The sequence below is a fragment of the Spea bombifrons genome, chromosome 1 (genome assembly GCF_027358695.1).
Source record: "Spea bombifrons isolate aSpeBom1 chromosome 1, aSpeBom1.2.pri, whole genome shotgun sequence".
Taxonomy (NCBI): Eukaryota; Metazoa; Chordata; class Amphibia; order Anura; family Pelobatidae; genus Spea; species Spea bombifrons.
In genome coordinates, this window is record NC_071087.1 from 138,150,542 (window position 1) to 138,212,990 (window position 62,449).

Consider the following 62,449-nt stretch of genomic DNA (forward strand, 5'->3'; position numbering starts at 1 on the left):
GGTAAAGGATGTCTCTTTATGGAGTGCAGTCAAAGCCGGATTTAGATTCTATGCGGCCCAAGGCAGGCTACCAAACTAATGCTAACCTGCTTACGGCAGTAAACAGAATTCATCGTTTGCAAGGAGTCGAGGCCACACCATGAGTTATTATCAGGCCTAGGGGGCATCTACCAGTGCCCATACTTGGGAACTTTCCAGAGCAGGCTACCTAGAGCTCTACGTTTTCTTCAGGAGTTGCTTCATGAAGGGACAGGGCGAGCATTTAGTGTGTAGGGATTGGGGGTAGTAGGCAGGGAAAGGGGCGGCCAAACACAGAAGAAGCTGACCTGGACATCTGGGGAGGCAGAGATTCACCCAGAGAGTTCCCTTGTATGCCAGTTTCCCCTGCCCTTTGAAAACATTCTGACATTGTCACCACACTATTCTGAGCATTCCTTGCGCTCAACATCTGTAGGGGGTCCTGCATGGTTGTCCAGTGGTGTGGGAGTAGAGATCTGCCTCTCCTAGGACATACAAGTCAGTACTTGCCATAGGTAAATGCTGGGGAGGGTTTTCGGTGTCACTGAATGCCTCGATATCAAGGCATTTCAGCAACACCATTTGAGCATCTTCTCCTAAGCTCTTTTAAAGCATATTGTATATGGTGCGCATGGACGCTCCGATAAGGAATCACCCGGGGTGCCTGGAGCACTTTTAGGTGTTGTTGAATGCCTTGACATCAACACTGTTTGACAGCAACACTGGCTGTTTTTTCATGATGTGGCAAGTCTCATGGAGAAAATGTTTTTCTTCTTCGGCATAAAACAAGGTTGTTTATACTAATGTACATGAGCACTGACAAAAACCTGGTTTTATCTTATTTTGCGCCATAAAGCATCTTCAGGTTGGATGCTGTCATTACTTAAACACCACTCACAAATCGCTACCATGCAGCCATCTGTAAACACGTAATACAAACATTATAGCTGTTTTAACAAACAAAACAGCGCAGTATTTTGACTTACTTTTCATTTGATGCTGGTAATAAAAAAATGATCAGAGTTCTCCTTTAACAACTCTAAATGCAGTATTGCCCTGCATTGGCAAGCAGTTAGGCATACACTGGCATCCAGGGGTCATCCTGGGGGTAGTTGTGCCTGGGTGCAGTATTTCTCCAGCAACACCCACTCACTATCTTCCTCTCTCCTCTCTTGGACCATTAATCGTTGGCTCACCCTTACACTCTAGTAATATAAACTGAAGCACACACACCCATGATAACACCATACACTGACACCCACATACACATGTTGACACCAAATGCAAACACACACACCCTCATGATAAGACCATACACTTTACAGTAAGATGCACACATGTATACTAACAGCACCCTCTCATACGCTCACACTTACATATACCATGCAAACACATGCATACATATACATATATGCAGGGCTAACATAAAGAGCTCTTCAGTGACCTGTTCGTTAACAGAAATGTACAAAGAACAAGAGGTCACCCTCTGAGACTGGAAGAGCGGAGATTTCATAGACAACAAAAGAAGGGATTCTTTACAGTAAGGACCATAAAGGTATGAATGAAATTCAGAGGGCGTTTTCCATTTGGAAATTAAATTCACTGTCACTCACGCTCATTCAGTCTCTCACATTCACTCTTACGCTCTCACTCTCCCTCACACCCTCTGTCACTGTCTCCCCTGCCAACTGCTTTTGTGTCCTTTTTTTACGCAGATCCGCTTCTTGTCTTGCCTCTTCTTGTCCTTCACGTCATCTGCCTTCTTTCTTGGTTCCCTTCTCCCCGCTATCCACTGCGGTATCCAGCGGTTGCAGCGCTTCTGCAAAAGGGCAGATCCTCCGCACACATCCTCTCCCCCGATTGGAGGAATAGATAAGAGGCTGTCCCCATGGGGCGTTCTGTGGATCTGTCTACATTATTCTGACCTCTTGGAATACTTCTGGAAAATGGCAGAGCCACGGCATTGTTTTGTTGGTGTCCGCCTCGTTTTTGGACATTTGTACAAAATAGGCAAATTATATTAACATTTAAATTTTTACGAATCCAAATGCACAACTCTAGCGTGCAATTTGATAGCACTACATGAATTATATATATATATATATAGCAGCAGATGTTGTTATTACTAACTTTAAAGTAACTATTTGGATTCCGAGAAACAGTATCGGTCCCAAATAATGTCCCCCCTTCCTGAGAGAGTGTCTGTATTTGATAACATATTGGAATTACACCACGCTTCGAGTATTTTCGTCCACGTATCCACAGGCTGCATGGGGAAAAGTTTCCTGCTTTAGCTGGATTATATTGCCATCTAGTGGAATATATTGGGAATTGCGATCACTCTAAACATTAGAAACATTGCAAAATTATTAAAAGGATACTACTTGCAGAGTAAGCTCTCATTCAATATAATGCCTTTGTGAAACTAAAATAAATGTAAAAGATCTGTTTTTTTATTTTTTGATGGAAAACATAGGACAGATAATTAAAAGGTTTATGCTCTAGATCAGTGCTTTCTAAAGTGGGCAATACTTCCCCACTGGAATGATCCAAGGGGGCAGAAGTAGCCTTGGGTGCAATTAGGGGCATTGAATAAAAATAAAGGGGCGGTGGAAGCATGAAGAAAGAAGAGAAGGACATTTTGAAAAACCGTTCATACGTTTCATAGTTATAGTGAAGTCATAGTGATTACTTTATTTTCCAAATAAATGCACAAAATGCAAGTTATAACCCAGTGCTTCCCAAACTGGGTGATATCGCCCCCCCGGGGGGCACTGGAATGAGCCGGGTAGATTTCCAGGGGGGAGCTGAGTAATTTTTTTCTGAAAAGGGGTCAAATACGTTTGGGAACCTCTGCTCAGATTGCTTGCAACCCGTGCTCTCTTTACCTAGTGTATCGCTTTGTCTTCTTAGTCTGTCAATTTTAGTTTTGTCTTATCCCTTGAATATATGTATTGTGAGAAGCTCTGCTTAAATTGTTGGCGCTCTATAAATAAAAGATAATAATACTTGTCCTTGCTGATTTACTGTTTCCCACACATCAATAGGTTGTGCTAAAACGCATTCAAACCTATGCATGCGCAGTAACATTATGTAATATTATGTATCAATGAGTATGGGTAGGTTCTAAACAGTTAACATTCCTTTTATGTGCTAACTATTGTGATGAAAGTGAAAATATATGAGTGGGCAAGAAATATTCCCTATAGAAATGACTGTGAATGTGATATGGTTATATATATATCTTAATGTAACTCCTAGTTCAGGGTCATACGATTGAATGTAGGAATCATTTTCATTACATTTATTTATATAGTGCCAGCAGATTCTGTAGCGCTGTTACAAACAGTGGAATAATTTAAAATTCGCACACAACAAATGGGTACAAAATGAGAGGAGGGCCCTGCTCTTATGAGCTTACAATCTAGTCAGTTGTGCATACGTGTAGGGACATAGTTACCTCGGGTGCTCCCCTGGGCCTGACCCTGGGCATCCCCAGCCCACGACCATCATCTTCTCTACAGAGCGTCAGGATATGATCTTATATCCCAACGATCCGTGACTTAAAGGCACAAAACGCCTTTTGAAGCGGTGTAACTGGTTGTGGGACATCGGAGGGGCTGATCGCCCAAGATGGCAATGTTCTCCCTGTTTTTTGTGCATCAATTGTTGCCCTAGGCCTGGACCAAGTCAGCCTAGGCCAACATCTGTCACTGCATATTCTAGGGTATAAGCTTTTGTTTCTTTAAGTCAAATTTGTTATGTTACGCACCACCGGTTATGTCCCATTGCACAGCGCTGTGGAATATGATGGTGTGGTAGAAATAAAATATAAAAATATTTTTTAGCTGTTAAACATATTAAAACACCCTTGCGTTTAAGGGGAAGTTGAAGCTCCAGAGTTGCAGGGCACCATCGCCTCCAGTGTCTGGTTTTCACATCACTTTTGGTTGTTTGCAGCCATTCAGTGGCAGGAAAGCAAAATGAATTTGATTGCTTTCTGTGGATACATCTCCAAAGCCTGGTACATATCACCAGCAAGCCAAGTAGACGGGGGGGGGGGACGTGCATAGGGGAATTCTACTGAATCCTTCCATGCATTTGCAAGGGGCGGGGGGTATGATTTAAAATGGAAAGTCAGCTGTAATATGCATTAAAGTGAATATAATGGCTGGAGTGCCTCTTTAATTGATTTTGAATTGAGATGCCTGTGCTCAAGGTAGCCAAAAAACATGGCCTGGAGTTGAAAATGAAAATGTGGCTTGCGTTCCTTCAGACGGAATAAAAGGCATCTGTGATATAAGCTGCGGCGTGCGGGATTCTTTATCCTGGAACATATACTGTAGCTGAACGGGCTTATTGTTTGCGCTCTATGAGTCACCTAGCAATGTGCCAAATCCTACTCACACACGGCCACACACAATCTTTCATGAACGGGTGTTCAGCACTGGCTACAACGTGACTCTTGGGTAACAAAGGGTCACGACAGCTTTACCTTCCCCGTCTGCTTACTCACCATGGAGCAAACATTTCACCGTAAAACCAAGTGGGAATATCAGTTTAGCAAATGTATGTACATAGCTGCAGCTTGCTTGGAGATATTAGCCAAAATGTTTTCTGGAGTTATGTAACATTGAGGGGTATTCTTAATAACCTTTTTTTTGCAGCTTACCAGAAGTGCTTTCTTGCTTATTTTGGGGAATTCTCCCCTTTTGTGTCTCACAAAGGAACGCAAACAATTTGCATTCTCTAAGTGGAACAGCCTCTCATCAGAGGTAGTTGAAGCTGATGTGTTGGATAGACATTAAATGTAGCTTGATTCTAATCTGAGTCTCTACGTCAGGAAAAACAGGCAGATTAGATGGGTTTAATGGTTCTCATCTGCCGTCAGATACTATAATATATTTTTTCTGGGGCGGGCTGTCAAAAATTAAAAGGGAACTCCTACCATACATTTCTATGCTTTTATTATTGTCCTATGGTTATAATTATTTTTATACACAACAAAAAAGTAATTTTACAATTTATGTATTATTTATTAATTACCGGTATATATTTTATTATTTTATGTGAGTACTCAATTACCCATGATCCTCCGAGAGTTCTCAATCTGAGACTCTTGGAGATTGGAGCACGACACTGACTTGACCACATGTGACAAAGCACGCAGTGTAATCATGTAATATTAATGCCACAAATGGCATCAAACAACATTATATTGTATCAAAGCTAGCGATCGCTAGGTACCCTACTGAAAATACAAATCTAACAACTACAGAAAATAATCAGGCGCACCAGGTGGGCCGAACGGTTCTTATCTGCTTAGGCGAGTTTCAGGCGAGTATGGAAAGGATAGTGTTAAAAGAATAAGACTACTGGGAAATAAGAGCTGGCTGGCCGGCAGCATGTCTAACCCCCTTGGCTACTCCTCCCTCTCCATAAGTAGCAGTTACACAAGCAGTTCCTTATCATACTCAACCTAGGCTACTTTTCACTTGCCGCAGATACAATTGTTACGGAAAATGGCCCAGACTTTTGTAGAAAGCAAACTTAAAGCCTCTAAGGTAACAATGTTTGAAAAGCCTGCGTGTCCCTATTGTGTCAGGGCGAAGGGGATATTACAGAAATACAAGTTTAAGGAGGGCCATCTGGAAATTGTTAACATAAGCAACTTGGACATCGTGGCAAGCGTTCAAGATTATTTTCTGCAGAAAACAGGAGAAAGAACGGTGAGCCCATGATTTTATTATCTGCTTAGTGAGGGTTTATCTTATCCTTTAATGCTTTCGGTTCTGGAGGAAATGATTATCGTGTTCATTGATCCAGATTACTATATCTCAGAAATGTAGTCATTTCAAACGAATTGCCTTGTAAGTGGTTGCTTTACATAATATGCTTTACTATCATTAACATTTATTTATAAAGCACCAGTGATGTATACGGTACCCTACATATTGCATGGGGTATTATGCAGTCACATTGGTATCACCACGACTGGTGATTATTCCACAATAGAGGGAGCGAAACTGTGCGCATTCCTATCATTTTAGAATTAAAACAACACTGTTATGGTTTTTAGATGCTTGTCTTAAGTTGGTATTTGTAATATTCTGGAGGTTGGTTGTGACTCCCTGTAATTGCCAAGTACACCAGCTGCAGTCTCATACACAGACCTATAGCTTTCTAGCTTCTGGGTTTTGAGTCATGGATACAAATCTCTTTACGTTGAGCATCACAGAAACTTATGGATCTTCCCCTAAGTTGGAGTTCAGTTGGAGGGTTAGTTTTGTCTATGTTTCAAGTTGGACAAATGCACAATGGGGTCTATTCACTAATGGGAGAATTATTCAACACTTTCAACTTCACCATCCATTACGAAGGACCAACACGACCAGCTAAAAGACCTGAGCTGACCCTGTATAATGTATAGTTCAATGGATGTGGAGACTTGAAGAAATTTCACTGATTTAACTAAACATTATCCAGGGACAACTAATAGCTTCCTCCAGCAGAAGCTCACATAATGTACAGTAAAGTCAAGGAGCTGAAATACAACTAAACAACTCAAAAACACTTTGGGCTCAAATCCCCCCTTGATATAGTAAGAGCAGTTTGCTGTTAATAGTTCCGCCAAGTGTTTTTTTGACAGTTTTTTAAATAAGTGTACACTTAATCATTGGAGCTCACTGGGAATGTTCGGTTTCAACCAACATATAAAATTATTACTTTTTACTAATGGTGTATGCATGTTTTCACTGAATCTGAGGGTTTTCTACTGATGTCTGTCATAGCGATGACCATGGCAACTCTTTTTCAGTAAAAGAATGAAGCTTACATCCACCCCCAGTAAAAAAAACTCCAAGAAGTATTGCACGGTAATGTTTGCAAGCTGTATTCTGTTGCTAACACAGCCATTCCTTAACAAACGGTAATGGGTGACAAGTGACAAGTGACAAGTGATCAACTCTACTTCCTTTTGAATTGTCGCTCCACCTCAATGCTAAGTCATCATTGTGGCCGCTAAGAGCAATTCTTTTGTCTGCCTGCGGACTGCAAGGGGGGGGGCATAGGGGCTCTAGAAAGTGTGAAGTTTGTGCTGATTTAGACCCTCAAATTCCAACTGCACTGTGATTTCACTATTTTTCTTTTGTCTTAACGTTCATGTTGGAAACAGGGAATTTGACGGCATCTAGTCTGATGTGAAGACTTAAATCTTAATCAGTCCTTGGTCTGGAAACATATAAGATTATCTGATGTATATTTAAGTTCCTTTACTTCACTTTTGATGGGAGGCTGGTCTATTTGTCTGCCATGCTCTCCGTAATGTAAAACTTTCTACATTACATCTAAGCTTCTGACCATCTAGTTTTAGATGATGACCGCGTTTCCAACAATAGGTTGCACACAAATTCTATCCTGCTACAAAGACGTGGTTTAAAAATATCCAAAGATATTCTGATAGTCTTCCTGGCTGTTAATATAATTCACATACAAATGTAATATTTATACTGAATATATTCTGCTCAGCATATAGATAAAATATCTGCCTAAGCCGTAAATCTGTTAAAAAATACATGCAATATATATGCAATGGGGATTGATCTTCATTTAAAATGGATAATATTAATTTAATAATAAATAATCATTAATAATTCCAATTATGTATTTATCTGCAACTGATTTATTTTTAATATTTTTAAATTGATGTTAATAGTGGTGGAGCTGCATGGTTTGTGATTTAGCTCCCCCACTAAACTCCAAATAAGCAAAATGGGATTCAAGAGTGCGAATGATAAAATAATAATAATAAAACAAAAATAGAATAAAAAAAACACATTGAAAGCAATAAGAAGTTAATCCTACTAAGCGATTCAATGGGATATGTATGAAGTTTTTACACATATTATAAAAAATCTTTTTCCAGGTGTCTAGGCAGAAATGTAATTCACCAGTTAAGAACATACTCCTAGCTCCTAGCTTCATGTCAGATTTCTATCGCTTTCAAGATCCTTACAATTAGCAAGCAGTTGAAATAACATTGATTCAGCTTAATTACATGATACGTTTCTAATAGCGAACCAAGAAAAATTTTAATTCTCTGTTAACCATAATATTTGGGGGTCTGTGTTCTATGACTAAAATTGCTTTCTCATTAGTATGAATTTAGCATGTGATCTGCTTTTTACTGCAAAAATCTAGCTTTTTAGGATTTCTGAAGTGTATTGGAATTAGTTAAAATTCTGCTTTTAGGACTTTTTTCCTTTAAATTAACTTTGGAATATTTAGTTTAAAATGAAAAATATGGGATATAATACTAAATTAAACAAAGTTGTGTGTCTTTAGCAGTATCAGATGAAAATAATGAGAATATTACTTTTCTGTGTCTGTGTATGCCATTATGTAACGTTTTATTGTATCATAAAAAATGTGTAATTCATATATTTTATGAATGATCTGAGGACACGTCTATAAATTTCAAACAATATAGTAAGCATGACTTCTTATGCTGTTTAGGTGCCACGGATATATATTGGAGAAAAATGCATTGGTGGATGCTCTGATTTGGTTCCTCTGGACAGCAGTGGAGAACTGGAAAAGATGTTGCAGTCAATCGGTGCCTTGCAGTGATGATATGGTAAATGATGAGAGTTTGTTATGCCAATTTTATTAATTGAAATGAATGTCTGGGGAAAAAAAGGAGGAGGTCAAGACGAAACAAATGAAAACAAAGCTGAAAGTTCAGAATCTTTGTTTGAATCTAGTTTTCCGCGATCACTGTCACACTCTCTTTTACTCTCTGTCACATTCTCTCTCAATGTCTCCCCACCTTCTCCGTCTCCATTTCCACAACTCCGCTTCTTCGTGTTCTCTGCTTCTTCATTTTTCTTTCTTCTCCAGTGATCCTCTTCTCCTGGTGATCTGCTGTGTTACCCTGGCCCTTATGGAGCCCTTCTGCATGAGGACAGAGCCTCGGCGCACACTATGGGGAAAACCTATCCCCAATTGCGTTTCTGTGCTTCTCTTTCTCTGCAGAATCGTTTACATTATTCTGGTCTCCTGGAGCACTTCTGCGTCAGGGCAGATCCTCGTTACACACCAAGGGGACACGGGCGTAGGAACAGTTGAAGTAACGTTGCTCTGCTCCTCCGCCGCTGCGTTCTGCACTTCACCGAGCTGCCTCACCACGAGGATCCTGCTCCTGTTGCTGCTTGATTTGCTTAGAGAAACACAGACTCAGGGGCAGGATTGAGGAGAAAACAAAAGAGGGGCTGAATGTCTTGAAGGACAGAATGCAAATTATTTTCCTGTTCTTCAAGAACTGTTTTTTAGGGGTTCCTACGCACATGCAAGGGGGAGTGCTCCAGCAGGCCCGAGTAACACAGGGGATCAAGAATCGAGAATAAGAATATGAGCTGTTTAGACACCTAGAAGGCAGGGGGATACTAAGAGAGGGAGTATGAGAGTGAGTGGCAATTATTTTTTTTTCCAAATTAAAAAATCCCTCCAAATTTGTTGTCCCTAAAGGAATGGACTTAATCGTTTTGGATCCATGAGCACAAGTCTAATGGAAGATATCATGTCAATAACTTAAATATTCTTTAAGACAGGTCATTCGAGTTTCTCCTCCGAGTATGGCTGAATCAGCTCTGTACAAATCTCACTGATACAGCTATTTCTTCCTAATGTACTGTATATTAAATGCAGTGAAATGAAACATTAGAACTCCCTAAACATATGAATAAACCCCTAAAGCTGAAAGCTTGCTCTCTGCTCGCTGTGTCCCCCAGAGAATCGTAGTAGCTGTGGTAGTCATGATGGAACCCATCCAACTCTTATTAAATTAAACATTTGTTTTCTGTTTCTGTTGCAGAGAAATTCAGAATACAAAACCTGATACTTCTTTACTCCCAGTTCTCTATTAGCAGATGTGCTATAAGTGACTCCAGAAATGTGTGAATATGCCTTGTATCCTGTATAGTCATTCATAATAAATTGTGTTGCCATCTGTTTGTATATTGCTTGTCATGCTGTGTGTCTGTGTACTGTTTAATGCCTAGATAACCAATATATAGTATCTAGATCAAGGGTCCAAACAAAGGCCAAGTGAGGGTTATGGGACATGTAGAGGGTTGGACACTGTGGCCTTGTGGACACTGTGGCCCTACAGATGCGTAGAACAGTATTTCCCCCATTGGGCTCTCTGCTTCTCCACTAGTTTAGCACTAGTGCTGGCGGGATTCAGCAACAGCCAAAGTGCTACCTGCTGTATACCCTTTTACCTTTATGAGGTAAAGTGTTCTTAAAAAATGTTGCAAGTCAATTTCCGTGGAATGGGTCATTCTATGGGGCCTCCGAAAACCTGCTTATAATGGGTTTTTACTCAGTGATATAGTTCTTTGGTGTTTGCAGTATTGCAAGGTAAACCATATAATAATGTACCTTTTTTAGCAAGTCAGTCTTCCTATATAAATAGTCCACCTCTTTCTTATTGTTAAACATCAACCTAAGGAAGCATTTTTTCTTTTTAATAACAATCAATATTAGACAGAACCAACAACTCATCCCATTATGTTTGAACAGAAATTGGGAAATACATTTGAGTATGACATATAAGCTTTGAGTGAGTACACAGGCTATAAGACAAGATGCTCCACCAATGTCTTGCAAAACTCCATTGCCACCTCTTCAGAGAGAGAGAGAGACTATTTCTCTATCTGGAGGCAATGTGAAATGTATGCAACTTGGCAAAGTAAGACTTTTAAAGAACAGAATGAAAACAGAATATTATTAAATATTTGGACACTAAATCCAAACTAAAGGCAAAGTTTCAGAGACTGGGGAAATTGTTGCCTATGCGACATTAACTTAAACAATTTGCTTGGTCTGCCTCCAAACCTGTGGCTGCCTTTCGCAGTGTTAAATGCTTTTACTAAATACTGCACGTGTTATTTCCATCCCATAAACAGTGCGGTATAACTTTTTTAACTCACTTTTTGTTCCTACTGTCTCTTACATGCGAGCCATGCATTGTAGAACAATTATACATGCAGGGTTAGAAACTACATAAGCACCACGTTTTATTGGTATTGACAAACAAGTGGTTGGAAATAACAAACTAATAATTGCGAAATAGAAACCATACTCATAAGGTGCCAATTTAATTCATCAAAGACAGAAGGCGTATTATGAAAAGATCCATGTGGACTATAACTAGACTTTACATCTTTTTCCCGTTTTAGTCTTGTTTTTACAAGATTGTGGGCTTTATATTATTATATTATATTAGTAAAACTCACAGCAGCTGTCTAATTTAGTGCGCATACCAAGGTTATTATAAGGAGTTGGATTAACGGTAGCTCTACCCACTCCTGATCAAGTTCCACCCAATTATTCTTGACTTCCGATATACGCCCATCTAGCAAAGCTTACTTTCTGTAACTTTTTTGTGGTTATTAACAGCCTTCATGCCTAGAAGTGCCTGCAATACAAAAAATGGCCTCATAAACATGCATCATTTCATTCATGTGTCAAGTAATTATATGGCTTTCACTGCCAATTGTAGAGATCATACATGTGCTATTATGACTTGATAATATGTTGAGCAGCAGCAAGAAAAGAAGACATCATCCCCTGCTGCTGAAAATGTCGATGTACTGTTCTAAGTATGTGAAGAAGTCAAACTGGAACATTTTCACTCGTGTACCTTAAGAAGGCAGATCTTGACAAGACAAAATATAATTAATAACATAGTAATGTTATGTTAATTTTTACGCACAGATGGACCATTTTGTGAACAAATTTAACGTAACTGAACCATATATATCACCGAGTTTTACAATTCCAGTGCATGTTTAGCCCAGTCTGAAGAACACTAGCTCACCCAGTCTGTCTCTAGAAACTGCTACTGCATAACACGACCCAGGCTTCAACACATCTCCAATACCAACCAGCTAACAAGGATTATTACTAAAGCTTGTATTCTAAGTGGTAGCAGCCACTGCAGCTATATGGGGCTCTCACGCTGGGTTTCTCCTTCACTTCTCTCCTTTCAATACTGTTACACTGTTTTCAATGTAGAAACTTGGACGGTCCATGGAAGGCAGAAACATGAACCCCTGATGGTTGCGTGGGGATTTGATTGTTACATCACCGCACATCTGTGCTTTTGGGAGTGCATATGTCTTCTGTATTCTGCAAGCTGCTTCAAGTAAACACTGGAAGGCCACCTGTGAATGTCAATAAAAGCACGTTCTTCATCTGGCAGGGGAAAGTAAAACAATATAAGTATTATTCACTCATTGCTAGGCACGAAGAAAGGTGTATAAATAGATGTGTTTGAGGCACATCACAATTGTGACTCAGTTGCATGAGACATTTATTCCAGACATCGCAATCCACGAAATGAACATCTTTCATTAAACCTGACTGCAACATATTCCCGTTGTACAGTGCTGAGTAATATGATGGCGCTATACAAAACTATAAATACTAATTATGCCTGTAGTGTCCATAAACTATTGTCCTATGTGCATATATATATATATACTGTAAGCAATCCTTTCAAAACCATTGAAACATTTAACGCACCTGACAGATCTTGGAAATCTCTTTTCCGACTGAAGATCAAATAGTTTGAGGCAATGAAATAGAGTAACCAATTGGAAAGCCCGTCTGAGTTATGGAACTGAAAAAGTGAAAATAAGAACAGAAATAATAAAATACTACTTTCTGTGAATTCAGCATTTGCATGTTCATAATTCAACTTCTGAAATTATTGATATTTGACTCTTGATATCGTGTTTGATAAAAATAGTTAAAATGAAATAAAACAATTATCATAGCTTGATTTCAAGTTTTGTATTTATATGAGAAGAGGAACTAGTAAATCACCTGGAATGTATCCTGACCCACATACGTGTCAACTGAAGCTATGTCATTTGTGACATTAGGGTATATTCACTTAAAGGAATGTTGTCAGGAGAGTTGTGGTTTTAACTCTTTTATCTTTTACTTCCCAATTCATTATGAAGTAAAACGACAAAACTGCAAACTATCTCTTTAGTGAATAGACACGATTATTTCAGTGGGACTTTATATCCAGCTTTTTGATGTTGAATGACATTGTGCTGGAGTATTTCCATGTATACAAAAAGGGGTAGTCTTGCCAGAAGCCTTGCCAGAATCGACAGAGCTATCATTATAATTGGGAATATACGTTACCTTAGCATTTCTCAGCAGATGAACAACACTTAAACTTGTTTCTGCTAGTTCTCTGCTAGACATATTCTGGAGTTGATTGGTGATGTAGCATTCACACATTTGTTGGAGTCTTGGAACTTGGTACATTTCAGAACAAATGAGCAGAGATATTCCTTGCTGAATGCTTTCTGGGGAATAAAGACAAAACATGTGGCAAGCAGTTAGTATACGTATCTATATTTAACGATTGGAATATATTATAACCATTTTAAATAATACAGAGACTGAAGGGATCTGTTTCACCCGGGACATTATGAAGTTAAGTATCAAATGCATTTATGCTTGAGAGAAACTCCACAAGAACGTAGACTATAAGACCAAAAGTACGTAGACACCTGACCATTACACCTATATGAGCTCATCTGGGAAGGCTTTCCACGCAATTTTGGAGTGTGTCTGTGGGAATGTGTGCTCTAGAAGAGCATTTGTGAGGCCAGGCACTGATGTTGGACTAGCAATTGGCATTCCCATTCACCCCAAGGGTATTCAGTGGGGTTAGGGTCAGGGCTCTGAAACCATATATTTATGGACCCTTGTACAAAGGGGGACAATCATGCTGGAACAGGAAAGGGCCTTCCCCAAACTTAGAAACATAGAAACATAGAAAGTGACGGCAGATAAGAGCCAGAAGGCCCATCCAGTCTGCCCAACCTCTGAGTACTCTCCTTTAGTACTTGCCCTTATCCTATATCTAGCTTGGCATTATGCCTATCCCATGCTTGCTTAAATGACTTTACTGTATTAACATCTACCACTTCCACTGGGAGGCTATTCCATGCGTCCACTACCCTTTCCGTAAAGTAATATTTTCTGATGTTACCATTAAACCTTTGCCCCTCTAGTTTATGCTTGTGTCCTCTTGTTGCGGTTTTATTTCTTCTTTTAAATAAACTTTCTTCCTTTACTTTGTTGATTCCCTTTAAGTATTTAAATGTTTCTATCATATCCCCCCTGTCCCGTCTTTTTTCCAGGCTATATAGGTTAAGATCCTTTAACCTGTCCTGGTAAGGTTTATTTTGTAATCCATAAACCATTTTAGTAGCCCTTCTCTGCACTTTCTCCAACATATCTATATCCTTCTGGAGATATGGTCTCCAGTACTGTACACAATACTCCAAGTGAGGTCTCACCAGTGATCTGTACAGCGGCATGAGCACTTCCCTCTTCCTACTGCTAATACCTCTCGCTATACAACCAAGCATTCTGCTAGCATTACCTGCTGCTCTACTGCATTGTCTACCTACCTTTAAATCCTCAGAAATAATTACCCCTAAATCCCTTTCCTCACACGTTGAGGTTAGGACAGTACCAAATAGTCTATACTCTGCCCTTGGGTTTTTATGCCCCAGGTGCATTACTTTGCATTTATCCACGTTAAATGCCAATTGCCACAGCTCTGACCATTTTTCCAGCTTACCTAGATCGTTTGCCAAAACGTTGGAAGCATTCAGTTGTATAAAATGTCCTTGTATGCTGTAGCCTTTGCTGGAACTAAAACAGCTCCAGATCATTAACCCTCCTTCACCAAATGTTACAGTAGGTAGCTAAGCATGTGCTAAGCATTCTGGTAGTTCTCCTGGCACTTGCCAAACCCAGATCCACCTCAGTGTCATGCTTAAAGTAACTGAGCCCTTCAGGACAACCCATTCTACTGCCAATGTTTGTCTATGGAGACGGCTGCCAATGTGCTTGATTTTATACACCTGTACGTCAGTACTGAGCAACCAGCAAATTAACTGTTCAATACAAAATTAAATGAAGAAATCTTGAAGTAACCTACAAACACCTGGATTTATAATTACACCTTTATACAGTATATGACTACCTTACCAGTAAACATTTTCTGTTTCTTTTTACATGAGTATGGACGGCACAGGCCCATCATTAATTTGCTCATTTGAGTTCCTAAAAATATTATTTTACAGTGCACAAGATGATTTAAATTAAGAAAAAAGAGCTTGCCAGTTTTATTTTAGCACACCAGGCTACAAAAATGGAGTGTACAATTTTTTTGTGTTGGTCTAAAACAATATTCCATCTTACCCCCCAATGGTAACACGTGGGTTTTCCAGTTTTGTTGAATTTTGGCAGGCTCTAATATTACAGAGAGTATTGTGTTTAGGTAGCTTTAAATAGACCTATAACTGAAAAATGGTTATGAAATACTGTTTATATTTATAAAGAGTCCATCAAAGAGGTCTATTTACTAAGAATTGGAGTGGTCACCTGAGTTACCGGGTAATTTGACAGACTCTTGTAAGCTATTTTTAACTTAATTTTAAGGTACAGTGCCTTACTTGAGTTTAGTCAATGACTTGCCTTTTTAGTGAATGGATCCCATTGCTTTTATCATATGAATAATATAGCTAATTGTTTGAGCCTTTATCAAAGTCTAATTTGGTACATGATATTGTTTTATAAGACACTTTCACGCAACTTTCACGCTAACTCATTTTTCCTTTTGGATTTCATCCCAAGCATCTATGTCTTCACCATACAGGGAAAGCTCACTGACGCCTGTGATCCTGATAATGTAGAGGGATTTGTTTCATGGTCAGCAAATAATATAGAATCATGCATAGTTGCTGTGGGGTACATCCTTACATACCCTGGGGGTGGGGCCAGTTTACCTGGATGGCAGGCATCTGTATAAAGATATTCAAGGAAAATAAGGAAAGTGTCCTTTGAAATGCCGTAAACAGGTATTCGCAGGCTCTTTGCTTCCACGTAACTCCCACTGAACATAGCAGCCATTACTTCACATCGTGCCAGAAGCACAGCACGATGGGCTGGAATAGTGACATCTGAAATAAAGGGGGAAAAAGTTAACTGAGTAGAACACTAAAATGTCTTATGTACTGTATAAATACTTTCCTACTCCCAGGATATCCAGGATCGTTCACACACTTTCATCTTCCAACAAAAGAAAAAACCTGCAGATTTTATGAACCACCTTGGCACCATAAATGTGTGCTGTGGATGTAAGAGCACATATTGATTGATAAATGTTACAAGACCATAAACCTATAATGATCAGGGCAGGATTAAGGTGGAGAACACGTATCAGTTGCTGCAGCGCCTCAGCGCTCCCTCACCGACACTGCATGCCCACAGCACAGTGACAGAGCCACAGACCAAAGTATTCACTGTGCTGCGCGTCCAGAAACGTGAGGGACTGGATATGAAGGACAACCAAGAGGCAAGCGGTGGATGTGCTAAGTACCTTGCAGGAGGAGAACCAAGAGTTGGCCCTTTTTGTCTAACTGATCCAGGTCCCTAAATGCCTTAATCTGGGTTATTCATGAAAGAGTAAATTCATGTTAGGTATGTTGAATATGTAACTGGAACTACACTCTGGTGTCAATAAACCATGATAAAGTAATCATATGAATGAATTGCAGATGAGTCACCAAGGTCAGCTCCAGTTAGTATGGTTATATATTACATGCACTGATTACATGCACAGAAAAAATATAACATGTCTAACATGTTTAACAATGGTCACCCAACATTACAGGTCAAAGGCAATGATGGCAAGCCACACATTTAATATGTAAAATATAGTCAGGTCCTGCGCACTGTTGTCAATCACTCTAGGGCAGGAAATGTAATGAAGCATAAGTAAATAAAGCTTGTCAGTTATGTAAAAATAATCTGTATAGTATGGCTTGCTCCTACATAAATATCAATAAAAAAACCACTTGTTTAAAAAACTTTTTTTCTCATTTATCTACTTTGTACTTTGTCTGCCGGTGTTGCTTATATAATGTGAATATATAGATTTTGCACTTCTAGAAACAATTAGTATGCAAAAGAACCACTCTTTTTATTGCAATCTATTTCTCTAGTCCATACAGAGATACAGAGCACTTCTTCCAGGGATAATTCACTAAAGCAGGAATGTATAGGTTATCAGTTTGCACTAGCTGCAATATACATTAGGAAGAGGAACCTCAGGGAGCTCTGTATAAATCATAGTTCAATCAGTCACATCACTCACCGATTGATCTACGCATTACATAAAGCTGGAAGTAGAATCTTCCCAGGTCATGGAGAGTGAAGTCATTAAGCTAAGGACATGTCTACTTTTAACCCACTAGCAAACACCCCCTTTAGTGATTAAACCCTCAGAGGGGCTGTTGCAGTGACCAAGAAAGACTCAAAGCCTTTGCATCCAACCTACCTCTCATACCTGTAAGTTCCCCAGGTAGCGGCAGACATGATCCATCAAATGCACTCTTTGGGTGCAAGGAGGGTATACAGTGAAAAGAGTTTTAAAACTTACTTTTAGGTTACCATCCAGCGTTATCAACCAAAGCCATTGAGTCCTTTTCAGCCCATTGAAAAGGGCTATCCCAAAAAATATACAAGTCTATATATATATAGTATATATAGTATAGTTTTATAGTATATATAAAAAAATCTTTACAAGTCCTGACTAACATAAAACCTGTCACAGGAAAAATACCTATGCCAGGGCATTTCTAAAATCGCCACTGTTTGCATGGGGGCATTTTTATATTATTCTTCCATTCACCAATGGCCCCCAAAGCACTGGAGTAAATTAACAAGCTCCTGCACCTCAAGCATGGGCTGGACACATGGACCGTCTGTCTAGTTGAGGGGACCTGTATTTGCCCATAAATGCAGGAAAACTGCATTACATCATCACATGGGACATGAGCGTAGTAAGCACGGTAATCACAGTATCAATTACTTTATTAAACACAAGGAACATATATAGACTAAAATCAGAATCACAGATTACCTTAAGCCTATACAGCGCTCAGGAACAAAATAACATATGCATCAATAAATTAAAAAAGATTCATGAAATAATTGTTAACATAAATAACAATAACATTAAATGTTTATGTTGTTAAGGGAAAAAAATCCACCAACAACCTGTTAGTGTGAAAGTTTGTGTGCATGTGAGTGGTCTGGTTGTGTTAGTGGCTGGGTGTGTCAGCGTGTGTGTTAGTGCCTGGTTGTTATAGTATGTGTGTTAGTCTGAGTGCCCCTTTCGTGATCAGACTCTGGATACGCCCCTGTGCGCTCATCTTTCTTAAAAATACATCAACATCTACCTCAAAAGTTGCAAAAAAGAAAACGTCTAATTGCTGCATAACTGCTATACCGATGATCAAGGTTTTCTTGATAAAGCACCATGGGAGTTGTCATGCTATAACAGCTTAATAGCTTCCAATATGTTTAAATCAATACATGGTTGGTGTTAATGGAAATATACAAAACAACCACATACATTTTCAAATGAATGTACAAAAATACCTTGTACGTGGAAGATGACATCAGCTAAGAAATTAGTGTTAAAAAAGCGTCCAAGAGAATTACTAAGGTTCAGTTTCCCTAAAAGATTCAGATCTGATGCAAAGTCATCCTATGGAGATAAAAAATAATAATAAAATGTATAGGTATCCATTTTGGTACAGGTAAAGGAATCTACAAAATGACCAATGCTATTGTCAGGACTCCACAGCACTGCTTGCAGTACCTCCCGACAAAATCTACTAGCAGCAACTCGAAAGGGTGCACGGTAGGCACACAATCATTATCCGCTGGGCAAGCCGCCAGCCTTCCCACTTAGGTTGCAGCAGCTCCTGTCCCACCACACACTCATGCTCACCCATGCATACTGTACACACCTCTTAAAGAGAGACCCCACTCCTGGTTCCAGTAACTAGGGCATTCCCTACATAAAGCAACCTGCCCTTTCCTCTCTTCTCAGTTGTAGCATTATCTTGTTCCAGTGAGTGTGGTTTATTGCTGTTCTGACTGACCTTTTGGATTTTGATCCTACCGTTTGTGAACCTTGGTGCCAGCCCCAACCTTTGCCTGATTGACTACGAGCTTGGATCACCCCTTGACAATACAAACCCTCCGCCTAGTAACCTTGAAAACTATACACAACATTTTTTTTAAATAAGTAACATCTCAGAATAATTATAGAACCTGACTGGGTACCTTCCACAGAGATTACTAGTCTAGAGATCCTATAAAGATATCTGAATTAAGGACTTCTGAAATTTCTGTAAATTCATTGTCTTCATCTTAAAATTTGTATTGCAAGTGAGGGACACCAATCTGCATAGCACAAGCAGGTCTGAAACACTGAATGGGAACTAATAAGACTCTACAAACTTACATTCCCTGGTACCTTCAGAATACACTGGACTCTGTGAAGAACATGTGAGGCATCTCTGGGATCACTCATCTTCTTCTTAAGGCACTGTTCAAGTAACCCCCAGTTACGTGCACCTATGACAAAATAAATCATATTTCACACACCACAGATACAATGCTGTATGACAGACATTGTGGCTGATGAGATGTTTCAGAAACATGTGACATCACATTTTACAAGCCTACTAATCCAAGGGGAAGAGAAGGGTTAACTAAGTGATGCTATAGTCAAATACAGAGTGGAATTAATGCACTGCATGTCAAACTAATGAAAACACAGGGCTAAGCTCCTCGTACAAAGGACATTGTTTTTAACAACAACTCATTTGTCACAGTTTTCTATTTTAATATTACTTTGATGATTATATGGTATTGCCTTTTGGTTTTTAGTATGCATATTTACTGTAACGGCCAGCCTAGAACACAACTGATGTCCTGACATCCCTCTAGCATAGTTACATGTTGCGCATTCACAAAGACACTCTTTCACGTGCATTTAAGTAAATTCATGAAGCAGGTTACCTGTCCCCCCCTCTTTTTTTTTACACTTTCTTCATGCTCAAAATTGAGTTTGTGCACCATTTTGTTGCCCGCACAATAGCATACAGCGTATTTGAATCACTATTTGGAACTGCAAACATTATGTATTGTGTTGACAACAAAAAAAAAAAAAGAGGGTATGAAATTTTAGGGTACTATATGATTTTTACATGCACAATCCAGACCTTTGCAATGAGTGTCTTTTAATGGCGTATAATATAAAATACAATCACACATGATTACACATGATGAAAGCATGCAGAAACAAACATGAGAAAAGCCTCCAGCGACAGAGGTATGACGGTGTTCATATGTGATACCTGAGTAAATGAAGTGCAGAATGTCTGATAAACATGAACAGAAGAGAGAGTCTTTAACAATCACTCTTACTGGATAGCCAAGCGCCATATCTTCTCTACACTCAGAAAAGAGGGCACGTGCAGTTCTCAGTATGGCGGGGTCATCAATATCACTGGCAGGCTTTTCACCGAACAGCAACATGAACACACAGCTAACACTACACAGCACAATCCTGTGCGCCTCCGACATCTGTTCTAGATTTGTATTGTAGAATATCACATCCACACATTGGCTGCGCACCAATAAACTTTGTAAGTCAGACTCATACTGCGAGGGATCCTCCTTTAAGACTGGCATCTGTTCTGTGGGAACAAAACACAAATTAGGGAAAAACATTTGCTGCTGGAAACAGAGCCGGAGTGGGAATAACTAAGTGGCCCAGGCATTTTAGGGAAGTAAAGGCTGGATATGTCTGGCCACATGTTCATATCAGTACGTATGCAACCCTGTTATATAGCCAAAGAGGGGGCACTTTTTGCGGTATGGCTCAAGGAAGGGCTTTATCAAAATCTTATATCTAACCTTGTGGCGTACATTAAATGCTTACATGCCAATTTACATTTTTGCAACTAAATATTGTTTTATTATTATATATATAACATCGTTATTTATATACGCAACATTGTAAGTTTACTTTTTTCTAATACTAATTCCAATATATCCCACTTTAAGCTCATAGAGCCCTCTTATTGCCTCTTATTGTATAATTTGTAAACATTTGCATTTTTAAAACATTTGCACTGAAGCACAGTACATAAAGAGCAGAAAGTGGCTAAAGCTAAATAAATAAATACCAGAAAAACTATAGTTTGACAGCTGGATGATCATCATTTTTTTCTCACTTTTGGCAGTCCTTTCGTTTAATATAAATGTATTTTTTGCAAATGTGTCCAGTTTAGTGTTGAATATCTTGGTATAACAATTGCATACTACTAAATTACAACATTAAAACATTAAAACAATTACAAGTCTATGAGTACAATAGCACAAGTGGAAAACAATTATACTGTATATGGGGATAAACATATACAGTTTACATATATATTAACTGGAACTGGAGAAAGTTATGGTTTGCAGGATAAAAAATATGAGGAAAGACTAGGAGATCTCAATATGTATAGCTTGGAGGAAAGAGAAGAGAGATGTGATGGAAACATTTCAGCATTTCAGTAAAAGGATTTATCAAGGCACAGGAGGGAAGTTTATTTCAAAGAAGGAGAAATGTTAAAAGGCCATAGTCTAAAACTAGAGGGTCAGAGGTTTGTAATACTGAGATGTGGGTAGGTAAATGGAACAACCTCCCGTCAGAAGTGGCATTTTTAATGGAGGGAATTCAAACATGCATGGTATAGGCATAAAGCATCCTGAATCAAGGTTTGAGTCTTTGTATGAATAGTCCTTATGCAGCCAATTTATAAGCCAACCATAGAAACACAGACAAGCAGCAGTAAGCTCCCCTAGCTCTATGCCACTTAGTACATCAGGGCTGACCTTTGGAGCAGTATTTGTAGAGTGATTTAGGTAACTGGACCAGGGCAATTGCTTGTGGACACATTTTTACAGAGGATTTGACGTAGAACTGGATGTATTTAGTTTGTTACTATGCTTTAACTCAACCTGTATAACTACAGGACAGATAATCATTAATTAGGAATAGAATGGGGTGGGAAGTAAGTGCTACAGTGAGCTTTAGCATGATTTCTGGTAGTTGAACAGTGTACTGTTATTTTCTGTCAGAAAACTATTATGTCTCTATTAACGCTAACAGACACGCCATCAAGCATGCATAGCTGAAAGTCACCCATTTTGCAAATTCCTAGTGAATCACTGGAGTCCTCTCTATACATTAGCTCGGTTTTCCCAGCTCTTTGCATTGCAGTGTGTATAGGCTCAGCTACTCATCATCAGGCAGCTCTAGTGCTGGTTTGTGAAAGAGGTCAGGGCCATTCTGGGGATAAGAGGCGGCCATGGCACTTTAAGGCCAGCGTTCATCAATGGCTGGATATGACAGGCCGTACGGTATGTTTTTACGCTCACGTAGTGTGCAGCTGTGCACATCCAACCAGCAGCTGCAAACTTCAGCACCCGATCTGTTGCAGGAGCATTTGCCAGATGTGCCAAATGACCACTCCATCGTATGCATGCGCAGAAAAAGTGCCTATTGATTTCAATATGCATTCACTGTTGATGTGATGAGGCTTTCCCACCAACCAGATCAAATGTATTAAATGAAAGTGGTGTCACCAACTGAGGAGTGATACATTTCTGGCAAAAAAACAGAAGAGTAATTCTTTTTAATTAAGAAAAAACCCTGCAAGAGGAAAGGAAAAACCAGTCTTACCTGGTAGATCTAATTTGGGGGCTTTAATCATAAGGCATTTATCATGTTTCTTCTTTTTCTTTCCCTTCACTGTAGACTTTTTTTTAAAAGACTCAAGTATAAAGTATTCCAGCTATAAATAGAAATATGAAAGAAAACACAAAAACAAATAGTTTTTACATGAACACACTGAGACAGGTTGAAGTTCCTTCTTTATTTGGCTCCAACATCTGCTCTCCGCTTTACCCCTGGCACCTAGACCCAACTACCTGCTGGTACCTCAGCTTGGTATCACCTGTCCTGTCCAGTCTCTGATGGTCATCTGCCTTGGAATCTGTCTCCTGAAGTGCGACCAGATTTCTCCAAGCCCTACCTCACCCTCGGTGGACCTGCTGTAAAAAGACCTCTCTGCAAGAAGGTTCCAACCTGTCATTACTAATGTACGTCTAACAGTTTTATTTTACATGCAGTTTTTTCAGTCTACTATTGGAGGAAGGGCTTTGAGGTACGTAACTACCAGCTAGAGGTGATCTAACTAGAAAAGATATCAGCAACATTTTGAATGATTACAGAATTGTTACTAGCAGGACAATGTTCCTAGTGCCAAATTTAGTTGCATGTTATTATATGTATCACATTACCTGGAACACATTTTAATTAACAGCAGGACCCTGGATGTATTATAAATGTTCTATTGTATATGATTTGTGACTTTAGATAACTACCATTGAGTAGTGGCATCAAAATGAACACATATTACATACTGTCCGTACTATGTACTAGTGTGCAATGTATGTGTGCAATGAGTCAGGTATAGCCCTTTGCTCTATATTGACTCATGTAATAGAAGCACAGTGCTAACAATAACAAGCTTTCTATTCCAAAAAGAATGTGTACACAAGGTTAGAAACAATTCACGTAAATTGATGTAACTAATCGCATATACGTACCATTCCTCCAAAGTAGTTTCTAACAAAGAAATCATTGATCTCTTGCAACTCCAGAAATGTGGCTCCCAGGTATTTAGCCAGCTGAATTCCTTCCGAAGAGGTAACAGAGGTCCCCCTGTCCGAGGAGCACAGTGGGCATGTGCAGAATGGGCCATCTAAAAACATGACTTATTGAGAATTTACCAATGGAATTGAATCATTACATTTTTTTTACTTGTAACATTAGTATGAATGTATTGCAACCCTATATATTAACCTTTGCATTTAATCTTTATTTTACATGAAATAGCTAGTGCATCCCAAGCCATGATTTGTTTTACTGTCACTCATTCAGTAGTCATTTTGTACAAGTGCAATCTCTTCAGGTGTTATGTCAGGGCCAATAAAGAGTTTCACCTATAAATGTCAAATATTTTCTTGTACAATTTTAAATCATGAATCAAGGTGTCATTTTGCATCAGTTGGAGTTGAGTGTTTATTTTTTCTTTTTCCCTCTCTCTCCTTTTGCAAAACTACGCATGTTAGATTCTTCAATTGTAAACAACGAACAACGAACGCCTCACCTGACAAATTCTCTACCTCTCCCTCTACTCACGTAAACATTCCACCTATTGTTTCAATGGACATGTAGGGTGCCTATCAGCCCTGAGAATTGACGCTACTGGGATAATCAATAGTTTGGTCATAAGATCATATTTGTTTTAGTTTCTTTTGATGTCTTTAGGTGCTTCACTAAATGAGTGCATAGGGTATGACAAACTGAAGTTAATGGAGATAGACTGGCACACAATTTGGGTCTTTTCATGTTTTTCAATAATTTAAAAAGGACCCAATTTAAATCGGTAGAAAAAGAACACACGTACAGTATGTATTCACATGAGTTCATACTCACCGTTGTTTGCTGTACCAATTGCTGAAACAATCACAGGTACATCGGAGTTTTGGAATTTCTGCTTAATTAATGGAGCAAAATGATCCTTTATATCCAAGAATGATGCCCTATCATTCACAGAGTATTTTAATACAATAACGTCTGCTTCTCCAACTATATTTTGAGAACATTTATCACGGTCAAAAACATCCTGAAAAAAAAACAAAAAAAACCCCGGTAAACTAGAAGTTACAATGGCATGTTTCCTGAAGTATTTTTAATGTGTTTTATTAATATTTTTAAATGCAACATATTAAAATAAAATGGCAACCAAGGCACAAGTTAAACAAATAATCTCACAGATAACATTAAAAAAATGCTATCCGTGGCAGATGCCGCTCACAGGGGTTGGTGCATCTTTATACAGTGAGAGAAACTTAAATATGCCACAAATAGGCATTCAACTATCCTGAATCTAACACAAGAACTGTTTATGAATGATTACTGCATGAGAAAAATGGGCAGACTAGATGGGCCGAATGGTTCTTATCTACCGTCAAACTCTATCTCTTTCATGACAAAGGGTAAAGTTAGGGGTTAAAATGCTCATATCATGGTAAACATTTCATTCTATAGCATAGTTTACTACTGCTATGTTAACATCTCTTAAGTATCTAAGCAACACACACTGAATGTAGGACAGGGATGCGATTGTGCCAGAGTTGTGCAGCTCTGTCTAGATAGAAAATTAGCACAGAATTTGATGGCAGATAAGAACTATTCGGCTCATCTAGTCTGCTTTTTCCTCCCTGCTTAAAAGGCCCAATTCATGGTCTAGTACAGGGACTGGCCGGTCCTGCTCACTCACGCGGTGGTCTGCCGGTCCGTGGTCAAAGTGGCCGCCCGGCTGCGAAGTTCAAAGCAGCTGTTGCTATGTTAAATATATATGATTACTAACAGCAATCACACTCCTATCATGCACAGGCAGCCAGTACATGCTGGATCCTGGGCATCATAGAAGTGTGATTGCTGTTAGCAATCACACTCCTATCATGCCAAGTCAGCCAGTACATGCTGGAATCTGGGTATGCCTGGGCATGATAGGAGTGTGATTGCTGTTAGTAATCATATATATTTAACATAGCAATGAGACTCCTATCATGCACAAGCAGCCAATACATGCACATAACCTACAGCCTCCCTGTGCCCTGCCCCCCTACGTACACATCCATGCTATCAGATGCATATTGATTCATCACAAACATTAATTCCCTCATTCACGTACACTCACATATATTCACGTATATTCATATACCCTTCTCCAGCCTTACCTAAACTGCAGATCTTCCAGTGCCGCTCACAGACTTACGCAGGGGTGCTGTCTCCATCTGCATTGCGAGCAGTCTGTTTGAACTTCTCTTGACCTGCCCAGGGGAACAGGAACGAAGCGGAGTCGCGTGAGGTGACGGGCATTCACGTGACTCCCCGGGGTCCTGCTTCCCCTCGACGGAGCAAGAGATGCTGCTGAGCAACACAGAGGGAAGCAGCAGGGCCCCTGCGGATGATTATTTTCGGTGGTTTTTTGTTTTGTTTCTTTTAATGTGTTAAGATCTGCCACTTTTGATTATGTCTTTTACTAGATAACCAATAAACCTTTGTCACTTTACAACTAGAAGAGAATTTTGGGGAACTTTTCTAACCATTAAAAACGAACAAAGATGTTGATGCATAAAATATATTTGACACTAGCAGGAAAGGTCTGATATGTCTGATGTGAGGAATACTCACTGCTAATAAAGGAATCACTCAGCTTCTGTATTGGTGGTATGGATTTAGTTTTAAAGTGATATCAGAGATGCAAATCATGAACTACATATAATGGGCTTTTGCATGATGATTTTGTCCATGAAGTATGTGATTTCGCCCACATGTGATCACCCTCATTATGTGTTGTTTATCCACCAGAAATGAAAAAGTCAAATTTTTTTGAGAATTTTGACATTCTATCACATTAAAAAGCCAACATTGGAAATATTTAAATACTTAACCTGCAAAAAGCCCCAAATTGTTAACAAGCTTAACAATTTAACAATCTAATACAGTGTCCACGCATGGTGGTGATTTCCACTGTCCACATGGACTGTACATTAGGCAGGGCAAACTCAGCCCTTCTTCTGCTTCACTTACTAGTCAAAATGCTCTAGTAGTAATGACTATGACCACAAAATCACACAGTAATCTGAAAATAAATCTGTGCATGTCTTACCCAGCTGAGACACTCATGTGCCACTATTTGGACAGTCCCAAAAACAGTGGCCCTGTAAAGCGTGAACACGGGGTGGTTGTCATCTACGAGTAATCCTGCAGCTCTTCGTCTAAGATAAAAGGAGGCCAGGTTCTCTTCTTCTTGATCTTCATATAAACTATTCCGCTCCTTGCCCAACAATACAATACAAACTGACCTAGTGAGGACCAAATAAGGACAAAAACACCAAAACTAATAAGAAATCTTTTACATACGAGCTTTTATTAAACAAGGAACATTTTGTGTGTCAGCATTAAAAAAAATGTAATCATAAAAAAAATTAGTACGAAATTCTCAGGAAATAAAGTACATAAGATTGAGGTAGCAACAAAAAGCTCTCTGTTAACTGATTCAGGTGTATTTGCTAAATAATGCATTCTCTAATCATCAGTTACTTTTCCAGAACTTTTCAACGAATGTTACAAAAGCTGCCTGAACCAATGAACAACTTAACAATACGTCATAAGTAACTTGCCGGGGAAAAATAATCATGCAGATCCTGAGGACAGTTATCTCTCCCCATGGTTCACATATAAGGTGGATCTTCAGTACATATACGTTGCTTATTGGAAACTCCAGCCATCATATGCACTTTAATACGTATGATGTCTGAGGGGTCCCTTAAAATCTTTGTTTGGACCGACTTGTAAATGTATGGAGGCATTCTACTGTATACGCCACACATTTGCCTCTTTCCACACCCCATTTGCTCCTTAGCTTGCTGGAGAAACATCTCCAGCTCACTAACGATCATGCACTCTATCCCCCACTGATTCCAGTACCAAAAACAAGAAGAGCTGCGGCTTCTCCTAAAGGTAAGAGATTGAACGATTACAGAGTACGGTACTTTCATACGTATTCTTTGTTAGTGGGGCTGTATGGACACACTTAGGTGTACCTGCAATGCGTAAGCATTATTACATAGGTTTATTTAATGTACATAGCTCCAAAATGTATGATTTGGGAAATGTGAGAAATCCACTTTAAATCAGCAAAAGGTTTTTCAGGGAACTTTGGTAACTTGGTAAGCCCTTCCTGGAACTAATTGTATGCTTGATCCATACACGGGGAGCTAGCAGTTGCCTAGCCCAGTTTTAATATGCAGGAACCATCTCTTGCTTACTAATATCATAGTTCACAATACTTTAAGACAGACATGGCTCCTGGAAGGTTGTAATCATACCAAGAAAGAATAATGTGGTATGTATGTTGCCCACACAAATCTTTGCATGGGATCTGCATAAAGCTCTCCCTAAGGACCAAGGACTGATTACGGTTTACATCATGAAAATTGGGCAGACTGGATGAGCCAAATGGCTCTCATCTGCCCTCAAATGCTCTGTTTATGTGATTCTGTGCTAGCCGCAGCCGTTCTGGTGGCTGGTGCAGATTGCGCAGTGTATCCTCTATCATTTATAGCCACTCAAACAGCATGTAGTTTAATTCTATTTATTTCTATTATATATTGTTCATTATTAAATACTTGCGTTTACCATATGTATCCCTGCTCTGAGAAACAAACATACCGGTACTTGAGTATTTTACAAACAAATCTGAAAGATCCTGCACTGTATACACTCCATATACCCAACCGGATTAAAGCAGTTCTATAGGAACTTAAACATTTACTATGGAGCTTAGCCTGTTAACCATTACAGTCCCATGCACAATATCACTACCATTAATAATATTTTGCCTGTATATAATATAGATATACACATATATATTTATATATATATAATATATATACACACATATATACACACACATATATATATATATGCATATATATATATTATATATACAAGAAGATGAAATTAAAAAGAACCCCTTAAGCCCACCCATCCAGTAGCTGTTATTAAAGGTTGGCTAACTGCCCCCTGTGCCACTCACCCACCCAGAACGGGTGAAATGGTTAATAGCCCGATAGCACAATGAGCAGTCACCCGGTGTAAGCCAGCTTTCCGCCAGATGCCAAGCCCATAGCCAGCAGTGATGCCGTTCGCGCTGGCAGGCATGACAGGCGCCTCTGCTCGGATGCCACAGCCCGGGAGCACTACCTACATTTCCTGCGGAATCTCGGTGCGCGGACTCGGAGCAGCAGGTGACGAGAGGCGGCCGCAGCTCCTGCATGCGTGGGGTTAATGTTCAGCTCCGTGTCTCTGAGCCGCTGCCCTCCGCGACGTCATGAGCTCGGCGGGGATCCTCAGTGCCTCCCCGCCGCATGTCACGGGAGGACGGCGCTGCCTGTAAACAATGCGCTGTCACACAAATTCCCACTGACACAGCATGTTAATGAGACCCGTGTATAGAGCGGGCGGGCTCGGGCCTTCATGCTGTCGTCTGCCTTCATTACTGAGACCCCCATATGCTGCCACATAGATTTCAGGAAAACCGTAAACACCATTACTTTAGGCGCACGTAAAAGAAAAATGGTATTATTTATTACATTGAATTCATTAATTAAATACATATTTGATAAATGTGCAGTTTCTGTGTGCAGTATGAGGTAATAATAAGAGCACTAGCAGTGTACATACTAATATCAGCAATTTCTGTGGGTAAATCCATATACTAAATAAAAGCATTCGAGCCCCGTTAATGCGTTCTGTTGGAACCAAGGTTTGCACGGTGTAATTGTGCCCGTATTATTTGTGTGGCAGGGGTTTTGAATGCTCCCCATATGGAGTTCTTATCTCAAATAGGTTAGCGGGCCAATGTTTGTCTTCATATGTGACAAACAAGTGCCCAAGAATAATGAATTACATAGCAGAGCCATGGGCAAGTGAGAAAGCTGTCACTCCAGTGGCGGTAGTATTGATCCTTAGTTATTGGAACAGGCGTGTATTTCCAGGAACACACGGAGACGGGACATTGAAGATTCTTGGAATTTGGACTGTGAAGCCTCAGAGATCTCACCATTGAAGTGAAAGAACTGGGGATGGGTTCTGTAGTATATGGCTCAGGACTAGCCCCAGCTGCCTACCTTTTACCGAGCCAGATAGTCTTCTACTTTATCTTGACTCCCAAAATGGACAAGGTAAAGGGCACAGTGATGTACAAGGATCCTCACAAGGGACCCAAAGGAGTATCTGACATCCCTACCATGCTAAGAGCTTTTTTTGCATGCAACTGTGTGCGCAGGACTTTCCATATCTCCCCTCTTCCTACTGCCCTGTGGCATCAATTCAAGATATAAAAGTGGGATCGCTCCCTCCCAATTGCACAATGCCTTGGTTCTACTTGGACCAAATTTGTGGGCACCACTCCTCGTGTGATCCACAAGCTTATCAGACCCAGGGACACTGTGCAGATTAGATGCTGTCTACAGGGGAGGAGGAGACATCCCTTCACTTGTTCTGGCGATTCCCATTTGCATAGGCCTTTTTGGGAGCCCTGGAGCTTGAACTCAAAGATTCACCTGGGGCACGGTTGGGGAGATCACAGACTTTGTCTAATTGGTCCAATATTAGTGGAACAGGAGCTTGGTCTCTTCAGACCTTTGCTTCAGCTCTCCCTAGCACTGTGTGCCGGGTATTGATGCGGAGTGCCAGGATATTATGTCACATCCTGGTGCCCAGCACTGAAGATGTGCATACTGCAAGGGAGCACTGGAGCAAAGATTTGAAGAAACAGATTTTGGTCTCCTACCACAGGATTGAAGAAGGAAAAAAAGAGAGGGAGAAAGGTAAGCGATTAGAAGAAATGGGATAAATTATTGAGATAGATAGATAAATAGGGAGGGAGTGAGAGTGTGTTTGTATTTTAAAAGTGTGTGTTAAGGGAGGTGTGTCTAAGGTCCAGTAAGTGTGTGGCTGCAAGGGTAAGTGTGAGCTAGTATGTCTGTGTGTAACTTCAAGCTTGAATGTGCAGGTGCATGTATGTGTGTATGAGTAGGTATTTGTGAGGGCAGTGCGTGTATATGTGGGTATTGTGACAGCCTATCAATACTATTACTGTTTTGGGCCCAAAGGGACTAGAATGATTCACTCTAACACACGTTTAACTCAGGGGCACTACCATATTTATCGGCGTATACCACGCACCGGGGTATAACACGCGCCCTCCCCAGGACCGGAATTGGGAGAGACGTGGCTGCAAATCGTGCAGCTCTAGGATTCATCGGCATATAACACGCAGGTAGGGTTTCAGCTTCGTAGTTTATTTATAAAAGTGCGTGTTATACGCCGATAAATACGGCATTTATTATTGTTTTTAAATTTAAAAAAATGCCAATGAATTATGTTACTGTTGGGAGGAACTTGGTGATATAATCTGCACCATAACAACTAAGCTTAGCTAAACTAATTATGTGGGTTGGGCAGAGTAGGGATCTTGGGGCAGTGTGTGGCAAATTTTCAAGTACGCAATTGATAGCTGTGCTGCAAAGCGTCCCTGGAATTATATTTCCAATGTTGGCAACTATGTATCACCCATTATATTGTTGCTATTGCTGTAAACAAATTTATCTTAGGCTATCGTGGCTCAATTTTATTACAAAACTTGCTGTGGACATAGCGGTACAGAGTAAGCTCTTGTAAGCTTACTACCTTTTTAGATTTACATTGCATTACATGGGCCCAGTGAGCACCCGCTTCCTGGCCTCTTGTTTACCAGCGAGTCAGGTCCTGGATTGGGGATTGCAACCCTAGGCACACCAGGCATGAAGTCCAGCCTTGATAATACTTGTGCCGTCTGGCTGGTTTCTTCTACATAGCTTCAGAACGTCTAAGGACATTTTCATTTTTCTTTCATCCTCAAGCCCATTAGAACCATTGAACAAGGCCTGATGCAAGTGGCCATTTTGGTATGGGGGAAAAAACCCAAAAACATTTTATAATTAAATTAAATAAGTATTTATTCACATAAAATAAACAAATAATAGAACATATATTATGTGTTGTCATGTGTTAGATGTACAACCATTGTTTTCCAGTAAGGTATCTTTACTGTCAAATTTCTTTGATGCATAGAAATCAGAATCATAGCAAACATCTGTGTCTGACAAAGTTACATAGATCCCTCCATTTTGGACAGTGACTTTGTGAATCCTTTGCTTCACCCCCTTGGAGTACCACTTTTTGGCTTTATTGGGAGACTGAGGGTCGATTCCTTGATATAGTCCTTCTCCAGTGGCCAATGCAATTTTATACTTGTGCCATGGACAAACAATGCAAGTCTGTCCACTGATGTCCTATTCAGGAACAAAGAGTAATGTTATTTACATAGTTTAATATTACGGTATGTTAAAATTTGAATCATGTTTTGCAAACCATAAATTAAACTTTATTTGCAGCTGAGCTAAAGAAACACATTTTCAATCCAACTTCTGTTTCAAGCATGATGAAATTACACAGCATGTCATGGTCATAGCAGTTGAGCAGGAATGAATGCCATTCTTAGCAGTTCACAAGATTCTCCCAGCAGCTTTCAAAACAATAGTTCAATGTTGCATTCAAGGAGAGTATATTAACCCCTTAAGGACAGAGCTGTTTTATTTTATGTGACAATGGCTGTTGAAACTGTACTCACACAAGTAATAGACAGATCATATCATCTTATTTACTAATTTACTATAAAAAATGTATAAAATCAAATTTTCTTACTTTTATTCCAAAATTATTTTACTCATCTACAGTAGCTAAGGAAAAAACCTGAGAAATAGAGTCTATTATTTGTCATAAGTTTAACATTAACCAATGGTTTTATGGGTTATTTTTTTTGCAAGTTATAGGGCAATAAGTACAAGTAGCATATTGCTATTTCAAAACCAGGGGCGTAAATAAAAACCACGGGGGCCCTGGTGCGAAATATTGCCCTGTGCCTCGCAACAACAACAGCTAGTCTGTGCCATCATTGCCCCCACACAACTGGTCTGTGCCTTCTTTGCCCCTTGCCAACATACAACATATTTAAACACATTTACACAAACTAACTCATACTCACTAACACATTTCCATCTCACCCCACTTACACAATTACACATCCATGCTCACACACACACACACAATTACACATTCATGCTCACACATACACACACATATATCCTTATATCCCACCTCCAGCCCCTGTTTACCTCTCATCGCTCCTGCAGCTTTCCCTCTGTTTTATCACGGGGTCACGTGACCTCACGTGACCCTGATACGTTCCTGTCAAAATAGTTTAGAAAGGGCTCTTTCTACCTGGATTGGTGTCTTCCAGGTCGGAAGGGCCCTTTCTAAACAATTTTGAAGCGGTACGAGGAGACAGGAAGTAGTTGTTAAGTCAGTGTTCAAAACCATTGTTTTCAAAACTGGTCATTCTACTCCCATGCTTATGATTTTTCACTTGATCTATACCTGCAAGGCTGGGTTTGTGTGTTATTTGATTGCTCAGTACATGCCAAGGGACCAATCAATATTAAAAGCAACTCTGAGTAACAACACCTTCCTCTGAATATTCATCATTAACTACAGCCTTCTGTTTGCTATCATTAAGCCATTACCCTATACGTCCAACATCCAAAACCAAAAATGGCAATTTACATATGAGGGACATTTTCATAGAACTTTAAACATATCTACTGCAACAGGTCTATTATTTCAGTGACCCAGTTAAAAAAAAACATTTAGGTGAGTTTGACAAGATATCTCTGCAATAAACCCAGACTTCTTCCATGAGGGACATGCAGAAGGCTGCAGGGAAGGATAAGGAAACCTCCCGTGGCAACGTGTATGAGATACATGGTTGGCATCCTAGACTCAGATATCACATATATGCATCACATATTGGGACTGAAGGTTCTTTTTGAAACCATACTTTTAGTGTATATAGTGTATATCAACTTCCTAGTGAATAGACCCAAAACACACCACAAGCCCCTCATCCTTCTGCAGCTCAGGATGCTTCAGTCACCTCTCTAAGATACTTTTCTCTCTAAAAAATGTCTAACCTCCATAAAAAACATACAACAATACAAAATAAAGATCAAATGGGAAAACTCAGAATATTTAAATATTTGATGGATGATCACTTAAATTGCTAGAGCATTTGTACTGGAAACATCTACTACAAATCCCACAAGCAGTTCAAGGGAAAATTATCTCCACAGTTCCCATAGTAAGTTTTGGATTTTTTTTTTAAAATGGTAAACCTAAAAGTCACTATTACGCAAGCACACTGAACCGGCAGAGACTCAAGGTCTTACATCACTGGTTTGTTGCTAGAGATAACATGTACCATGCTGTGTTTCCAGCATGTGCAGGAAGATAAGAACTAGTGTCTTTCCCTTTCCTGCTTACCACAACCCTGTGCCAATTTCAAAGACATTCTTTACCGGTAAGGTACATTGCAAACAATTTTGGAAATATATATATATATATATATATATATATATATATATCTTCAAAGAGTAAATGAGGCAGTGAAGATCTATGAGTTTGCAAAATCTTCTATCTTGAGATTCACGTTATGGTTTCAAGCCAACAAAATACATGTTATAGTTGAAACTGTTTTAGTGGATATATAGTAATGTACTATACATAGTACCATATGTGTTGATGAATATATATCTAGTTACACGTTTACTCTAAAAAACAGGAGGCATTTTAGTCTTCAATATTACAGTACAATAAATGATATTTACACAAACACATATATACACACATACTGTCATACACATCATACAGGCACACTGGACGTGTTCTTAAGGGGCCCTGGATCTCTAAGGGATAATCCGCCATCCTCACAATGGCAACTTAGCTGTTCAGTGTAGGCTACTGTAGCTGGGAGATGGCACATAATATGACCACAAAGTACTAGCACAGCAGCTTCCGCTGAAAGGTAAGAAGCTATGTATGCGCTTGTGTGTCTAGGGGCCCCTAATCTGGGACTAGTCTTTCTTCCTAATAGTTGGTCCTTCTTTCCTCTGTGTTTCTGTATATTCATGTGTCTAATTATCAGGTCTTTCATTCAGCAAATACGCTAGAAGTTACATTTTACCTAAAGTTGCCTAATCTATCTCAATATATAGAACGCAACTGGTGAAGCTTAATACGAATGCTGGCCTGTGCGCTATAGGTAGCTTTAACTCATTTGCTGTGGGTTAAAATAGAGCTGCATATTTAAAAAGTAGATCTTAGTAACAAACTGACCTCAATGTCACCAAGATCCAATGGTCCCCCGGAATCTGTAAACATAGAAGAAAACAAATTATAATATCATATTTCTCTGTTCATTGTTTGGTCTCTCATGTAGTCCTATGGCATTTATACTTACGGTAACAGCGAAGGTCCAAGGCATGGTATTTCCCATCATGATTAAATACCACAATTTCTCTGTTATTAATTCTAACTCTGATCCTCTTGATCTTCTTAAAGTGTCCCTCAGTCCCCACTAGAACCGCAGACTCATCTAGTTCTTCGGGTTTTACACTGATAGCTTGCTGTTGGCCCATATTCTGGAAGAAAAATATTACATTGGAAGTATTATATTCCATTGATTGCTATAGTGATAAGACCATATTCAACACATCATTGCTCTTTAACTTACCCACGTGTGGGGATGGAAGGAACTAGCATTACAGATATGCGTGAGCGTGTTCTTATAGCTACTGGACACTCCCAGCAGATAAGATGGGCAAGTACTTTAAATCTGCTTACTGGCAGCTCACCACTTTTAACTACAGATACTTGAAAACAGCCACAAAAAATCATTTTTAAGTGCACTATATGTTATATCTAATAAAATATTTTTTGGGGGGTACATTTACAGAATGGATACAATTATTTGGACAATTCTGACAGCTATATAACCTATATTTATGAACATGCCTGTGTAGCAGTTTATTTTTCAAAGGGCCGTTTTCTTCTAGATATAGAAACAAAGAATTTGACAGCAGATAAGAACCATTTGCCATATCTAGTCTGCTGTTTTTCGAGATGTAAAGACTCAGACTTTAATCAGTCTTTGGTCTTAGATTCGGAACAGTTTTATCCCTATCCCATGGATTTTTTACATCCCCTTGCTGTATTAGCATCTACCACTTCTGCTGGGAGTTTGTTCCACTTATCTACAAACCTCTCAGTAAAGTAAAACGTCCTTACATCACATCTAAGCATTATGGTAGTTCTAACATTTCTCCTATTCTCCTGTTAAATCCCCTTAAGTATACCTATATGCATGGTTTGGTTTGCATATGAAACAATATTTTCAGTGTCTATAGTCAAAATAGAAAGCAGTGAAATATTGTTTGGTTGATAATATGTTTGTTTGTGATAACACATTAACCTCACCCCACCATTGCAATAAATGGGGTGCTTGCTAGGGTAGCGTTACATATCACATAAGACAGTTTAAAAATGTATCTCAAAAAGAGCATCTGACATTCTATACCATGGCCGCCATCAAGTGTACTGGGCCCGGCCAGGCCCCCCTGCTTGGCTGCAGGGTTCTCTGAGGGTGCATGGCACCCAGGTGCCCAGTAACTGAAGCAGCCAGTGCCAGTAGCCATTACAGACACTGATGTAACTCCCGCAGCCCCGCCACCAGCTCTACAAAACACCAAGTATGTTAGTGTGTTACTGTGTGTGTGAGTACACAAATGGAGCAGAGAGCTCAGAATTGTCGTAGCATTTCATTGCTTTTTCACACCCCTTCACTTGCATCTTCTTGTTCCTCCTTCTGTCTTCATCCGCTTCTCCCGGGTACCAACTTCATTAACCAGACCTCCATGAGCCTCCTCACACAACCTCTCCCCTGACTGCAGAAGTGGCCAGAATAATGCAGATTCACAGAGAAAGAGAGGTGTAGAAATGTGAGAGAGTGAGAACATGAGAGAGTGTCAGAGTGTGAGGAAGTGAGAGCGTGAGTGAGGGTGAGTGACAACAAATTTCGTTTCTAAATGGAAAAAAGCCCTGAAAAGGCAGGAAACATAATTCATTGTCTGAAAAACAAAACATTTGTCCAAATAATTTTTGGTCCATTTGCACAAGTCCAGTCAATGTGTGCGTTAGTACATGTTGCTGGATAATGTGTACATGTATATAAGTGTACGGTGCTGTCAGTGTGTATATCATTATGTTGTGTGTGTGTGTATTGGTACATGCTTGTGTATGAGTGAATGGTGCTAGCATGTGTGTATGTTACTGTAAGGTAAGTGCATGGGGTTAGAAGGAGTGCTGTGTCTGTAGTTAGTATTTTGTTTTAGCAGGTCTGCATATTGGAGGGTCAGTTGTGAGCCTAGGAGAAGAGGAAAATGTTTCTATGTGTGTGTGTAAGTGTACAGTGGTCCGGGATCAGGGAGGCGGCCCAACGCCTAACACGGGCTTGCACCTCACTGCTCTGGTGCCGGCGCACTGTATGAGGAAACTCGCAGGGGGGCAGGAACCTAGGCAGGGAAAGAGTTTTCTCACACAGTGTGCAGGCGTCACAGCAGTGAACTGCAGGACCGCGTCAGCGGAAGTGCCGCAAGACACCCGGGAGTCTGCTCTGGTAAGTCTTGGGGGCAGAGGTAAAACGCATCGTGTGGACGTTCACCGGCTGTGGCGATGCGCGTAAACAACCTCCGCTGCTGTGCTTTAACAATCTGCCTTGCCGGGACTCCCCTCGTGGGAATTCCCAGCAAGGGAGATTGTTAAAGCACATCGTGCAGACGTGCCGGCAGCGGAGGTTGTTTACGCGCGCATTGCTGCAGCCGGTGAGCGTCCGCACGATGCGCTTAGACAACCTCCCGTGCCGGCACCCCCCCCCCGTGGAAAGTGCCGGCAGGGGAGGCTTTCTGAGCGTATCAGAGAGTAGGATCAAGGTCCCCTGCACCGCTGCGGGGGATCTGTATCCTAACCCTGCTGCCTGCACGGCGCCCAGAACTGCATGTCACGGGCGTCGGGCGCTAGACCCCGAATATAGGGGAAAAAAGTGCGGCCTATAATCGGGCCAATATGGTATTTAGACATCTGGGACTACTCTCAACATCAAAGAACTAAGAAGCTCAATTACTCCATCAGTTTAAAAACAAAGAAATTGATAAGTAAAATTGCACATTAAAATAATCTGCACAGCACACATATCTGTAATACTCACAGTACAGTACAATTAGACCAGCTTTCAGTTCAAAAATACAGCATGTTCAACCAGACCTCTGGTCTCAGCCATTTAAGTAATTATGAAAGTAATCAAACTATTATACTTATACAAGATGACACATAAGAAAAACAGGGCGCTTATACAACAACAACCCCCCCCCCCAAAAAAAAACCCAATAGCATAGATGCCAAGCAAAATGAAAAAATCCACCAGAAATCTGTCAGAAATATTGTTACAGCTGTTGGAAGAAACAATAAACAATACATACTTGTTTCTGCTGTGTACAAGAACACCCGAAGTCAATTTATATATATATATTTATATGTATTGGAAAAATCCCTTACAGTAAAAAAGTGTTTTAATAAGTAGTAAAGGGATGCTGACAATAAATTAATTTAATCTGGAAAACAAAGTGTTGTGTTAGCCTGTCTTCTGACTCCTCTGCACATGTGGTGGTTTTACCCTTCTATGGTCTGTATAAAACCTACAAACTTCTAGATATCTTTTCTTTTTTCATTTAATATGAACTAAATGTCTGCATAGATCACTTAGTTTAAACTTGATATTAGACAGGTAGTTGCATTGCAAAGCATGCTTTTTCACCATTAACACTTAATACTGTTTAAACGAGTCATAGAATCAAGTCCAGGAAACCTTCTGTGATTTATAAAAAATGAAGGTCTACAACTCTTGTCTCAAGACTATTATTCCACCAGTTAAGAAATTGACAACATTGACAAAGAAACTACATACCGTATTTGCTTGATTCTAAGATGACCCTGATTATAAGATGACCCCCCAAAATGTGAATATTAATTTAGGAAAAAATAAAAAGCCTGAATATAAGACCACCCTATAGGAAAAACGTTTAATTAGTAAATATGAATTCACATGTAAACTATTTTTCCATATTTAATAAAAACCATGATTGAGAAAAATGCATTTTTTCTTTTTATTTCCTTTTATTTGCCAACCTGCCCCCCCAGTTATACACATCTGCCCCAGGCTTGCTACTCTGCTAAAAAAATGTTTTAAATAAAATGTGGTAACATTTAAAAATAATTATGCAGTGATAAAATAAGTGTTGTATGTCCCCAAAAACCCTGACATGGAAAGAGTTAAAATACTAGGATTTCAAATATCCAAGGGTTATCTACTTTTTAAACAAATTAATGGTTTGATGGGGTAAATTGTAGTGACCGGGTTCAAGTAGGGATGTAAGGGAGACCACACTGTTCCTTTAACATTCTACCCACCTGCATAATTAAAAACACACACACATATATATACACACACATGTTCTTGAGAAGACCCGCTGAGTGCATCAACTGTATTTGCTGTATATGTATCTATATATATATATATATATATATATATATATATATACATATCTCAATAGAGGCCAAGATTGACCACCTGGCGCAGGTAAATGCCCAGTGGACCGTCAGCGCTACACACTCACCGAATCTGCTGCCGCAGTTTAAGTTTGCTCATTGTATTAGCCTCTACCATATTTATGACTATGGTTTCAAAAGATAAACTATTTATAGCAAAAAAATAACTAGTGTGTAAAGCTCTGCACACAAGATCCCTTCACACATTTCATACTATTGAACTACAAGTTTGCTAGCCAAAGTTTTAAGAGTGCCTACAATCCTTTTGAAATTAAAGGAGATAATACGCTTTAAACCGTTCAAACATATTATCTAAAGTTAGTAACTTTTTTAGTAGCTTGATTAAAAGTATTGCTGCAACTTTAATTGTTAACCTCATTTGCATGTGCCTACCCAGAATCCCTTGTGGTTGTGAAAGCACCATGAGATTTCTGAGGGAAAAACAAGCCTTCTGGCTTGTTTATCTGGTTTCTGTAGATGAGTGTTTAACAATACTTCTACTACTGCAACGTTTTCATAATACACATTGTGGTTTGTAATTGTAGGTTGATAAATGCTGCCTCTTAGTGGTCAGTTTAAGAATGCAACTAATATGGAAAAGAAAATGTATCTGTAGCTTTTTTAACCTGGTATGATTGTGTCACAAACTGACTGCTCTGTGTTAAGTAATCATGCTAGATATACAGAACTGATAGATACTCAGGGAAAGTCCCAGGGTTTCTGGCACACTAGACAAACAATGTCTCGGATGCCCCTCTCCTGCATGCACTTGCTTGGTAAACAAGTAGTTGGAGTTCAGTAGCTGGATCAACAAGTTTTCTGCCAATCACACTGGATTTCCCAGAGTCTGAACCTTGAGCTTAAAATGAATGACTGGACCTTGTGTCCTAAAACTATAAAGTGGCAGTACTGGGATCAGAGTAGGGGTTAGAGAAGGACTCAGGTAACCAGTTATACCAGTTATAACAAGGAACGCGTGAATCAATCCAATATTCTGTACACAGGAAATAACGTTACATAGCAACAACAGCTGCTACACGTTACATAGCAACAACAGCTGCCGTAAGTTGTATTTATAAGCCATACTATGGCACGTGACTAGATCAGGAAGATTTGAAGCTGACGAGCAGGCTCATAGTGTCATTTAATACTTGGGAACTCTCCCATATTGACCCAAAGTCTCCGAAGAAAAACAGCAAGTCTCGTGGTCACTTTGCTCTTTCTACAGGGGAAACCAGGTTTAGCCGTGCCTACAACCCACCCGCTTTCCCTCCTACTTTATACTGCTTGGGAAAATCCTCGCCCCATGAGTGACTACCCCATGTAAGAAACTAACATTCCCTATCGATTGGAAATTGTTACACAGAATGACGCACTCATTTATTTTTATTTTTTTACTAAGCAATACACTCTTGTAAAGAGTGTAACAATGTAACTCGATTCAGACGTTTATGAGAGGTTTATTCACCATTCTGAGAGGGTATTGTAATCAAAAACGTATCTGTAACTAAGGCAGCATGTCATCCTGACTTGATTGTACAAAACTGAAAAAACACTCACCCTTTAATCAGAAGAGGGCTGAGGTTTGCTCCACAACATTGTAATGGTAGCAAGGACAGCAACAGTCAACACTCACATTCTGATCCACTCCAATAAAAACTTGTCCAAACTGACTACTTCAAAAGGAGCACAAAAAGGATACAATCAGTGAGTAAATGCTGCCTGAAGCCCTCGTAACGATATAAAGCCTGGTAGCAACATACGAAACTACAAAAGAAACAGCTTCTGTGACCCAATGCAGCTAAATTATATGGACTCACTGTTCTATTTGCTTACAGTGAATGACGGGTAAACTTTGGCCCATGGGGCAATCCCAGCCAAACGGATCCCCACCTGTTGGTTCATGAACATTTATAATTCACCTATCGCCTACCAGGGAGCTTGTTGTGCTTCAGGGGTATTTTCAGGACTGCTGCCCTGTTGACTGGTGTATCCCAACTGTTTGCACACTTGTTGCACATTTCTCATTTAGACTAATTAACAGGCCTTTACACACCAAACTCTCTCAGACTCTAGTACCCTTATGTGGGTCATGCAAACTCATGTATTCCAAAGATTGCGTTTCTTGACCCAAACAGGTGGCAACAGTGGCGTGCCCAGCAGCTTTAGGTCAGTCCTAGGGCTGCCTCAAAGGTAAATGCGTTTCTGTACAGTTTCATTTACCTAAAACTTGCCAATATTTTCTTTCCAGCTTTGAAGGCCCTGTGTAAAATACAGACTTACGGGAAAGAGAAAAATAATTTTGGAAAAAGTAATATGACTTCTTTCACTATACCAAGAAAGCATACTGCTATTCATGGATCTATAAATTCACTTCTTAAATGAAAATATTTATAATTATGTCCATGTGATGATGTTCCAGGCCAAGGTTCCTGCATTTTATTGGAAAAAAAACAGTTAGAGAAGACAAATGGGGTAGCATCAAATGGCAATATCACCAGACATGACTCTGCAATCCATACAAGTATTACAAAGTGAATAAAGCAATTATATACTAAAATAAGGAAAAATTTTTGTAGAACTTTGCTAATAGACAAAAACAAAAACTTCTAACAAATCAAAGTACAAAAAAACATGCCCAGAACCATCTGTAAGAGGTGAAGTATTGTGATGGTACTGTATAAGCAGCTATTGGTAAAATAACATCTTATAAGCTGTGAGAATACAAGAAGAGCCGTCAGACCGGGAGCATCTGGTATTTGTTTTATAGTAAGTAACTATACTCAGGGCCGGCCCAAGACTTAATGCCGCCTGGGGCGAAGTTTAAAATGCCCCCCCCCCAAACTGCTTGTCTGTGCACCCACACTGCTTGCCAGTCCCATATTCGCAACTAAACAGCCTGCCTGTGCCAGATGGCCGGCCCAGGGGAAATGTCCTGGTATTCCAGTAGGCCAGTGTGGCCTTGGCTCCAACTGTGGGATAAAGCTTAAAGCAAACTTAGAGCAATATAGAGTGATCCATACTGTACCCTATGCTGCATACTAAATCAAGAAGGACTTTATGAGTGAAGCCCACAGAGGGCCCCACTGCTGAAAGCAAAAATAAAAAGGCACGAACCTACCTAGCCTAGTGAAACTATTTTTGTATAACCTTGTGAAGAGGGGGGAAGTTGAGTGGTCAGTTGAGTTCAGGGTTGCCTGCAACTTAAATTTTTTCTGGGTTTTAAAGGAGGGCATGCAAGTTCAGGAGACAGCTTTAAGAGACACAAATTGAGGGCTATGAGTACCATAGAGTCTATACATGGTTGAGTGGTAAACAAAGGCCTGTCTTATCACATATAGTTAAATGCTGGATTAAGAAACCCTGCCAAAAGTAAATAGATATTCTGCCGATTCAAATATGAACACATTAACACCGACTGCTACACATAAAATCAGCAGAGAGGACAAGGAACTATATGCAGAAACATGCTTTTTAGGGAGTACCTTAACACCAGTGGAATAAAAAAAAATGATCTGGGACTAGACAATTATAACCCCCAAAGAGAGAAACCAAGATGGGAAACGAGGGTAGGAAGAACAACAAAAATAATGCGAATAATAATAATAATAATAATAATGCCCCTAATGAGCCCTAGACTACAAAATATTTATAAAGCACTAGCAGATTTGGCAGTGCTATTAAAAAAGGGGAGAGTGAACATTAATAATTAAACATTAACATTAAAATTGACAGTATAAATACGGCCAATAATGTTTTAACACACATTACGATATACTTGTACAGGAGGAGAAGAGGAGATACGGTAATAACAATTTTCAATTTGTCAAAAGGTCCGCTGTCCTTTCCAAAGGTTACATTATACCAGTCTGTATAATGACTAGAATGTAGAAATGTACAAATATGAAAGGGCCAGTTAAAACCAAGAACACTTTAAAGAGACTGCACACACTTATACAGACAAGTGTTCTTGGGAGTGAGTTTGACACAGTGTCAAGCAATCACGCTATTAACTTGTCCACTATAATGTTTTAGCGCAGAAAATTACTGCACAGACCATGCATTTAAGGGTAAAACTAACTTTGACAGTAGCAGAACATGAGGCTATTAAATGAATGGCTCAGCATCCACTCATCATAAGGTGGAGGGGTAGCGGTTATGGATTATGATACGTATCATTCTGAAATTTAGAAACCGGTATCTGACATTAAGACAAATATGAGGTGATTACTTTCAATCCTACTCTGAAGTTTAGGATGTGGTGTTACAAATGATTGACAAAGGTGCTCAGTCAGGACATCACAGAAGATGAATGTAATTTTTCTTTGAGTCCCTATTTTATATGCACTCATCAAACTATATAACTGTCTCACCCGCCAATGGTTAGATTTCTACATGCAGCCTTACATACAAAATGTAGATACCTACTTTAGAGACGCTGGTGATTTCATTAAGAAAGGGAACTCTGTCAGGTTACCATAATGTGATCACAGTCTATACCCTACCTAGATGTAATCGCAGGAGTCAAAGCGGCACGGCTGTCTTAACAGCATTGTAGGCCCTGGAGAAAGTAATGCACTGCCTCCCCACCCCCTAAAAAAATCCGATGCGAGGATTAATCAACAGAAACAGAAGTATGCATATGTGTGTACATGTAAGGGGGAGCAGAGGGGATTGGGGTAGTTGTCATGCCTCCCGGATGGTATTACATGATGGAAAAGTATCTGCCTGTACTTCTCAGCATTGAGGGGACCATTTATTGTGACCAAATTCCCAACTCCGTTTGCAAAAATGCAGCACCAAACTTGCCAGGAACCTCCACCATGCTTCACTGTTGCCTACAAACACTCATTCTTGTACCGTTCTCCAGACCTTCGGCGAAGAAACCGCCTTCTGCTGCAGCCAAATATTTGGAACTTTGACTTGTTAGTCCAGAGCAGCCCAGTTCCTGTGTTTTTGTGAACAATTGAGTTGCTTGGTCTTGTTTCCGCATCGGATGCATGGGTTTTTGGTCACAAGACTTTCCCAGACAGTAAATGGGTGCACCAGGGTCCCACTGTTTTATGCCAATGCTAAGCTGGTAGCACTGCTGGACATTTTCCGATTGTGAAGGGAAGTTAGCATGATGTGCACTAAGTTTCCTTGGCCGATCATTGTGCCTTCAGTCCTCAACATTGCCTGTTTCTTCTTGGTTCTTCAAAAGAGTTTGGACAGGACATCTGGGAACCCCATCTGCCTTTAAGTGTCTGCCTGGGAAAGAGTTGCTAATGCAGAATAACCACCTTGTGTCTTATTGCTGTGCTTAGTCTTGCCACTGTGTATGACTTTAAACTGTCTTCAACAATTTCACTTGTTAGTTTGAATTAATTGCGTTTTAACCTACATATTAAATTGATGATTATTAGCACGTGTTTGGTATAATTGTTTAACCATACACTTAACTATATGTCTACAAAATCCTTAATTCTTCTGTGCAAGTGTACCTAGAAGAATTGATACAGTTTTCAAGGCAAAGGGTGGTCACACCAAATATTGGTTTGATTTTGACTTTTCTTCTGTCCACTCACTTTGCATTTTGTTAAATGCTAAAAATAAACTATTAACATGTCTATTTCTGAAAGAATTCTTACTTTACAGCATTTTTTTCACACATGCCCAAAACCCTTTGCACAGTTCTGTATGTATATATCATGTATATATGTAACTTTGGGCTATTGCAATGTTGTCTAATTTGACAGTAGCAGAATGTGAGGCTATTATATTAATGGCTCAATATCCACATATAATAATCAGTGCAGTGGATTAAGGTGGAGGGGTAGTATATATATATATATATATATATATATATATATATATATATATATATATATATATATATATAAATGTTTATAATAATGTATATGACTCATTGTGTACAAAGAAGTATATTCTTTTTCTTTGTGGAAACTCCCTTTTTAGGTGTTTAGATAAAGTATTTATTGTATTCCAGTAAAGGAGGTAGAATTAATGTGATGATTTGTGCAGACATTTGAGCAGAGAGTGTGCATAAAATATTATTTAATACATGTGTACATGTGATGAAAGAAATACACAAGGTGTACAATTGTAATGGAGATGCAAACAAATGCAAGACACATAGAGAGTAGAGGAGGTTTTGTAAATGCATCAGGTCCCCATACATTTAAGTAGAAGTGTGCATTTTATAAAAGGTGTACACAATATGTGCATCTATCTGGGTATAGGAGATGCAAGGAGCACCAATGAAAATCGGTGTCTTAATTGTTTTAATGCACTCGAATTATATCTTTGCTACTGGTTACTGCCTGTGTGATGTCATGTTTCTATTATTCTGTTGTAAATCCAAAACAAAATCGTCATTTGTCTGGGATCTCGATTGCTGCATTGGTTAAAGCGATTGGTCGGACTATAAGGGGTTAAAGCGTGTCGGTGACTTCAGAGGAGGAATCACATCAAAAAGTAAGTGGCCCGGTAGAGATCTGATTGATGTGACTGTCCCCAGCTATTCATAATAAATGAGGGTTGTGTGCCTGGGGGCAGGACATTTCCAGACCACCCCTGTATGACACTGAAATGACAGCCCCCCGATGGTTAAAAAGAGCCCTCACCTGGAGAAATCGCATTATTTTCCAGCGCAATGGAACGTGGTTTCTCCTGATGACTCTGAATTCTGCTTTGGATTGAATAGAATTCTGAGAGTAGGTACAAAGTATCACATCTGAGGGACACCAGCAGAGAACGGCAGGAGATGGATGATTTATTGTCCTGGAGTGTTTCCTTGAAAACTAATTCAACGATGATTAACAGCAATGAATCTCTAGGACCAAGTCCTCATAACATCTCCTCGGACCAAGGACAAGCTGGTGGTCCACCACGGTATAACAGACAGCTGCGGGTCATCACGTTGGCTGTCATCTTTGCTGTGTCGCTGGTGGGGAATTCGGTGGTCCTCTACAAGATCTGTAGCGGCAAAGACAAGAAGAGGAAGATTAACTTTCTCATTACCCACCTAGCCCTGGCAGATCTTTATGTGTCAGTCATGACCCTCTTCTCTCAGATGGTCTGGGAGCTGATGGAGGATGAATGGCTAATAGGAGATGTAGCTTGTCGGATCTTCAAGGTGTTCCAGGTCTCCGGACTCATTGCATCTTCAAATATTATTGCAATAGTTGCCATAGAGAGACATCATGTAATTATGAACCCTCTGAGCACCCCATTGCCCACAAGATGTTTTGCAGTTTTGGGCTGGCTGCTCTCTCTTCTTCTCTCCATCCCACAGGCTTTTGTCTTCAAGTTAAGTTACACAGAGAAGGGTTACAGGTGTCAAAATGTTTTTGGAAAGCTACCTAAATGGCACTTCCAAGCCTATATCATATACAGCTCTGTTAATGTATTTTTCTTGCCCTTGTGCGTATTGACTGTGGCTTACAGTCGCATCTTGTGGGTCATCTTGAGAAAGAGCAATGCACCTAAGAATCCTAAACACCAGAATGGCCAATGCGGGCTCCGGGACAGTCATTCTCAAACCTCTAAAAAACCTCTACGACCTGTGGCAATAAACAGCTGTATTCCCAGGGCTAAAGTGAAGACCCTAAAAATGACTCTGGTCATCATTATCCTCTTCATAGTTTGTGGATTACCTTACTTCATTGTAGAAATGAAGGTTGCCTTTGGTACCATCACGGGACTTGATGAGGAAGTCATAGCTGTGTTGGGGATCTTTGTGGTGACCAATAGTGCTGTCAATCCTTATGTTTACCTCTTTTTCAGAACCAACAATATGTTCCTTAGGAGACTGGAAAAGAAGGTTTGCTTTTCCTGCTGCCTGCATGAGTACAAGGAGATCACCTTCCGCAGAGAACTATTTCCTTCTTGTGCACCTACCCCCAGAAGAGAGCCCTCCTGCACAACAACATCTGAGGTGGAACCATCATCTGTGTTACATCGGTCTGTATCCTTATTGCAAACAAGGATCCTAGACAAGGAGCCAAGTTGCCTACATGATAGCTGCATGTGAAGGATAGCCATGCTTTATGAATGATTACTTATGTGTAAGATGACCATGGAAGCTAATATTGGAACAATGCAGGACACATCTGCATTGCTACAAATGGCAGCTGGCACTCCTTGCAAGGGTATGTGTAGCTTTCTGCCATAGTTCACACAGTAAATTGTATCTGCATCTGAGACTTGGCTAATTCCTACAGAGTTGAACATTGCTTCTTTACCACTAAATCTGCCCAGTCCCCAAACTTCTTACATCAAGCTTTGGTGTCCAGGAACATTTAACTTATCTCTTGGTCACGCTCAGATTCTCTGCTGGACATCACTGAATAACTTATATGTTATAATGTAATTTATTTTACTTATAATTATTGCTAAAGCTCTATTACTATGTTCTGTGACTAAATGCAACTGCATCAAAATACTACAACGTTACGAGATAGACTGAGCTACACTGAATCTGTACATTTGTATAATAGATTGAATTTATAGATTGATATATATATATATATATATATATATATATATATATATATATATATATATATATAGAAGTTTTGGCTTATGTCAGAACAGATTTTTTTCTCTTAAGTATTATGGTTACTGCTGCATCATCTTAAGTAGAGATGTTAATTGACCCACAAACGATGTTCTTGTTGGGGCAGAAGATATTTAGTAAATTGGGAAATAGGAAAAGTTATTTCTTGGTTGCAAAGTCTATAAATTGAGGTAGAGGATAATTCATACAGGTGAAATTTTCTGGAATATCAATGTGTTTTATAAAGTCAATGAATTCAACTTTATATGTTGTTTGTACTGTCTCATGATGAGTTTATTTATTTTATTAGCAAAATACTATTTCATATAATGCATTACAAATGATAAATTGATTTGTCTATCTTAAAACGAATTTAGGGCAAATTCCAATTCTTACATGTTTTATTAAAGTGGTTGGTTTCATTCTTTGTAAATAAATTCCTTCTAACATTTTTCTTGGAAAATATTGGGCTTATTTTGTACTGGGTTAAACTGTCCTCACCTACCTGTGTGTTGGAAATATAATGGGTTATTCTCAATGGAAAATCTCTGAGAACTTAAGGCTAAGTGCTTGCTACAGTGTTTTCTTTTGTTAAATATGAAGCAAATGGTTCCAAATTTCCATCAATTTATCTTGATAGGACTCCCTGCTAGTCTGCCAGGTAAGATTGTATTGTGGTTATAAATGATTGTGGTCAATGTGCTATATGTGAGTCCAATGTGCATGGTGTCATGTGTGTTCTTGTGAAGGATTTTAAGGTAACGCTTTATATATGTTCAGCTGTAAAAGCTATGGTAACTTTGGAAACTATGTTTTTTGTTTATTCACTCAAAACAATTTACTCAAAACAAGGAAAAAATGGTTTCCTGCAAGTGTACATTATGTTTGTGGATTATTGTGTCTTTTTTTTATTGTGTAAAATAAAATATTTTCAAGAATATCTTTTAAGTGTCATAGATTAACTAAAATTAATGAAAGAAGTGAATGATCGCTACAGGCTTTCCAAATAAATTGATGGGATTTCATGGCTCCTGACACCGATTAGTGCATTATTAATCAGCAAATGTCTCATAAGAGGCACTCTAGAAGTTAATGAAGACCCAAAATCCATGATCTTGGAAAATATGACTTATTGACTTCTTATTGATTTTAGAAAATCATGTTATTGGTTTATACAGCTCTTACAAACATGGCAAATGAACAGAGATTTTAGCAGTGCTTTCTATCAACACAGGTGCCAGATATGGCAACAGAATTATTGCAGCTGCTATATTATATTAGTTTTATTGCAGCTGCTATATTATATTAGTTTGTGGCAAACCATGTTTTATAAGGCAAGGTAACATGTTTTTGATGGAGAAGAACATGTCAGGCCAGTGGGTGGAATAGATATTATGAAGGCTTTGGAAGGCAAGGACTGATTCTTCTAGCATGAACCTTCCCCTAACACATGTAGGATGCATTGTAAATTTACAATACAATATTTTACTTGCCTGTTAATAGAATCATAGAAACACAAAATTTTATGTGACATAGTTACATAGTTACATAGTTATATAGTCTGAAAAAAGACATGCGTCCATCAAGTTCAGCCTTTCCTATATCTGTTAATTTGTTGCTGTTGATCCAAAAGAAGGCAAAAAGCCCCGGTTTCGCTCTTTCCAATTTTGCACTAACCAGGGAAAAAAATTCCTTCTTGACCCCAAAACAGCAGTCAGATTTCTCCTTGGATCAATAAGCTGTTTCCCCATAATTAAATATTATATCCCCGAATATTATATTTTTCCAGGTATCCATCCAGTTGCAGTTTAAACGTCTGTACAGACTCTGATAAAACTACCTCTGCAGGCAGAGAATTCCACATCCTTATTGTCCTTACAGTAAAAAACCCTTTCCTCTGCTTTAGTCTAAATCTCCTTTCTTCCAGAAACATTTTGCCAGTCTAGCCTGGCCATTTTACATGATGCAAAGACTCAAACCTCAATTGGTCCTTGGTCTTGTCTCAGAGAAAGAGAGTTGTAGAAACATCTTTTTTGTAAAAGCCATTGATGAATCAACTTTTAATAAATTGTTTTTATCAGTAGGTTTCACATATAAAGCTGTGACTAATTTTCCACGTTTTATTATCACAGTATCCAAACAGCTGATAGTAGACAAACTATGCAGCATTTTAAACGTAATAGTTTCCAAAAAATTATTAAAGTCCCCAAAGAACTTGCCACCCATATTGCAAATATGTCATCTGTGTAACGATACCAACATAACACGGATTTGCTAAATTAAGTTTTATTTGGATATACAAATTTTTCTTCAAACTCTGTGTAACGGAGTGGGCCTTGTTGGATGGAACACCAACCGAATATATCTTTTCTTCAGTCTTTTATTTTCAGTTGTATGGAGTTCCCCCCAACTCCCATTAAAGTGAAGGTGTTTTCCATTTAAGCCCCAGTAACTGCTTGCAGTACGGGGCTTAGACCCCTGCAAGCAGTTAACCCTTTCTTCAGGGAAATGCTTTTACACGCCATCACACTCTGATACAAAACATATTCGGATATGTGGGTGGCAAGTTGGAGCCCATCACTGTCCCACAGGTTTGTAAATAAATATCCTTATTAAAAGATTTTAATCTGGACAGTACGTTAGTTCATGTAAGGCCAACTCAGCCCTTCTCGTAGGAAAAGCTTACTGGGGTTGGACCTTTGTATTGCACAGTAAAGCAGGTTAGATAAAATGTACCAGCTACCAATCCAGACCAGGTTAGTAAATACACAGCAAAAACTAAATGTATTTATGAAACTGTTCTGAGGGTTGTCTCTAATTTTGTTCAAAGGATTTCTTTTTCCATGCTAAAATTAAATAAAATAGGGTATAATGTTCTCTGCACAGTGGGCATTGATTGGCCTAGCTGTTCCTTTTTCATTGTACGGTGATTTTCTAAGGTACATTGCCTTAGTTTATTTGACAATAAAAACCCTTTAAAATACGCAATCATGAAATATATCGAGCAACCCTTGCTGTTTACACAATAGCAGCAATCTGCGCATAATACAGTGAATAATAATACGTAGAAATGAAAGGAAAATGACAGAAAGTGCTTGAAATATGATAGCAGTATACATTACTGTACATTAAATAGTACCATGTCAGCACTTAGATTCCACAAGCAATTGTATTTACACAGAATCATCACAAAGTGGTGTCTAGTGTGGTAGCTTTATGATAATGTACCTCAATGAGCCCATAATACGCTGGCTGCATTTCCTAGCTGCCATGCAGGGGCACTTAATTTCTGACCTTGACAAGTTATGCATCCATGTTGGAAATTTTTAGCACCAGTTGCGGGTTTCAAGGCGCAGATGTGTGATCCTATGGTGCTGATAGGACAAGCGGTATGGGAGAACAAAATTGGGACTTTCTCACAACTAAAGCAGGACAGTTGGAAGATGTGCCAACTATGAGTACGAAGACAACTTATGCTTTCGTTAGTGCATGTATGATGAACTTATTGAAGCATAACATTATTGTGTGTGCAGAGACAGACAGCATCCCTCTCCCTTATGTTGACCAAAGCTCTCATGAACAATCCATTGAGGTTGCCTGGAACCCAGGAGAAAAAGTCCTATTGCAGGTTGTGTGGTCACCCTAGCCCAAAACCTGTCTCATCATGATATAGGGATAGACACTCCAGATGCAGAGAGAAACAACTTTGATTTTAACCCCTCATTTATGTGTGATTCACCAAGGGTGTTCATATCTGTTAATTTCTTTCTCTGAAAGTGTGACCTTTTATTATCACAATGCAATTTTTTTGGTCCACACTACAGGTAACATCAGAATGGCAAATATCTCTAATGACTAAGGCAACATCGACATGTCCCTTCTTTCAAATAAAGGAAACAAATTGACACAACTTACATGATAAAGAATGAACTTTTCTTCATCTTTGGATATATATGGCCACAGCCCACATCTATTATCATCGCACCGTGAGCCTATCATATTATGTATTTAACACAGAATTGTGACATGTCCATTTATCAGCAATCATCACTATCTTATTTTGTAACCACTTGAAATGTCCATTAAATGCCATTAGACAAATCAGATGACACAAAATAGGCTGGTGTATGTGTATAAGGTGACTACCAGTGCCCCCATGCCTGAGCCAGATGCCCAGGGAGTGTTGCACTTAAACCCATTAGGCTTGTGCAACATAGGCAACCATACTTGGTTCACTTATCCACTGGACTTGTACATTCAGGTACGTACAAATTACAAATTTAACGAAATTAGCTGATTTTGTAAAGTCGTACGGGTCTCCGAAAACAAAGCCAGACCCCCACAAAACAAATGAAAACAAAGCAAGAACTTTCACTCTTTCACTCCTACTCTCCATCTTTTTGGCAGAAGTTCGCTGGGAGGTTATGTCCGCTGAGATGGGGTGAAACAAAAAGGGGAAAAGAGAAGATAGAAGAGAGGAAGGAAGGAGATTTAGAACAAAGAAGCAGAACACGAATGTGCGTGTTAGGGTACCACCCTGGTAGTCTGGGCTATGTGATAATTATAACATTGTCATGTCTACCTGCAGCCACTAGTGGCCACCCTTCTGTGACAGAACCCTCCATCACTGGTGCCACTGGAGAGGCATGAGAGACAGCCTCCTGCCTATTGACTATGCGCCTTGGCTTTGTAAATACTTCTGTCTACCCCCAGAAGTATATAATCCCATCATTTGCTGAGGGGATTATCACTGGCAGAAAGCCAGGATATGCAACAGCAAGTGACCGCCATTGTTTTAGTTTATGTCGGACCCCCCCACAACCCACGGTGCACTACTATTTTGTATAAGTCCCCCCCCCCAAATATGCTGTATAAGTCAGTCTCCCCCCACCAGTACCACCACTACAGACATTTACCCCGGCCAAACCTTGGAACTGATTTCGGTCAGTAATAGTGGAGGTTGGGACCCCATTGTACTGATAATACCTATACTGACCCTGGGAGGCAGATTAAAGGGGTAGTTTGTATCCCATTATCTTGATTTATGTTAATGTGTGCTTTGCTGGCTATATCCAGCCATGTGTGTGAAAAATAAAGTAGTCTTCATTTTGATTATACCCTACATTCGGCTAGTTACTGGGAAACTGGGGAAAGAGTGTGTTGTCCCAGGCTAAGGGAGCACTAAGGGAGTCAGCGGAGGTAGTCGGTCAGACTATCCAGCTCTGTGACACCTTCCCTTTCAGGAGCATCCCTTTCTAATTACTTGGGACAGCTGAGCCACATTACCTACGTTTAGCACTGCCCTTATATACCTCCTCTGCCCTTCATTCTGGACCTTTGTTCGGCATTGGTTCCTGTTAGTCTGCTTGCAGCTAAAGTTGTGTGTACTTCGTTCTGATCCCCTGTGTATGACCTTGGCTACGTTCACAATCCAGTTTTTTGTATCTGACCCCGACGTATCCCACACTCACCTACCTGTCCAAGCCATGTTCACTGCCTGAGGGCTTCCAAGCCATATTCAAGCCGTGTGCCCTGCCAGTGGGCTTCCAGACCTTTGGTCTCCCAGAGGGCTTCGGTCTCTGCCTGGTTCCTTTTCGGCATCAGCCTTGCCAGTCCCAGTGCTGCTTTTCTGTTTGCTGTGTGTCTGTCTTTACCTACCTACCAGTCATGATGCATCAAGGGGTACAGACAGAGCCCCTGGTATCCCCTGCAACTGGGCTCCTACCCAACCTGCTTGCCCGGGTCCTGACAATGGAAGCGGAAGTGATTGACAGAGAAGGAAGGGATTGATTCAGAGAGCATGAGAGAGTGACCGAAAATTAGAATGTAAGAGTATGAGAGTAAATGTGCGTTACAGCGCTACGGAATTTGATGGCATTATAGAAAACAATAATGATAATAATAATAATAATAATAATAATAATAAATGTGGGTGATAGAAAATGCATTTTGTTTCTAAATCTAAAATCCCATTTTTGTCTGAAACAAATGGACAGAAAATTAATTTTTTTGGCCAAACACATGTCTGTTATCCACTATACCTATACCGGCATAGGACTGGAGTATGCTCAGCTTCTTTGACTTAAAACGGATATTTCTCCTTTTATATTGAAGCTCTTACAGAATATTGTATTACATTAAAAGCCCCCTTCCTCCCCCAAAAGGACCAGTCAGATGCATGAGAGTGGATCCTGCCCCTCTACCTCAGTCCTGCGACCCTGCATCTGATGAACTCCCCGCAGGACTGTTCTACAAGGAAATGATGCATATTTCCTATACTTTTATACATATTATGTGAACAAATACCCTTTTGTTTTGGTAATGCACAACTGTTTTAATTTGTGTTTGCAATGGTTACAATATTATAAATGTGTGCAGATCGTAATTGTAACTACTTTTATGAATGGGGCACGGTTATACAGAACCACCAGGGTGTTAATTACAGTGTATACATTTTTAATTGGTAAGGCAGGTGTTCCATACACTTGGCAAAAACAAGTTTACAAAGGTAATTAGCTGTTGGTTGATTATGGCACCACACATTTTCCGCAGAACATAGTGTGTACATACAATTGCAAAATGATCTTGGTTAGATTAAATCAGAGTAATTGGACTCTTAGAAAACCCATAGAATAGTGCCGATCTAACACAAAAATATGTGCGGTTTATTAAAAATAACAGTTTTCAAATAATATGTTTTCCCACTGCTGTATACCAGTGTAGCTTGTCTGTTTTAGCACTCTTCTCTTAGTCCAGTGTACAAGACAATGAGTTTATGAAGGAAATAACTTCATTAGCCTTGCTATAAGTGTGTTTGAGCAGGGAAAGTAACCCAAACTATCATTACAAGGGGATGCTCCTGGTCTCTAGATAAAGGAAGTTTATTGGAACGCAATGAAATTGTCATTGCTACTATACATACCACTATATAAAATATTCATTTTCCATTGGACAAGGGGCAGGCTGGCTCATGGGGCAACTGCCCCCTAGCCAGCCAAAAATTCTTTAAAAAGCATCAATCCACAGACCAGACAATTACTGGAGGTGGGAATGCAGCAGGGTCACATTACACAATAAACACACAAAAGAGGAGAAAGCTCCAAACTGGGTAAAGGGATAAGAGGGTAAGGGAACTAGGGAAGTATGTATGTATGTTAGCATGAGTGTGTGTTAGCATATGTAATTATGTGGGTGTTTTTTTAGACGGCAAAACGTGTCAGGTTCATTTACTGTTTCCTGCCTTTTTTATACATATATATCGTAATATACTACCAGTTTCAAGAGGAATTCCAACCTCCTTAGGGCTCCCACCAGTATTCTTAATTAAATATATAATATCCATTTACAAGTTACCCACAGTTTTTTGCTATAAAAAGAAAATAAAAACGGTCATACTGTAATGGTTAGGTGACAGCTTTGTCTTCTGGCTGCTTAAGAGCAATGTACAGTTTAAGATTTATTTTTTTAAATCTACATTCTGACAAATAAATTACCTGGTGGAGAATCCACGTCCATTGCTGTTCTTAATTTGCTAAAAAAAACAAACTCCTGCCACATTTTTTTTCTCAGAATGAAAGCCTTTCACAATAACGTTGTTTTAACCAGTAAAGTAGCATGCCTGGAAAAGTCATTTACATTTTCTGGTGCCCTTCTGAATACAAATTGGGGATTAACAAATAAATGACTCAAAGTATGATGCAAATGTAAAACGTTCCAATTATCCCGAGAAACTTTCTTTAATGCTCTTATCGTTCACCATAATCCGTAATTTGCCTGCTTACCAGGCTCACAGGGTTTACTTATTAGTGTTAAATAACTTCTCCACATGCTTAACGTTAATATATAACAGACATTCACGTTGAAAATTAATGCTAGCTACCATTTACTTTGCTTGAATTCAAAAGAAAAATACACTGCATGCCCTTTTAAATAACTGGAATAAAATACTGACAAAATGGCATTTCTTATTTTATGTTACGTTGAAAAATATGTGATTTTTTTTTTATCACAGTGCACATCACAACAGGAGATTAGTTGTGGTTATGGTTTGTTGTGTGTTACACAAAATAAGTAATAGTACACTTATAAGTAATAGTACACTAAGTATACTTAAAAGGAATAGAAATATAACAACAGAAAAAAAGAAAACCAAGTCAGTTGAAAGCAGAGATACTTAGTAGAATTTTTTTGTCTGTGTATAGCATATTTTGTCTGTATACAGCGACTCTTTTACTCCTGACAGTAAAACTCCGCCTAGGGAGACCATTGGTATTCCTGCTCCAGGAGTTAAAGTTGCCAAAGGGGCTCCCTGCCGGCGACCAATAGAGTCGCTCTTACGGACCTCCTGGCATCAGGAGTTAAAGGTCCATACGAGCGACTCAATAAACAAGAAACTACTGACTGTTCTCACCTTAATCTACCAAAATTCTAAATATTGTTGAGAACCAAGCCCAACTCTAAAGACACCAGCAAAAGCCCCAGGGAGATGTTTTGTGCGTATTTTGTGAACAGATGATGTGTAAATTATATGTATAGGTGCCTGGGGTATTGTAGCAGAGTGGATGCCCAAGCTAGGTTTGCAGGATCTAGTCTAGGACTTTAATGAAGCTTCCAAGGGTCCTGACAACCAGAGAGACTGTTGAAGGGAGAGGAGGTTCTCCTGTGCTCCCAGGGCAAGGAGAGGCCCTGAAGAAGGATAGCAGGATAGAGTAGTGAAGAAGCTGTACAGAGTAGGGCGCAGAGCAATTATTATTTTATGCAGCTGAGCCAGGTACATAGGGTGCATCACACCCTGGCATAGAAATTGTTCTGCCCCTACTCTGTACAGCTTCTTCACTGCTCAGTGCTCTGCTCTCTGCACCACCTGCCTGGCTCATGCTCTGCAAATACACAGAGTCAGTCTAACACCATACACTCACACATTGTTTGTGGGCACCCCACCCAGTCTGATACAGTATACTTGCATACACTCACTCACTCTAACACAATATACTGACACACCACCACACACTCACTTTAACACTGTACACTGGCCCACCCCAAACACATGCACACATGAAAACTGTACATTGACACACACACAGTTTAACACTGTATACTGACACCCTACACACACAATTTTCTCTCTCATATCTCTTTACTCTCCCCTTTCTTACTAGCATCTACCACCCCTTTCTCCCCAATCTCTTACCTTTCTCCCCATCTCTTGCCTCTCTGCCTCTGACCCTCCCCCTTTCCCCATCTCTCACCTTTCTCACTCTGCTTTCTTCTTCAAGTCCTGTGCCACTGGCTGTGTTGGGAGCTGGATCTCCGTTCTTTCAGACCTCTGTTTCACCACTCACTGTGTGCGCATCAGTCGCTGGTACACAGTGTTAAGGAGTACTGAAGCTGGGGTCTGAAGGAACAGAACTCACACTCCCCTAATTTTGTGCCAGTTAGATAGAGCTCCGTGATCCCACACCTGCACCACACCCATGTTTGTCCCCATGAAGTACCGGAACAAACTTCCAAATCCCGGGAGAGTGTCCCAGTTGGCAAGTATGGTGTTCAGTTATTCCTAGGACAGTTTTTTATTCTCAATGCAGCCCTGACTGATACTCAGATATTAAAAAGGTTATGAGCGACCTTGAGACGCTAGTTTAAATAAGGTGTCTTTTATATCTCTGATAGGTAAACAGTAAACATACAATGGGCAGCGAAATAGTTAATGCACTATTCCTGGAAACACTTTAATGACAAGCATATAACTCAAAATTAGCCACTTCCAGCTTTCATCCCTGAAAAAGAAATAATTACAAAAATTGGGCCATGAGAATTAAAATGTACTCTCAAAAACAAAGGTTTGCCGTGCCTGTGTTTGCTGCTCAAAACAATATGTTCTTTCTGACTTTTTAGTTTGAAACAAGGGAATTGCTACACTGCCAGCAATAGACAAGAAACTACTGACTGTTCTCACCTAAATCTACCATAATTCTAAATATTGTTGAGAACCAAGACCAACTCTAAATACACCAGCAAAACCCCCAGGGAGATGTTTTGTGCATATTTTTTGGGAACAGATGATTTGTAAATTATATGTATGGGTCCCTGGGGTGGAACGTTTGGAGAGTAGGGCGAGCCAGTGCTCAAACTCTAGTTGCCCAAGCTGGGTTTGCAGGATCTAGTCTAGGACTTTAATGAAGCTTCCATCAGGCACAGGTCCTGGGCATTAAACCCCCTGATGCCTGACAACCAGAAAGACTGTTGAGGGGAGAGGAGGTTCTCCTGTGCTCCCAGGGCAAGGAGAGGCCCTGAAGAAAATCTTCTGCGAAGAGAAGTGAGTATTTAGACTGGGCAGCCTAGGCCAGTAAAGTGTAGCCAGAGAGGGACTCAAGCGGAAGCTAGGCTTTCCTATTATGATTTTATTTTGGGGTATATGATTTGTGACATTTATGGCCCTCAACTTACAGGGTTTGCCACATATGATGGAAGTCCTGACTGAAGCCAACAATGTGAATACTGAACTCAATAAAGCTCTAAAAGCCAAGCATTCTATGGAAAAACCTGAACTGGATTCCTACAAGGATCAGCTACAGATCACAGAAGCCTACCTAAAGCATATGGCGGCAACCAAGCTTCTAAAAGAGAAGGAACTAGCATTGGCTGTACCTTGGCTTAGGCCAACCTTTTTACGCAAATCTATCTGCATTACTGGCCACTCAATGTACTTCTGCAAACAGCTTATCCCTGTTCCTCCAGTTGGGGAGAGGGTGTGCCCAGAATCTCGGCCATTGTGTAAACATAGAGCAGTACACACCTGGGGGGGGGACTGCCCAGGTGCCTTCTTATCAGTGAGGTGCCACACTGTGACTCTCCTACAATAAAATCCAAAATAAAAGATTGCAAGCGTTTTATTAGTAAACTTCAGGAATAAGTTAAGAAGTTAAAACTAAATGATCAAATATCAAATAATCTGTATCTTGTTTTTCTTGTAAATATATTTAAAACCGTCAAAACAGAAGATGAAAAAAATTGCAACTGTGGTCGTCACACTTAAGCGCTTCTATCAGCCAGATGCATTTTTTGGAAAGAAAAAAAAGCATAAATTTGAAGATTACAACATTTGAGAGAAGTTGAAGTTAGGTTTAAGTCACCTTGCTCTAATAAAATGTATTATTCCCTTTTCTGGTGTCAGCTGTGCTAATAACGGTGGATGTGGATTTCCACCTCTTTACCAACTGCTTGGATCTCATTTTAGTTTCTTGACGATTTCAGAAGTTTGAAATAGCTATGGTTTTATGTTCTTTAGAAAACCCTCTGTGAATTAATTTAATGCGAAAATCAATGAATCATTAAGCACTGGGGCAAATTACGTGAAGTTCTTATTATAGTGTTATGCAGGCCACCAAGATATGCTATAAAAGATGCCCCCTCTTGTACTAAATACACCACTTAATTACAGAGTAATGGTTTTGGAACATATTCTATGAAATGTAAATATCCAAACCTAGAAATAATTCTTTAAGCAAGGACTGTTTATTTCTAACCTAAAGACATTAGGTACAAGAAGAGGGCAAGGATAGGCTTTCATGCTTTGTCAGGAAAGTACCTCATGGCGGTGCTTCCTACCATCTGAAGCCCTAGGTAGCCATCCAATTGGTCTTCATAACAGTCAAGTGTGTTTGATACCAAAAGTTAAAACATTTTGGACCCAGCCAACATTATTTTGATTATTTTATGTCACTATTTACCACAGAGTATCGAAAAAGTTAATGGATCATTGTCTTTTATGTTGACTAATAATACTACACAAGGATTTCTGCCTCTTCAGTAGGCCCGGACTTCAGGATTTTGTTTCAGATTTTGTATAGCTCACTATTTTGTGCTTATATTTTCATGATTTCCAAGCAAAAATTGAGAGAGGGGGACAAAGTTATCAGTCCAGATTGAAACATTTGCTAAACATACCGTATCTATTAATTAAACACAAAGAACATAATAATTCTTGAAAAAAGATGTCTAAAATTTTCCATCACAAGATTTACACCGTGATTTCAGTTTATAAATATGCATTCATATATAAATTAACTTGTTTACCAGTTCTCTAATTATAATGACTTCCTTCATGATTAATTATGATAATTATTCCTGACTCAATTTTCTTGTAAGAAAATGTCTGTCAGTGTGTAGGATGTATAACTCAGTACAAACATATTACACAATATTTATGTAAACAAGCCAGAAAAAAAAGATTAAAAAAAAATAGCAGGTCCTAAAAAGATAACAGAAGTAAATGTTTTCTAAATGTATTGTAAAATGTGTTCTCTTTTTTCATATACTTGTCAGTTTAATATATTGAAATTTGTTATATTGAGAAAAAAAAGATTTGTATTAGACATTTTGGTACAGATTAGGCAAATATAAAGTGGGGATCTGATGGGGGAAAATGCTGTCCCCCCAAGATTTTTAGGGGTAGCATTTAGGATATATAAGAATACAAAGAAGAAGAAGGAATATAAGTGCCTACGTACAGTGATCAAAAGGAGGCAAAACATCCTTTATGCTTTTTATTGTGACAACACTCAAAAATCATTTAACTCAAAAGGGAGAAAAAATATATATTTTTTTAAAATACATGCGAGAATAAATAAATAAGGGCTATCTCACTGCCTCAATATTAGTAGTCAAGTAGCGTAATAGAGAGGACCTCAGAATGAAAGAAGTATTGAGACATGTAAATGCTGTGTATGTTTACCAGTTAGAGGGACTACTGCACCAGTCAGCCTCGCCATGAATCCATAGTAAAATACTGAATACTTAAATATACTTTTTTTAAATTGTGTGTTAAAGAGAAATACTTATTTTGTAAAAACTGTGCTATAGAGAATGAAGGCCCCTTTCATTCTCGCTGATTCCCGTTTTGGTTGCTTTAAGTGGCCAATCACTGGCAGGAAAGAGTTCCTTTTAAAAATCGATGGGCGTGCAAAATCTCACCGCAAATGACTACTGGCGGTGAGGATGTCACACTTGTGCAGTCCTTCGCTGGCCAAACGCATACGCTGCAAAAGACAGGAGCTGGGTGGAGAGGAATGCATGAAAGGAACGATCTGGGAACACTCAGATATAATATTCATTAAAATACATATGATGGCTGGATTGTACCTTTTAAGGCTGAACGTAATGCAATTTTACTATGCATTATGGAGGGTCAATCATGGTAAGCTTCTCTTGCAACAAAGAGACACGTATAATGCATACTTACTGTTTCTCACCCTACATCGTGCTTACCTATTTCTGCTGAAAAGTTAATAGAATAAACATTAAAAACAAATAATCCCAGGCTCAATGAGACTTCTGAAAAGACTGTATTAAAAATGTACAAGTAACACCAATATAACATCATAGAAAACTTTTCCAGTCTAAATGCATTTTACTAAATTTTAATAAAATTGGAAATGAGTCATTCGTAATGGTATGGAATCATGACTGAATACAAATAATAGAGGATCAGCGTCTTAAATCAGTGTGTATGTCTTCAGCAGTTATGGAAAAAAACAGTAATTATACCGTAAAGATCATGGGATAGTAGAGATTATTTAAACAAACTCATGGGATTTTTCTCGTGTACAAAGATTTACCACGTAACAAGAAAGCAGGCAGTAAGTTGCATACAAATGAGACTCTTCAGGTCGGAAAGAAAATGTTGCACCAATTCACATAAGAATAGTGATGAATCTAAAGGGAGAAATATAATCCATGTTAATGAGCATATAAAAAAAAACTATTTCATGCTTGCTCTACAAGGAAAATGGAAGGAATTTTTATAAAACCTCAATAAAACTGATCCATCTAGCATGTAGGTATAAAATGTGAACAAATTGCGGAATAGTAACATAGATCAATGTATAAATCTTGCCTGCATTATTCCTTACAAAGGTATAGATCTGGAGATAAGAACCGTGCTTTATGGTAGTTGTTTTCAAGTCAATTTAGAAATAATAAATAGTCACTTCTTCTAGATGTTGGGAAGCACAAGCCTACAATAAAACTTCCCCGAAACAGGAGTAGCTGAAACCTTTATGAGTAAAAATCTTAAAAATAACTTTTAATCTATGTATTTGACTACACTATAAGGAGACCATATGGAGCCCTTCCTTTTAAAGCTCGTTTGTCACATTTGTATGACAGATTGTGGAATGATTGTTATACTTGTTAGACTTGTGGGTAAGAGTAAATTATAACCTAAAACAAAAGAAACTGTTCAGTTACCATTTTCATATTTTGAGCTGTAAGCACTATTATAAAAGGGAAAAAGTACAAATGTCTGGTTTGGTCTTAATTTGTATCATTATTGCTGTGAATAAAGTCTCTTCTGTAGTTCATGCCTTTTGCTCTTTAGGCTGTGCCATACAATGTTTGGCAAATGTATTCTTTTTATTGCAACTGCAACAGCTGTGTCCAAAAGCTGGGTACCTTTTTGGTGGATGCAGCCAACCGCGTCTGTGCCCTTTTGATGCTCTGTCTGTGCTTGATACTTAACACTTGTTTTTATTATCTTAAACTGTGCCTATTAGTGTATTACCAGAATACCTGCTTTACATAGTTTGAATAGTCTGTACTCACACACTAAG

General features: G+C 39.3%; 4 protein-coding genes across 4 annotated transcripts; 2 read left to right on the top strand and 2 right to left on the bottom strand.

The window, feature by feature from the left end:
- The first annotated feature begins 5,471 nt into the window (after positions 1-5,471).
- GLRX (glutaredoxin) lies at positions 5,472-10,032 on the top strand. The gene is made up of 3 exons (XM_053457709.1): positions 5,472-5,747; positions 8,533-8,653; positions 9,890-10,032. The coding sequence occupies exons 1-2, from the start codon at positions 5,541-5,543 to the stop codon at positions 8,644-8,646; spliced, it is 321 nt and encodes a 106-aa protein (XP_053313684.1). The 5' UTR covers positions 5,472-5,540; the 3' UTR covers positions 8,647-8,653; positions 9,890-10,032.
- A 1,726-nt stretch (positions 10,033-11,758) lies between these two features.
- RHOBTB3 (Rho related BTB domain containing 3) lies at positions 11,759-29,020 on the bottom strand. Its single transcript, XM_053474775.1, has 12 exons — positions 28,890-29,020; positions 26,787-26,982; positions 24,542-24,731; positions 23,650-23,804; positions 22,721-22,832; positions 20,340-20,681; positions 19,442-19,554; positions 18,568-18,676; positions 15,909-16,082; positions 13,240-13,406; positions 12,607-12,703; positions 11,759-12,276 (listed from the first exon to the last, which is right to left on the bottom strand). Coding segments are annotated over exons 1-12 (1,773 nt in total). The 5' UTR covers positions 28,892-29,020; the 3' UTR covers positions 11,759-12,160.
- Positions 29,021-31,657: 2,637 nt separating this feature from the next.
- RFESD (Rieske Fe-S domain containing) lies at positions 31,658-35,259 on the bottom strand. The gene is made up of 3 exons (XM_053457720.1): positions 35,082-35,259; positions 34,958-34,992; positions 31,658-32,019 (listed from the first exon to the last, which is right to left on the bottom strand). Exons 1-3 carry the CDS (start codon positions 35,257-35,259, stop codon positions 31,729-31,731), a joined length of 504 nt encoding a protein of 167 aa, XP_053313695.1. The 3' UTR covers positions 31,658-31,728.
- Positions 35,260-46,046: 10,787 nt separating this feature from the next.
- On the top strand, positions 46,047-47,315 carry GPR150 (G protein-coupled receptor 150). Its single transcript, XM_053454337.1, has one exon. The coding sequence runs from the start codon at positions 46,047-46,049 to the stop codon at positions 47,313-47,315; it is 1,269 nt and encodes a 422-aa protein (XP_053310312.1).
- The last annotated feature ends 15,134 nt before the right edge of the window (positions 47,316-62,449 follow it).

Coding starts and splice junctions, on each gene's coding strand:
- GLRX (XM_053457709.1), top strand. CDS start 5,541: ATGGCCCAGACTTTTGTAGAAAGCAAACTTAAAGCCTCTAAGGTAACA. Junction 5,748..8,532: donor AGAAAACAGGAGAAAGAACG/GTGAGCCCATGA, acceptor TATGCTGTTTAG/GTGCCACGGATATATATTGG.
- RHOBTB3 (XM_053474775.1), bottom strand. Junction 23,805..24,541: donor AATTGGTACAGCAAACAACG/GTGAGTATGAAC, acceptor TCATGTTTTTAG/ATGGCCCATTCTGCACATGC. Junction 12,704..13,239: donor ATCTGCTGAGAAATGCTAAG/GTAACGTATATT, acceptor TCACTTTTTCAG/TTCCATAACTCAGACGGGCT.
- RFESD (XM_053457720.1), bottom strand. CDS start 35,259: ATGGGCCAACAGCAAGCTATCAGTGTAAAACCCGAAGAACTAGATGAG. Junction 34,993..35,081: donor CTTGGACCTTCGCTGTTACC/GTAAGTATAAAT, acceptor CTATGTTTACAG/ATTCCGGGGGACCATTGGAT. Junction 32,020..34,957: donor TGGATCTTGGTGACATTGAG/GTCAGTTTGTTA, acceptor GTTCCTGAATAG/GACATCAGTGGACAGACTTG.
- GPR150 (XM_053454337.1), top strand. CDS start 46,047: ATGGATGATTTATTGTCCTGGAGTGTTTCCTTGAAAACTAATTCAACG.